Raw genomic sequence first — 71,943 nt, forward strand, 5'->3', positions numbered from 1 at the left:
GCGGCCAGGAAAGAAAGACGACATAGCGAATGGAAGGACGGAGATGGGAGATAGAATGAAAGAAGTAGGGGGAGAAAATGTATGGGAGCCGTGCCTGGCACAGAGATTGAAAGAAGGAATAAAAAACATTGACGAGGAGAGAAGAGTGAGAAATAAAAAAGGTGGGCGGCCAAGAGAGAAAGAAGACAAGGGCCAGATACTGAACAAATACTGTGGTGGAGAGAGACACACAAATATAAAGTGCGCGCAGCTCGCTATAGGAGCCGCGGAGGCCATCGGCCAAGTCAGCCGGTCTAATCGGTTCTGTGTTCCTCTCTGCCCCGGCCGTCTGCAGCTCGCAAGCGAAGTGTTCCGTGAGAGGGAGCTCTGCAGAGATTCCTTCTGCGGGCGGCCAAAGAAACAAAATTTTAAAAAATCCAGACTGCGCGGAAGGCACAGGAGCTGCCGCACTGCTGTGGGTGAGGCGGAGTGCGATAGTTTCGCTCGCGAGGTTTGCAGTCGACAACACCCAATTGTGCTTGCCGTCGAGCGAATCCGATCGGCAGCGCACCCTGACCGAGGAACTGCGGGGGACAAAGACCCCCTAGAGAGCGGCGCAGGCGACAACTCGCAGAGGGCGATCCTTCGAACTCTGGAAGTGCTAGGATGGCCGCGCTGGAGCAAGAGTTTAGGAAACGTCAGCGCCTATCAGATCCCGGCTCACACCAATTGTTTAAATGCGCCAGAGCGAAGTATAACCAATTTTAAATTTAATTCGATTACTGTGCAGGTACTTCTGGCAAGGAGCTAAAGTTTGTCTCCCAAACTAATTCTTGCCTTCGCTATCATTGGTGCCTGCAGTCGAATACAACTCAAGAACACTGTGGCACCTCCAGCCAGTGGCGTTCACTGATTTTCATGATGTCGTGGTTAATCCCTTTTCACGGGGGATCCTGCAAGCTACTTGCGATGTTACGCTAGGGTAGGGGAACCGTGACATCATGGCAAACAGGTCGAAGTCATGTGCTTGATCTTCTCTGAGCGGAATTCGCCGCTGCATTGTCGACTTATACCCGACCACAGTAGCTATATTCAATTTGCAGTAGGGTTGGTACTCCGCTGATAAAAATTGGACCCTGGTCGGACAGTCGCTTTGAGCTCCACCGCGTCATGCCGCGGGCGACTAGAGCCGGGCGGAGCGTTTCATTTCCGCCGGATTCCGTTCTGACTTCGCATGACAGGATTTTTTCGCATCCACACCGAGTTTGGTTTTTACACTACATTCATATACGTAGGGACGCAATATAAATGCTACTATTACGTGTTGCTTTTGCGGCAGCACAGCACAGGCATCCACGGAGACGTTCGACGCCTTCTGTTAAGATCCATGTGCTTCTAAGTTTCCATATTTGCAGCTGCAGCAAACTGCAAAATCAGATATTTTTCTAAGACTATAGCGTGGAACTATAAAATGAAACTGTTTCGACTTCTGCAGGTTTTTCCTTGCGATATTTTTCTCGCGTTTTCTTCCTCGTCGCGCATCCTTTCAACGCCTATGGGATAGACTAACGTTCTAAACTTCGCATTTGGCGGGGACGCAGACAAGACACACCGTCCTTACATTTACAGAAAAGCGTACAAGATTTGCCAAATGGGTAAAGTCCAGATGATTTTCTCCTGGAATATGCAGTGTGCTTTCTTGCGCACCACATGCGTTGAAAATTTTTTGAAGGCGACGGCGGGTCTGGTTCTCAGACCTCTAAAAGCTAGGACGACAGAAGATGCAGCAAGACCCCCACTGCAGGGTTTCGTGGTTTGATCTCCAGGGCCGCAGGGTACACAGGTGATAAAAAGGGTAGAAGCTCTCACCTGGGCTGGTGCTCGGATTATTCGGCGCGAAATGCATAGGAAACGAGTCTCTGACCCACCTTGATTAGACAAAGATATTGTCACGTTGTCGTGAGTGCAGTCCGGCGAACAGGAAAACAGCGAGAATGGCTCCTAAACGAATCTCTTTATTTGGACTGACTTGCGCCAACAAAGAACTGAATCACTCGGTCACGGCGTAGCAACAAGCGTGCTCGGCGGTCGTCGAACAGAATGGCGGTCGCTCTCGGCCACTTTTTGAAGCTGATAGCGAACTTTCCAGATAAAGCTTGGAAAGTTACTAGAACACTCATGAATAACATAGAATCGACTCCGCCTGGATGCGATCAATCGAGATACATCTAGGTGCGTCTTGCATCACAAAAAAAAAGCAATAAAGCGGCGTTCCGGCAGCTTTGAAGAATGAGCAAACACGCGGCATTACTCACCTCTCCAACAAGGCATCGACCCGATGCTTTAGAACATGTTGCGGCTACAAAGAACTAAAAACGGATTGTGGAAAAATACGCATTGGGTGTGGAAAGATGGCATCCTTTAGGGCGCACAATGTATACTGCGCCTGTGTTGTGCCTTCTCGTTCTGTGTCTTCGTTTCTTGCGCAGTTTTCAGTATGAATTCCTACCAACTAGCCCAGTTTACCGTTCATATCCTATTTATCACACCATTCTGCTTGTAATTTTAGATTTGCGTTCAGCTCCAGTTGGTCCGTAACAGAATTTATGGTTTTAAAAATGACACAGTCATCTGCAAACAGTTTAACTGATACAGTTGTCCTGACAGAGTCGACCAAATCATTAATATAAATATTAAATAAGACTGGTCCCATCACAGATCCTTGGGGCACTCCCTAGTAGACATCTAAATTGTCAGAACAGCCGTCTATGTCTACATATTGTTTTCCGTTAGTCAAGTACGATATAACCCAATTGATTATTTTGGAAGGTATACCAATTGTTTTCATCTTCAGGATTTGTAGTTCAACTTTTTATGATCCACTCTCATGAAAGCAAATACAGCTGCTTGATTACACGCAGAGATAAGGGTACTACTGGTCACTGCACTGAGGCACAGATACAAGGGTGACTTGACAATATAAACATGTGACTTGGACATTGACTGCCTTAGCAAAAGAAATCCTAGCGTTCAGCTTAATGTTGCTAGCAGTGTAAATATGTAACAAGAATACTGCTAGAGGCACTAAGCATATAGGCCGCCGCGGTGGCTCAGCGGTTATGGTGCTCGGCTGCTGACCCGAAAGACACGGGTCCAATCCCGGCCGCGGCGGCTAGAATTTCTTTGGAGGAAAAATTCTAGAGGCCCGTGTGCTGTGCGATGTCAGTGCACGTAAAAGAACCCCAGGTGGTCGAAATTTCCGAAGCCCTCCACTACGGCGTCTCTCATAGCCTTAGTCGCTTTGGGACGTTAAACCCCATAAAACCATAAAACCAAACTAAGCATATAGTTTGATAACACTAAACTAGCCTTTCTGCTGTCCTGCTTAGACTACCCCAGCAATCACTTTCATGCTATGAGGTGCCTGTGTTCAATGGAGTGCTCTATGGGATGCCCGTGTTGTTCAACTACCATATTTTTGGACTTGTAAGTCACATTATGCTTGCTCTGTTCTTCTTTTCACATGTATTTCTACATCAGGTGTTGCAAAAGTTCTCATTATACCAGCAAATTAAACTCACAGTGCAGGCTGCGGTGAAGCCTCCATCAGCTGCATCATCGATTCGAAATGCGGCCACTTGACTGTAGGGATATTAGCCGCCCCAGCTCCACTCTTCTGTTTTTCTTTTATTTCTCGGCGTTTACTCATGTTTATATCTTTCAAATTCTTAAATTTTTTCTCTGCCTGGGTGCCTGGAAGATAAAAACGTTCTCATAAATAGATATGGCAAATAAAATAATCATCATTCAAAAAAGGCTGCGCATTCAGCTTGTTTTGTCTGGCTGTGCCTAAAAGCTCAAAGTGTTGCTTCTTCGAAATAATCACTGCTGTGGCTTATCTCTAGAACTTTGTGCTGCATGGAGATGCTGATGCACATGCATGTTCAGCATATGCCCATTTTGTGCTGGCGTCGAAGTGCCGCAGTTGGGTGAGCATGAAAGTGCGTAGCAATAATAAATTGCACCTGAGCAAGCGTTTCACGAAGCGCGAGGAGAGGAAGAAAGATAAGGGGCCGAGCGTACACTGTCCTCGCAGTAGCCAATGCACGTGTGTCTCGCGAGCGTGAAAACACACGTCTCGGCCCTGGTCTTCTCCGATTTCGAGCGAAACGGGGACGAACGCCAAGCGATAGAAGGAAAAATCAAGTTCAGAATATGTTTTCGTCGTGTGTAAATATGAGCACGCTCTCTTGAGGAAAAACTTGCTGCCCTTGTCATGCATGCTACAACAATACGAACTGTGCACATCTAAAAAAAAGCGGGATACTTACAGGTTAAGCCGAATAGTTTTCCAATTTCTTCCCATGCGCAGTCCTCCTTCGTTCTGTTTTTAAATTCGGGGTGGTGCTTGTCGTATAAAAATTTGTATTCGCGCACAGCGTTGATCAGCAGCTCTGCCGAGTACTCCATCTTTTGTGTGACGCCGATTTTGATCTTGCCGCCAGGAATGAGCAACCGGATGTAGGTGACGCTTTCGTCAACTTCCGAAGCACCGCTGATTGGTTCAGCGGTTTGCAACTCGCTGTCGCGAGGCTGAAAAATCGAGCAGCGAGCAACTGGCCCGCGACTGTCGCATTTCGACCAGGGCGACGGTTTGCGACTGTCGCTTTTCGACCAAAACCGTCGCGCGACCTCTGCGACTCGCAAGTGTGAACGGGCCTCTAGTCTGCTGTTCGCCTGTTCAGCCCTGTCCAGGCGTGCACCTAATACGCAGAATTTGCACATAAAATCGGGCGTGATCCCGTGCTGGCCGGCCGCTCCCTCCTATAAATCGGTCAGCAGGCCAAACTCGCCGAACTGCTGGCAGCTGGGCCCCGGGTCAGCTGGACCAGGCTCGGGGACACCAGCCACGGCAAGGGCGGCGGCCGTGTAGGCGGGGGAGGCCCGCCCCGGGCTCGCGTTGGCCACCGGTCCCGATTCGAAGGCCGCCCTGGCAGCTGGACGACCGCCACCCTGGTGTAGAACCGACGCCCGGTGACGTTTCTTGTTGATGACCAGCCTTCCGCATTGAGTGCAGTACTCTGCGCCGAGGCCATTACCCCGGTTGGGAACACCGCATCGTGGTCACGGAGGGTGCGGCCGCGGAAGAGATGGGAAACGGCGAAAAGTGATAGCTCCGCCTCCACCCGAAGCTGGGTCTTCCACGGTGCATCACTGTGGTAACTGCGCAGGAGGGCAGCCGCCTTCCTGAGAAGTCCAAGTGGCCACCGTGCGGCGCTTCCGCTTTCGTCCAGTGGTACCTCCCGAAGCCTCTGGGCGCCTTCCTTTATCGCGCCGAAATCGGCAGGGCTTGTCTGATTTGGATGTGGTCTTTTCGTGCGGGAAACGTGGTCTGCCGCCAGTCCGCTCATCGGACTGAGGTGTCAATGACTCCCGTGGCTTGCGCTGATCCTCGGGTCGCCGCTCCACCTTACTACACCCCCGACGTCCGCTGCGCTGCCCCTTCCGCGACGAGATGGGTCCATCCTTGGTCGCCCGTCTGGCTCAAACTAACTTTCCCTCCGTTATCCTGCAGTATCCGGAGCTCACCACCAAACATGACCGCACCGCACGCTCTCTTACTATTGGGAACCATTTGCAGAACTCCGTCCAACCACCGCAGCCGCTCCACGCAGTAAGTCAGCAGAAAGCACGAACAGAGCAGCTAGAGCATGGCTTGGCGCGGCTGCGGTTCACCTCCTTAATGGCATTTGCCAAACGCCTTGCGTAGTCGTCGACGTCTGCCCTTTCACGCACACCCTCCAACCCTCCGATCAGAACTGTGTCCTTAGGCGTGTTCAGCTCCCTGCCAAACGTGAGAAAAGCCGGCGTGAAGCCGGTCGAGAAATTTGTGCTCGTGCGCACAGCGAAGAAGATAGCGTCCAAGTGCTCATTCCAATCATTGTGCGATCTCGCATATGCGCCCAGGAGCGGCTTGATATCTCGATTTCGGAGCTCGCTCACATTCGACTGAGGATGGTAGCACGTGGTTTTCTGCTGCCGGACACCCATTGCTACAAACGTATCACGGAAAACTTTCGAAGTGAAATACGTGGCATTGTCAGTGATCTGCCACTTTGGGAAGCCGTAGCGGCAAAACACTTCACACAGCTTTGCCAGGATCTCCCGGGCAGTCGCTTTTCGCAGCGGGTACAAATCAGCGATCCCACGGAAGTGACACGTGACTACCAGCACGTATCTGTACCCTCGTTTGCTGCGCGGCAGCGGCCCCATCAAATCGCACGCCAGGATCTCCCAGGGCTTGGTGCTTATAGAGTTACTGTATATGCTTTCAAGTAACGCATAATGTTGCTTCAACGTTGCCTGTAAGTACCAACTTCCATGCAACGTTATGTGACAAAATCTCACATTGCTGCAACGTTGCCTCTGGTATGTTACTATGACGTTTCAAAATTACGTAAGTGTAACGTTTCCAGACATCAGAGCACTAACGTTAGGTATATGTTTCAAATTTACGTCAGAGTAACGTTTCTAGACATCAGAGCACCAACATTAGGCATACACATCTCACCAACGTTCAGTGTGACCAATGTTCAGATGACATTCATATTTTGTAACATGTACATAATACTGACAAAGCCACTAGGGCTCCTCAAATTTTCTATGAATTGACAATACACAAACACGTTCAGTGATACATATGACACACTTTTATTATAACATGAAGGCCATTTCGGTAGTAATTATTTTCTAACACGTAAGTCAGTTCACAGGGCACATAACCAATGGCTGTACTTTTCAGTGCTAACAAAATCTCAAAGATAAACTCCAAGTTACATCTGAGCACATACATTTCATCGAAAAAGTAGGTGTGTGCGAATATTCAAAATGTTCACATATTAACTCAAGTATTATTGTATTCGATAACTCCGACATCACACAGCATGCTGCCGCAATCAGACAGAAAGGAGGGTTCAATACTACAACGCTTTCTGTTCATGTGGTGACATTCATAATGCTAAGATACGGCCTTTAAGTGTTCAGTGAGCATTCGAAAATCCTGCGGAATGCCTTATCTCGGAGGCCACAGCTCAAACTTTCGCCGCTCTCATCAACTGGGATTTGAATCAGTTTATATGGTGTCGTCATCAGAAGTAAAATGTATTTTTCCTATTGGTATTACATGAAGGTCGCAATGTTAATATACAGACTGAGTTATAATGTGTCTAACAACAGTTACAGCTGTTTTTCATACTCACACAAATAACGAATAATCATGAAAATATTTGATTCATTTTTTGACTAAATCATTCATTTAGATTCAGTTCTGAGAAAGCACTATTCGCACATACCCAAGAAAAAACCAGGAATTCTGATCTGAAATAACCACTCGAAAAAGTCTCTCTTCATTTTGAGAGTAACCAGTTATGTCATGCCTGGAGGTGTTGTAAGCGAACGTCACATAGGGCAAGGCGAGATCCCAGTCTTTGTGGTCGGGGGAGACGTACATAGACAACATGTCTGTTAATGTTCGATTCAAACGCTCGGTTAGCCCGTTTGTCTGTGGGTGGTATGCTGTGGCAATCTTGTGCTTGGTAGAACACGAACGCAGGATGTCGTCGACAACTCTGGACAGGAAATAGCGTCCGCCGTCTGTGAGTAATTGACGAGGGGCACCATGTTGTAGAATAAGACTGCGCAAAAGAAAGTCAGCGACATCGGTCGCGCAGCTTGTAGGCAGCGCACGGGTGATCGCATACCGAGTGGCATAGTCTGTGGCTACTGCGATCCACCTATTTCCGGAATCCGAGGTCGGGAATGGTCCGAGGAGATCGAGCCCTACACGGTGGAACGCCTCCACAGGCACGTCTATAGGATGCAGAAGACCAGGAGGTGGTGCCGAAGGCTTCTTTCTGCGCTGACAAAGGTCGCAATTGGTGACGTAATGCCGGACTGTACGGTATAATCCAGGCCAAAAGAAACGGCGCCGTATGCGGTCGTAAGTTCGTGCCACACCGAGGTGGCCAGCTGCAGGCAGGTCATGGAGTTCTGCAATTATAGAAGACCGCAGCTGCTGGGGAATGACTAGAAGGAGTGAGGGCCCGTCAGGACGGAAGTTGCGGCGATAGAGAATGTCATTTTTAGTAACGAAGAGCTGCAGGGAGCGCTTCAAGCTTCCAGAGCTGAGGCCCTCGATGATGGTTTGCAAATATGGGTCTTTGCGCTGCTCCTCGGCGATGTTGTGTAGATCAGAAATGCCAAACAGGGAAGGGATATCGTCAGTATCACTGAGAGCAGGTGGCTCGACAGGGTACCGAGACAGGCAATCAGCGTCTTGATGGAGACGTCCAGACTTGTACACGACAGTGTACGAATATTCCTGAAGGCGTAGCGCCCAGCGGCCAAGACGCCCAGAAGGGTCTTTCAGTGTGGACAGCCAGCATAGGGCGTGGTGGTCCGTGACAACAGAAAAAACACGCCCGAACAAGTATGGCCGGAATTTAGCTACAGCCCAAACTAGAGCGAGGCACTCACGTTCCGTAATGGAGTAATTTCACTCGGCAGGTGAAAGCAGGCGGCTAGCATACGCAACCACGTGGTGTGGGCCCCGGGAGCGTTGAGCCAGCACGGCTCCGATCCCGTAGCCACAGGCATCCGTGCGGAGTTCAGTAGGGGCCGTGGGATCAAAATGTGCCAGAATCGGGGATGATGTCAGCAGGCGGACAAGCGTGGAAAACGCATTTTGTTGATCAGAGCCCCAGGTAAAGTCTGTGTCCGTCTTCAGGAGGTCAGTGAGTGGACGAGCGATAAGGGCAAAATCTTGAATAAAACGGCGAAAGTAGGAGCACAGCCCAAGAAAACTGCGCACGTCTTTCTGAGAATTTGGGCGAGGGAACTGTTGCACCGCTGCAATTTTAGCTGGATCAGGACGTACACCGGAGGCATCGACGAGATGTCCCAGAATGGTGAGTTGCCGGCGGCCGAATTGGCATTTGGACGAGTTGAGCTGGAGCCCAGCCGTACGAAAGACAGTCAGGATACTCCTGAGACGTTCAAGGTGCGAGGCAAATGTGGGCGAGAAGACAACAACATCGTCAAGGTAGCACAGACACGTAGTGCACTTAAATCTGCGAAGGAGTGAGTCCATCATCCGTTCGAAAGTAGCTGGTGCATTACAAAGTCCGAACGGCATCACTTTGAACTGGTATAAACTGTCGGGTGTGACGAAAGCTGTCTTTTCGCGGTCTTGCTCGTCAACGGCGATTTGCCAATAACCGGAACGAAGGTCAATGGAAGAAAAGTATTGAGATCCGTGGAGACAGTCGAGAGCGTCATCGATCCTAGGGAGTGGGTAGACGTCTCTTCTTGTGATGCGGTTCAGGTGGCGGTAGTCGACGCAGAAACGCCAACTGCCGTCTTTCTTTTTAACAAGGACGACTGGAGAGGCCCAAGGACTGGACGACGGTTCGATTATGTCCTTAGCGAGCATCTTTTCGACTTCCTGTTGTATCACTTGGCGTTCGGAACTGGACACCCTCTAAGGCCGGCGATGCAGAGGAGCGGCGTCACCAGTGTTGATACGATGCTTCACAATAGTCGTACGAGCTAAAGGGCGGTCATTGAAGTCAAATATGTCCTGAAAAGATGCCAGAAGATGGGTAAGCGCCTCGGCTTGGTCGGCAGAGAGATCTGAAGCGATCATATTGGCAAAGTGGTCAGGTCTCGAAAGAGCTGTGACATGATCGTCCGGAGAGGACGACACACAGTTTGTGACTGCAGAGATCACGTATTCATCGGTAGGGGACAGCTTGGCGAGGCACATGCCTTGAGGAAGCGTCTGGACGTGCGTACTGAAGTTGAGAACAGGTAACCATGCGCGGTTTGCCGAGACTGCGACAACCGTATGGGCAAGGGCAACATTCTTTGTGACGGGCAAGTCAAGGACAGGGGTGATGATATACTGGCCGTTAGGAAGAGGTGGAACAGATTTAAACAATACGTAAGTAGCGGCTTCAGGTGGTAAGCGGGTGAACTCGGCAGTACAGAGACGGTGCACAACTGGGGCAGGTGGTTCTGAGAGGTACGGTAGGTCCAACTCAACAACACTTGTAGCACAGTCAATAAGGACTGCGTGCTCACTAAGGAAATCAAGGCCGAGTATGATGTCATATAAGTCCAACTCTCTTACACTTAAGATACTGCACATCTATTCAATTACAATATTGCTGCTCTAGCACTAACAGCCTATGAGATTGTCAAATCAGCTTTCAAGCATATATGTAGTCTGCGTCGTCCTTGTGTAGAGTGCTTGAGCAATGTTCACCACCTGATAAAAACAAACTAGAATGCAGATAAGTTTCCGGACAACGTGCTCGTGGTAATTTTGCTTGCAGGTCTGTGTGGCTCAACGTCCTCGCAAGTGTTGCCTTTGAAAGCTACAGGCTGTGACAAGGTGTCAGTTTAGTGTAGGAAAGTGTGCTGCTGAAGTGCTCTACACAAGGGTGACACGGACTCTATGCATCAGATAACAAAAAATGTCTGATGGGAGATTGCGAGCCAAGGGTCTTCACAATGGGAGCAAAGGGAAAATAACATCTGTGTTCTTGCTCCATGGTAGACACACACATTTTTCAGAGAACTCTCTTACATCCCACATACTGAGACTCTGAGAAAGCTCCTTGGCTTTGTAAACACCGATATCAGTGAGGTGCAGCACTGCATTGTGAAAGCCACTAATATTGGTGTAATACTGTCCACAGATGGAGACCTCTCTATTAGCTACTAACACATTCCTTATTCGGACAATATTTCCATCTTTCATCTTCACGCAGTTATCTCCAGCCTTTGTAGAAAGCATTTTGTTTTGAACTGTCACCTTACTGAATTGCTGCCCTTGGAAATTTGGTGGGACAGGTCCACTATCGTGCATTTTAGCAAGCTTAATGTCATTGCTGCCAGGATGACATGACTGCTTGTTCAGCAGCTTCAGTTCAGTTGCCCTCATGAAAATTTGCTGGGTTGGAAGGGCACGGCCTCTCACTAGTTTCTTCAGCTTCCCAAGAAAACTTTCATATGGGAAGGCGGAAAACGATGCCAGACAGCCAAATCGTCGCACATCCTCTGCCAAATGCATGAGGCTGTGTGTGCTGAGAGTATATATGCCATTACCATACAGGCTGCCCGCTTCTGTAACAAAGTTAAGAAGCAACTCCTCAGCTTTGTTACAGTAAGCCATGCAGAGCTTGGGTGATGCCAGTATGGTAATGGCACAACTCAGTTTCAAAAAGTGAACATAGAACTGGTGAGCCAGATGGTGTTTGAGCACTACAGGGCCGAAGTACACGAGGAAGTTCCTGAACTCCGATGCTTTCCAAAACTCTAGGGCTCGTAGTGACCTCGGGTGGCGTTGAATCTCGTATGGAGTGTTAACTGCCAGCTGCACCAGCTTTTCTGAAATTTTCTGACGTGTACCCACAGGCAGCTTTGATGCTGATGGGACTGTGGATGTCCAGTAGTGAACCAGAAGTCTTTTCATGGCACCAAGGCATACAAGGTGCATGTAGTCTAGCGGGAATTTGCTGACCAGTCCAATACCCAGCTCAAGTAATGGTGAAGCAGAATTATGGTGGTTGGGTTGTACCATATTTCTGAAATCTTCATCTGTACGCAAAGGGGCAAATGCATCAGGAAATATCACTTTCCTGTGCTCTTCAGAGTACACGCCCTTTTGCGTGCATTTTTCGCAAGCAAAGTATGCTGCATGTCCTTTAGTGCACTTAAGAAAAGCCCGCGCAGGCATGTCGCAAACAAATGCACGCACAACCACTGCATAGATAGCCTCACCATGCTGCAATCCAACTTCAAGAAGTGAAGCAAGCTCCTTCAGCACGTCTCGCATGTACATTTCAACATTCTCGGGCTTAGAGTCGCCCATGTATAGAGCTGCAAGGAAAGGCTCATGCCTTCAGCTCTCCTCAACTCGCACAAGAACGGGCCAAAACTGCTTCGACGAGCTCCGAAATATGGGAACACCATCGACGTTTATCGACAGTGAGATCACTGAAGTGTTCAAGGGTATGGAGCCACTTTCCAATTGTTCAAGGATGTTATCAGTCACCCCGAAAAAGCAGTAACTACCGTTGCCCATGATGGTTACTGTGCTGGAACGAGGAGTACGCAACAGTGCTCTGGCGTCAGAAGGCAGGTCTTGGTGGTATGGTTGTAAGATCTTTAGAAGCTTAGTAACTTGTACAGCACAAATGTTACCACTCACAGCCCACGTACGAAGCTGGTCGCGTACTGTCGGCGTTAAATCCGCTTCACTCTCGCTGCTCTCGTTTGCCGAAAATTCTGGAGGTTCAGAAACTTCGCCACTTGCTCGTGGATCAATTAAGGGCAGTGCAGACACAAATTCCCCATCGTTGATAGTGTTGTCGTCGGACCCATATTCGTGAGACACACACTCAGTCTCACGAGGTTCTTCGTCTGCCTCCGGTGCATTACGGCTTGTGGACGGTTCTGGCTGCATCGCAGCTTCATCAGATTGACAGAGTGCTGCTACTTGGCTTGCTCTGCGCCTGAATTTTTGTCTAGTTCCAACGTCAACGAGGCGTCGCTTAATCCTCTCCATATTCCGGGAACAGTCGGTGTAAATTCACATCCACATCCACACAATGCTAGTTATGATGCACTGAAGTTGGCTCGCGTACAAGCAACGCGAGCATTTGCTCAAGGTAGGCTTGTGCATGAGGAGTACCAGAAAAGAAACGATGGGAAGATACAAATGCACTTTCAAAACACCTATATCACACACCGACTTTAGATATGCACTCGTCAGCACAAAATTGCAGCGCAGCTGATAGTCGCCGCCATAACTACATGCCCGTGTGGCTTGGCTTGGCTGCGTTTTACCTAAGCTAGAAACCACCTAAGCCAAAAAATGACAAAATAGTTTTGTCAGTAAACTCAACAAACATATTTACATGACAGAAATATCTCTAAAAATAAAAGTACTGAATACTAAACACAAAAAAACATTTTTTTTACAATTGAAATGCTTTTACACGTACAGGACAAACAAAAAAATGCTGTCATGAGCACAGAGGACAACAAGAGACAATCCAATCCAATCCAAAGTGACCATGTGCGCGCGCTCATTCGCAGTTGCATCGATTGCATTGCAGCTTGAGGGTCTGAACGTCGTCTTTGACTTTTCGGGGCTGTGCAGTAGTTTACAGGTGAGTGCATATTATACTTGTGCTACTGATTTGAAGGCACTGTTTTTAGTTCGTAAGCATAGTTAAGTCAGCATGCTGTCGTTCACGGGTGGCCATACATTTAAGCACTTCTTTTCTTTCCCGCTGCGGTTGAATGGCATCCGCGTTTCTGCGTGTTTTTTCCGACAAAAATTCTTATTGCAGTGTGAGCATAACGTTGCTGCACTGCCCACGCATAACACATGGTGGAGATGGATTGTTACGATGTTCAACATTCTTCTCACCCATTATTTGAGAATCGCGACATGATGCTAAAACCTTAAATCGGCATGCACTTAGCTTATGTTGCTTCATTAGTCTGCGCGGCCGTTTAATGCAATTTAGCGCCCGCAAAAATTCTTACCAGTTAGCCCCCAGCAAGTTGTAACAGCTATGAAGCGTTGCTCAATTTTATTTTTCTATCCTTGTCAGTTTGAAATGTCTTTATTTTGGCAGTTAGGCCTGTGGGCATGCTGGCATACTAGCTAATCACGTTTTGTTCTCGCAGGATGTTTTTCATTGTGGAGTTTTCGAGCGGTGACGGAGTGGCTGCAGTGCCCAAAGCTTGGGTGAAAAATGGTGAAGCACTTTGGCCGCCCTACAGGAATCCGTCCCGATGCCGAAGTGCAATAAAAAGTTGCGAGAAGCCAGGAGAGGCATGGACAGCCCATAAATGCCGCGTTTTGGGCGAAGCTGGTATGTCTTCTTTCGTTAGTGTATTATTCTATTTATTTATTTATTGTGCACCTCAAATGCCTCAGATTGGGGTATGCATGCTGAGCTGCAGAGCACTGCTTGGGTTTGTAATTTCAGTGTTATAAACTTTTCAGATGAAATGGCAAAACATTCCGAAATCTTGATTCAGTGATTAGCATTACATTTGTATTGTAATCGCATTATTGTTATTAATCTCATGTCAGAGCTGCTTTTACGAACCTCTGTGTTGTTTACTGAATTGCTTTTTAGCTACCCCATTCAATGTGGTTGGTTTTTAAATACTGAAATCCTTGCATGTAGCGACCTACTGGGAGGCCAAAAAAAGAGAAAAGAAAGCTGAAGAAGTCTCTGATCTCACAACGGATGATGAGCATGCGAAAAAGAGGGTTAGGAGGCCCACTGAGAAGCTCCTCTACGCAGGTGAGCGTCCACCACTGCTGAAGTGTGTTTGCCCAGCATGCTTCATTGAGTCCTACATTTGTTATATGCTTCGCTACTGTTCATGAACATTACTTTACCAGTTCACTTATTTATTGAAATGACTAATGACTTTAGCCATTTTTAACCTTGTAGAGTCTGAGGATGACAGTGGCAGTGAAGTGCCAAAGAACAAGAGGCAGAGGAAAGTGACATCTTTCATCTCTAGCGATGACAGCATTGACAGCAGTGGTCATGCTCCTGCAGCTGGTCAGAAACCTGTGCAGCAGATGCCTTTTGCTGCCTGCCCTGCTCCTAGAAATATAGCAGTGTCGGCAGCGCCTGGTCAAGAGGAAAGTGCGATACAAGGTGAACACTTGTGCCTCTACTTAGTTGCAATCAGCATCTAATACGCAACGTATTTTGAAAGAGTAACTAAAATTGCTAGTGGACATGGTCACTTCTGTGTTGCGGTGCTTTCCTAGGTTAGTACAACTAAAATTTGGTCAATTAGGGAATTCTAGGCAGCAGTTCATTTTTGCTGTGTCGTTATTTCAGTGCATTTTTTTTATTTTTTTGCATTTCTGTCTCAGGGCTTCTGAAAAATGCCTTAAAAATGCTGGCAAAGGTGGAAGAAAAAATTGATAATCTGACAGAAAGTGTGAAACGTCTTGAAAACGCCCAAGGAAATGCACGACCAGTGCCCTCAGCAAGCTTGGAAGTCCTCCAGCTCTTGCCTCTTTCAACTTTTGAAGAAGTTGAGAGTCTGGAGTGCCTCCTGGATGATACAGAAAATAGAAAGACCTTGGCAAGTGCTTCTTTACTTTGTATGAACTTAAAAACCTAAAGTGCTATTTGTTTTTTTTCTTCATTTCAAATACAGGTGATTATTTCATTTGGTGTCGTTTGTGAAAATGATGCCTTATGCGGAACACTTGAAGTTGGTCTTCTGGACATGAAGGCTTAATATATGATATATGAGGCAGGGTGGCTTAACTGCTGTGGCATTTGGAAGCTGAGACCTAATCCCAGCTGCAATGGCCCCATTTTGAAGGGAGGAAGGGGGAGGTGCAGAAGATGCTATGGGCTATTTGATTAAACTGCCTGTGACAAAATATGTACAATACAAAACAAACGAGGGTTGAGGGGGAGCCTTAGTTCGTTAGCCAACATTTCAACAAGAGAACTTCTCCATCTGGGCAAGTGTGGTCATCATTGGTGGGGAGCCTCGTTATGTTACTTTTGTTCAGGTCAAGCTGACCTTTTTTTCCAATGTCTGTGCAATACCTTTTTCTAATTTACATTAATCACCTAGCCGTTCCCTGAACTCCATTCCCTCGCCTGTAATTCCTCCTGAAGGAAGTGAAGGCTCTATTTAACCGCTCCAAGTGATGATCGCACTCGCCCAGATGAATATGAGCATTTGTTAAAATGTTGACTAGTGGACTAAGGCTCCTTCTCAACCCTTGTTTGTTCTTATGTGTTGTCATGAATCCCATCTTCCTGCCTTCTTTCTACTGTGAAAAATATGCTCAAGGCAGTTACATACTTGCGGGTCAAGTAACTAATGAGGATTCATGTTTTCATTCATTAACTAACCAATTGTTCTGAGTGTACAGAGTCATTTATAGTTACTATAGTCGGACACAACTCAAGAAAAAAGCGGCATTCCCCCTCAAAGGATCCCCCTCCAGCCATTGGCGTTGACTGATTTTCAGGACGTCGTGGTTAACCTCAGTGAATGACATTACAGGGAGTGGCACTTGAAAGGCGGCTAACAGCGACTTAAATGGACTAACCCCGGAGTCATGACAATCAGTTGACTCCATTGACTGGTGGGGGACCTTTTAGGGGAAATGCTGCTTTATTTGAGTTGTATCTGACTAGATCAAAATAGAAATATTTATTACATATTCTGATGTTCTCAGATCTCCCATCTGGCTTTGATTGGAGGCTCTTGCCAGAAGGACGTAGTGCGGCAGCTGATGAAAAGAGTCATTACCGATGAGCTAGCCAAAGGCTATTGCCTGACTGGCAGGAAGGGCAAGAGGCCATTCATGGAGTTGAAACTCGTGAATATTATCATTGGTTTGTACAAATTTTGTGTTTTATTGTGGAAAGCCCTTATCATATCACAATAATTCTAACACTTTATAGTTTGTCATGAAGGAGTCATGAAGAAAAGCATGCTTCATGAATTTATAACTTTCTGGAAGGCAAATCCACAGAACAGTTTCTTTTAGGACATAATTCAAAAGTAAATGTGCTGAGGCATATAACAGACCAAAAGGTACGCATCTCAGTGTGTACATGTTTGAAATTTGTAACAGAAGTTGTAGAAGTGCAGTTCTGAACTGTAGCAGGTATCGATTTCTAGTGTTACTTGTGTAATGCTGTGATACTGTGTCTTTGCAGCATCACTTCGGCTCTCTTGCCCATCTGGGAAAGAAGTGGATTTTAGGCATGACATTGCCGATCACTTTCGCCACGCACCGGCACGCTGCAAGAAACGGCAAGTCAGAGCCAATGTTCCCGATTTGCGTGTGGAAGCTGGGTTAATTGAATAGGCTTATGTGCAACTCTTTAGAACTTCTGCATTGTACTAGAAACGGCACATTCTTTATTGATTTCAGCCAATTGACATCTAAGTGTTGAGCCTAGTGCCGAACATGAGGCATATTGTGTGGGGCAGTAGAGGTAGTTAAAATGCATGGGACATAGAGGCAACCAAGAATGTTTGTTTTGTTATTTGTACTTCTCTGTAAGAAGTGTGAAATGCTACTATACTGCGATCTATGGTGTAGCACATTTTAGGGGCAAAAAATTTGTGGGTGTCTGCTTCAAGCTTTATCCTTCGTATTTGTAATCCAAAAAATATTGGCACACTTCATACATAGTACAATTCTATCTTGCAAACTAAGTTTTTGTTTCTTCATTACTTTTTCAGTGCACAAACCTGAATATTAGTAATTTGTATGTTTTTATTTCAGTGACCTCATTCGCGTGCTGGATGACGAAGATGCATAATTGTGTCAAATAAATGTTTCAGTGGATTTAACATGTGTATCATTTGTAACTCTTGCACTATTGTGCCTGCATCTTTCAAGTAACAAGTCAGTAGTGCAAGTCCGCCTTAAAAGTGCACGATCACTACTTACCATCTTTTGGCAGGTGATTTGCATTCATATATAGATGTGTGTAGCAGTTGACAAAAGGCAGCAGACACGCTTTTTGCATGATTCCTCTATCAGCTCTGACCACACCGCACATACTGCACGCAGGTAGTACTGCTCATTTAGCTTTTTATCCAGCTGCTCCCCGAGGAATGTGCATGCAATGTAACAGAATACAATAAGGCAACGTAGAAGCAACGTTTTTCTGGGCGTTTCTTGTTGATCCAACGTCAACATAACATCACATCAACGTTCTCTAAACGTTGCAAAAACGTTGAAGTGTAACGTTATCTGGTGATCAAAAATAGTGACATTAGCAACATGAAGGCAACGTTTTGCACCGACATTCTTGAACATTCAGATAACGTTTAAGCAACATTTTGCGTTGCTTGGTGCTTAGGACGGGTTGGAGTAAGCCAGGTGCCTTTCCAACTCTAGGCTCTCGCAGACGTGGCATGTTCGTACATATCTACATACGTCAGCCTTCATTCCCGGCCAGGTAGCGAACCGACAAAGCTTCTGCCATGTCTTTGGAGTGCTCCCATGACCGCCTGCGTCGTGATAGTGCCGCATAACGGCGCGCCAGTTTGCGCGGAATAACGGCTCTGAAACACTCATCTGAGGCCTCTGCCTGGCACGTATTTTAACAAAGCTCCATCATGGTCCAGCAGGAAGTTCTCCAACTCGCAGCAATACCAGTGACACTAGAGTTAGCGCCAACCACACTACCAGTGGCTTCACAGCGCAATTTGGCCTGACTCTTCGGAGTGTCTGTGACTATTGATCAACTGCTGACAGAATGAGTCTTCCTGCTGAGCCTTGACAAGCATCCTTGAGGCCGACCACAAACCTATCGCAAATCATGCATTCTTTTTCCTTGTAGTCGCACCGCCCAGTAAAAAAAAACCACTGGGTCCAATTGGACCCAATTGGACTTGGGAAACCAGTTGCGATGTCCAATTGGTTTTTCCGATACCAATTGGACAGTCCAATTTGTTTTTCAACTTCCAATTGGACAGTCCAATTGGTTTTTCAGCTTCCAATTGGATTTTCAAGTCCAATTGGTTTGTCAACTTCCAATTGGATTCACAAATCCAATTGTGGAGGCCAATTGGTTTTCTGCATTCCAATTGGACAGTACAATTGGTTTCTCAACTTCCAATTGGGCTCACAAATCCAATGGGGGAGTATACATTGGTTTCCTGCATTCCAATTGGGCTCTCAGCTTCCCCTTGAGTCCAATTCGTCCTGCCATTCCAACTATTGCCCCATTGGTTTGAAGATTTTAACTGAAGTCAAATTGTATAAAGGTTGAGTTTATTCCTCTTTATTACCAACTGGCAATTAGGGCCAGTTGGCTTCTTAAGATTTTTTTGAGGATATATGTCCATTCACTCTTTCAAGGTTGCACTGTGCTATGGGCATATCCTTCAGGAACAAATATACCACAGCACACTAGACATGAGGCCTGCATGAGCTTGATTCTTATCTGCTTCAGGTTCAATTAAAACATCATATGCTTGACTCTTGGCAGTCAAACACTAGTTTTTTAATAACTGAAGATATCGAAGTTCGTTGCATACTGTGCCATTTCCTATATCCATTCGTCATACTGCGTTTGCTGTGCACAATATCTGCAAAGTTTAGTGCCAAACAGAATCTAAGTGGCTATTTAACAACTGGGCAATTTAGGTTGGTTTATGGGGTTTAACGTCCCAAAGCGACTAAAGCTATGAGAGACGCCGTAGTGGAGGGCTCCGGAAATTTCGACCACCTGGGGTTCTTCAACGTGCACTGACATCGCACAGTACACGGGCCTCGAATTTCTCCTCCAAAGAAATTCAGCCGCCGCGGCCGGGATCGAAACCGCGTCTTTCGGGACAGCAGCCGAGTACCATAGCCACTGAGCCACCGCGGCGGCGCTAACTGGGCAATTTAAGCCACACTGTTGATGTAACTCTACATTCTACCTAAAATGCTTTGTAACTGCAGTTTTACCTGAACTCTACCATACATTATAAAACTGAGGCCATCCTCACTATAAACACACGCTCAAGACTGTATAACATAATCTTTATTAGACAGCACACAACAAAAAAGACAATGAGATAACACTTCCGTGGAAATAACACGAGAATATGTTTTGCGAACTGTACATACACTTGAAACTAAGGACGCTACCCTAATTTCACAGAAATAACTTAGCAGATAAACTACACATAATTGTCAGTCGACATAGTATTAAAACTGGCAAATGGATACTTTGGTACAGATCACAGCATCAAGGTAAACACTTTTTCAGCAGACTGCATTTAACAAAAAAAAAAGCAGACTCATTTTTTTGGATTTGCAAGAATGCAGAATACATAAATACAGTGCCCGGTGCAACTTGAGTAAAAGCATTTCTATACAAGCAGCAATGAGGTGACAAAATACGAATTGTATAAGATTGGAAACTCACACAAGAGGCATATGAGAACAGAATTACAAATAACTAAAGAACAAAAGTGCACAAGAATACGATACACAACTACCAGTTGTCTACATAAATGAATGCACTCTCTTATAACCTCCAAGTCTCATCTGCCACACTGGCTCAGTGTTTAAAAGTGCTCAGCTATTGAGTTGGAGGATCCAGGTTGATTCCTGGCCATAGTGGTGTGGTTTTGATGGAGGTGAAAGCAATATGTGCCATTGTGCTGTGTGATCCCAGCATGTGTTCAAGTTTTCGTTTTTTCCAAGAACAATTCAACTTTGGAATTCCATACCATACGACATAATAGAAATCAATTCCCTTGAGCAATTTGAACACTCTATCCTCGACCACTTCGCTGCTGATACATTAACAGTATAGCCGTCAGACAGATACCCCTTCCTCCCCTTTATTGTTATTTTTTTTTACGAATTGCGCTCTAACCTGAAATGTAGCACCTTTGATAACCCTGTAACCCCAATTTTTGATGTTACCTTTCTACCATTGTGTTCTTGTACGGCGAGCTGACTGGAAGTGTATCCATGAAGAAAATTGTGTATATAGAAAACTGGCGCTGGCTTGAATTGTGCACTTATGTCGTATTTACTGCACTGTGTTTGTGTTGTATATATATAAAAAAAAAGTCATTGAATTCCCACCCTGTATCGGCCCAAAAAGGGCTAACAGTATCAATAAATAATAAATAAATAAAACCAGGTAGTGTAAAGTAATCCAGAGCCCTCCACTATGGCACTGCTCATAGCCTATGTGTTACTTCAGCACATTAACCACATTACGAATTTTTTTTTACAAAAGCCGTGTGTACAAGCCCAATGCGGTGGCTCAGTGGTTAAGGCCAGTGGATAGTCTACCGAACCGGAGTACCCAGTTTCGAACCCGATTGCGGTGGATGCGTTTCAATGGAGGCGAAACGCAAGAGGCGCCCGTTTGCTATGCGATGTCAGTGCATGTTAAAGATACCCAGGTGGTCGAAATTATTCTGGAGCCCTCCACTACAGCACCTCTTCTTTCACTCCCACCTTCCTCCCTTCCCTTGCAGTGCAGTTCAGGTGTCCACCGCGATATGTGAGGCAGATACTGCGATTTCCTTTCCTCAAAAACCAATTTATTTGTGTACAAAGGCAAGTGCAATTATTTATTATTTAAGTGATGTATTTCACACACATTTATGCAACTGCACTGTGTCATGAGTTTGCATGTTAAAGAACCCTAGGTAAGCAAAACTAACCCAAAGCGCTCTGCTACAGCTTCTCTTGCAGACCTTAAAAGTTCCACACCTTGCACTATAGCACTGCTCCCTCCTAGGTGCTGCTGTCTGGATTGATCTACCACCTGGTGTTCTTAAATGTGCATTATATTCAGTTTACCCTGTAAACGAATTTGGCACTGGCGAGACGTAACAATTTCCTCCTGTTCTAACAACTGCGCAAACAGTCAAAATTTCTGAAACTGGTAGCACAGTCAGTGATCGCGCTTCCTCTATGACTTTAAGCACATCGCGATCACTGACTTCCTCTATGACTTTAAGCGAACTATCAAAGTCGTGTATTTCATAGGAGCACATTTGCGTCGCCTAACTATGACATATTCTTCTGCACTACTTTTGCATATGATTTTTTCTATCACAGCAAAAGAGGCATCACAAAGTTGAATCACTGAGCCATTCGTCTTTTTTCCTGCAGCATACTTTTTTGTAGTAAGCACTACCCCTTTCCTGATCATGCGACCATACTGCACAGCACCTAGAAGCTCAGTACAACTGTCAACAGGTCAGCTTGATGTGGTATAGATGCTGCCTCGCCCAAAATGTCGAACCTCTCCTGGAACTGTCAGTTTTTTTAGTTTTTGAGAACTCCAGTAGATCACAATAACTAAGTACACTTGGCTTAGAAGCTAATTCAGAGAGATTATCTACTAGCCTTTCAGTCTGTAGGACTCTACAAACTTGATGGGGTATGCCATTTGCAGCTTTTACAGCTTTCGTTAAACTGCCATTGCCCGACTCAAATGGAAAGGCTGAGTGTGCCCAAAGTGGGCCCCAGTGGCGCACACTTTTTGCTATGTGAGTGACTTGATGCATGTTGAATGACATGCAGCCTTTCCAATAAAGAAGCTGTGCACGAATATGGAACTCTAACAGCAGCTCCTCCGCCTGTTCGAGCTCCCAGGTGGCCAATTCCCTCTTGAGCATTAAATGCAGGGCTTCTACTAGATAAGTCCAATGCTGAACGCAGAGTTTGTCTGCAATTCCCTCTAATACAGGCAAGCTATAGTAAAGAAGCCAGTTCTCCCACTCTTTAGCTTTCCAAAATTTTTTTTCCTTTCTTGGCCTCGGTGTTCTTTTTACATACCTAGGTGACGAAATTGCCAACAACCTTGCATCGATGTCATCTTGGCGTGACCTCATGTCAAATCTGCAGCTAGTGTCCTTAAGCCACATCTCAAGAAACTGCCTAGCCACTCCTAACAAGATACAGTGCATATAGTCTGGGACAAATCCCCACACTATATGAAACTGATCTAAGTTAATAAGTGGCGAGGCAGTTTTGACACCATGTACAGGTTTCTCTTCAGTTACTGCAGACTCCATGTCTTCCAACATCTGCTCTTCACTCCTTTCACTTGCTTCGTTTTCTTCCACGGGGCACTTCGTGGAGTTGGCAACTCTTTCGCCTCTTTGTAAGCACCAGTTGCAACCGTAATACGCATTGAATTGCATGACTCCCTGCATAGGAGCTCTTGCCACGGAATCAACGGCGCAGCAAATGCAGTATACTTTAAACCGTTTCTCTTCACCTCTGTATTCAAGGACAAAGCCTTTTTCTGAGAGCTCAGTGATGGCTTCCACGAAAGCCCCTTGAAAGACTGCCATATCTGGCTTTTTCTTTCCGAACCAAAGGGCAGCTAAAACTGGCCTATTCATTCTCTGCGCAGCAGGCCGCTCATTCACTAACAGCTGTATAGGCCAAATGGCAGTGCCACTGGAACGAAAAATAGGAGTGCCATCTGAATTGAACATCAGGCTTATCCTGTTGCCTGCATCTGCTGTTGAGGAGACAAATGTTCGATACAGTTCCCCATCATATATATATCAGAATATGTCCCCTTATCTGGAAGGGGTTTTGTTAAATCGAGGATGTCGTACCCCTTTAGAACTTTTTGTAGTTGAGACTCTATGTCGAAAGCAACAAAAAAGGACCCTTCTGTCACAGAGGAAAATTTTAAAGCCCTGAAGCACTTGGTACATGTGGAGGAGGCTCCTGGCTCAACTTCACCAATATACGTGGAGCAATTGGAACAAATGAGATGAAACCTCATATCAGTGGTGCTACCATTTACCAGCTTTCCAAACATATACCGTGATTCTGGTAGCACAGGCTTCTCAAAAAACAAATTTATCATTTCTAATAAACTTGTCACTGCTGTCAGAGACAAACTGTTTTTGACAGCATGTTTCAGCACCATTAGCAGCATGCCGCCCTTCGACACCACAACCTTTTCAGAGACGATGTCGCTAAAAAGGTCAGCTAGTCCTGCATCTTCACTGGTGCCACTTGGGCTGCTCACATCTTGCTGAGCAGGATCCTCGGGCTCAGGAATGTCCTGCACATCGCAAGCATTTGCTGAACTACTCTGCTGAACATGTCCAAAAATACAACTTTAGAACCATATATTCCCCTTTGTTGCCGTTAGTCAGCAATTTTTTAACATTTCATATAAATGGTACAAAACTTTAAGGAACAAAAGATTTAGAAATAAACTGACAGCATCTACACAGCATGCAGACAGTCGTGACGCACATGCTAAAAACACTGCATGACACAGCAGGAAATAACCTGTTTGACAGTACTTGAGACTGCATCATTCCTTGAGCTCAAATTTTCTGCCCTGAAATTACCTTAGCATTCACCTCACAAAGGCTGCATATGGCGATATGACAAAAACTATTTTTCCTGTGGCCGCTGACTTGTCTTCGCTGTGAATTTCAGCAGCAGCCAGAAATGGTACCATGTTGATGCAGTAATTTAGTATTACTCATCCAGACAGGGCAATTGGAGAGTAATTCCTTTTTTTTGTGATGATTATTCACATCGAACTTAAATATTAAACAAAAGATTTCAATCCACCAGGCTGAACAATTCCAAAAAGTAAAAAAGCAATAGTTGGTGTCACAAATGTTCCGTAGCCCATGGACAGGTAAGTTCCAACTAACTACCGTACTGTCCATCAAGTGCAATTGTTTTTCTATCATAACCTTGCCTTTCACACCTTTTTGCTAAAGGCCCCCAGACAGTTGATATATATGAATTTATAGGGCCTTCAACAGCAGTGACAATTCATATGCCACTTTGGGATGTAAGGCATTATATTGTAGCGTGCAACGCCAAAAAGAACACCCGCGCAGAGACGAAAAACCTGCGGCGGATCCCTAGTGGTTCGAGCGCGCGCGAGAGAGCCAACTAACTTCTTCCTCTTCTAGCGCATGCGCTACTGCTGTCTCTTCTTCGAATGCATGTATCACTGCCTCCCTCTTCTGCAGCATCGACACGATGCGGCTGGGAGTGAAAAGTCAGCGAAAGGGTAGAACACAGCTGCAGTGGACCGCAGTTCAGTCAGGTAGCCGGTCGTGGTAAGGCTTCATGCGAACAACGTGTACGACTTCAGTTTGGTGCGACCGGCGCGATGAACAAGCTGTCGGGGCGGGAGCTACTGCATAAGTCACATCACTGATACGGCGCACTACTTCGTAAGGGCCGAAGTATCGGCGCAGCAGCTTTTCAGAGAGCCCGCGGCGATGAACAGGTATCCAAATCCACACAAGGTCGCCGGGAGCATAACTGACGAAACGGCGTCCACAGTTGTACTTAGTGGCGTCAGCCTCCTGTTGACGGTGGATGCGCAGGCGGGCCATTTGACGCGCTTCCTCAGCACGCTGAACGAAGGTTTCTACGTCGATGTCAGCGTCAGAGTCGCAGTAAGGGTCGACGGGCAACATAGCATCCAACGGAGTGGTCACCTGGCGACCGAAGACAAGCTGAAAGGGGGTCAGTCGGGTTGTTTCCTGCAGGGCGGTGTTGTACGCAAACGTTACGTACGGCAGAATGGCGTCCCAAGTTCGATGCTCGACGTCAACGTACATTCAACCGCACACTAGCCGACATGCTATCAGTCGCTCTACCAACCCGTTTGTCTGCGGGTGATACGCCGCAGCACGTCGGTGGCTCGTGTGCGTCAGAGTCATCACGGACTGGGTTAAGCGGGCCGTGAAAGCAGTTCCCCGGTCAGTAACAACAACGGCGGGTGCTCCATGACGCAAGACAATGTTGTGGACGAAGAACTGCGCCACTTCAGCAGCAGTGCCTTTGGCAAGAGACGTGGTCTCAGCGTACCGTGTGAGGTAGTCAGTCGCAACGACTATCCAACGCTTTCCAGACGAAGACTTCGGAAATGGGCCAAGGAGGTCCATGCCCACTTGATGGAAAGGGGTCTTCGGTGGATCGACGGGGTGAAGAAATCCGGCCGGTTTCAATGGAGGAGTCTTCCGACGTTGGCATTCACGGCATGTTTTGACGTAGGCCCGCACCGATGGGAGTAACCTGGGCCAATAATACTTTTGTCTAATCCGCGCGAGTGTACGGCTGACTCCAAGGTGGCCGGCGGATGGTGCATCATGACAGGCACTCAAGATCTCAGACCGCAGCTGTGATGGTACGACAAGTAGGAACACTTCTTCGCTGTTGGCAAAGTTGCGCTTGTAGAGAACACCAGACCGTAAAGTGAAGGTGTGAAGCCCTCGAAGAAAAACACGCGGAATGGGAGCTTCACTGCCTTCGAGGTAATCGATGAGCGGCGCCAACTCCGTATCCGCCCTCTGAAGCTGCGCCATTTGGGTGGTACTAACAGAGCCCAGGAAAGGAAAATCATCGGTGGTTTCTTCGGTATTGATTGGGATAGGCGCGCGCGACAGACAATCCGCATCCTGATGCTTGCGGCCAGACTTGTAAACTACTGTTAAGTCGTATTCTTGCAAGCGTAAGCTCCATCTAGCCAAGCGTCCTGAGGGGTCTTTGAGGCTCGCCAGCCAGCATAAGGAGTGGTGGTCGCTTACCACACGGAAGGGTCATCCGTAGAGGTACGGTCGGAACTTGCAGATGGCCCATATCACTGCAAGACATTCTTTCTCCGTCGTAGAATAATTGGTCTCGGAGCGCGTAAGTGTCCGACTAGCATAACTGATGACCCGTTCTGCACCGTCTTGCCACTGGATCAGTACTGCACCAAGGCCAACATTGCTGGCGTCAGTGTGGATGTCCGTGGCAGCATGCTCGTCGAAATGGCCGAGTATCGGAGTGCTTTGCAGACGGCTGCGAAGCTCGACAAATGCAGCCTCTTCGTCGGTCCCCCAGAGGAAGGGCGTGTCGTCACGGGTCAGTGCGTTCAGCGGTTCCGCGATTTTCGAGAAATCTTGAATAAAGCGCCTATAATAGGAGCACAGGCCTAAAAACCGGCGAACGGCCTTCTTGTCAGTTGGGCGTGGAAAACCTGAGACGGCAGCAGTCTTGTCTGGGTCCGGGCGAACACCTTGTGCGCTGACAACGTGACCAAGAAAGCGAAGTTCCTCAAAGCCAAAATGGCATTTCTCGGCTTTGATGGTGAGTTGCGCGGATTTGAGCGCTTGTAGCACAATGCGCAACCGCTCCAAGTGTTGGTCAAAGGTGGGCGAAAATATAACGACATCGTCCAGGTACACCAGGCAGGACTGCCATTTCAAGCCGGAGAGGACAGTGTCCATCATGCGTTGGAAAGTAGCCGGTGCTGAGCACAGACCAAATGGGAGCACTTTAAACTCATAGAGGCCGTCAGGCGTCACGAAAGCCGTCTTCTCCCGGTCTCTCTCGTCCACTTCGATTTGCCAGTACCCGCTTTTAAGATCCAATGACGAGAAGTATCTGGCGTTCCGCAATCGGTCGAGCGCGTCATCTATCCTGGGCAGCGGGTAAACGTCCTTTTTGGTCACGCTGTTAAGTTTCCTGTAGTCCACGCAGAAACGCAGAGTATTGTCCTTCTTTTTGACAAGAACCACAGGCGATGCCCACGGACTAGTGGACGGCTGGATGACATCGTCTGCAAGCATCTCGGCAACCTGATTCTGAATGGCTTCTCTCTCCACCGGGGAAACACGATATGGGCGCTGGCAGACGGGTCGCGTAGTCTCGTCAGTGATGATACGATGCTTGGCGAGTGGAGTTCGGCCGACCTTCGAGCACGTAGCGAAACAGTCCGCAAATTCTGCCAAGAGGGCCGACAGAAGATCCCTCTGAACCGACGGCAAGGCAGGATTTATTCTGACTGACTGAAGAACGTGATGTGGGCCAGCATACTCCGGAGAGGGTCCTCCCACGGTGCACAAACCTGGAACCTCAGCAACGTCGTGGAGGAAGGCAATAGCCATGCCTTTGGCCAGGTGCTGATATTCGTTGGCAAAGTTAGTCAGGAGGACGTGGGTGCGGCCGTCACGTAGTTGGACGAGACCTCTTGCAACGGCAAGTCCCCGCTTAAGCAGCAGTGGACTATGGCTGTCCGCTAGGCCCTCGTAGTCATGAAAGAGGTCGTTCCGCACGAGCACCAGAACACTGCACCGCGGCGGCACCGTGACGTCGTTCTCGACAATACGCAGAGCGTTGCTGCAGGGATCGCGGGAGTCAAAGCGCGCCACGGCCTGTTTGGTCGAGAACGTGACACGTGCCTCCTGAAGGTCAATCACAGCGCCGTTCGACTGCAGGAAGTTGATCCCCAGAATCAAGTCTCTGGAACACTCGGGGAGTACGACAAATTCACCAACGTACGTAAAACCACTAATCCCAACTCTAGCCGTGCACTTGCCCACAGGGGAAATTAGGTGGCCACCAGCGGTGCGAATGGGGGTCCCCGTCCACGGTGTCAGAACCTTCTTCAGTTCTCCAGCGAAGGCACGGCTCATAACAGAGTAATCAGCACCGGTATCGAGCAGCGCGGTAATGTCAGTGCCATCAATTGTCACACGCAAATCGGATGCAGCGTATCTGATACTGTCGCTGCCTCTCTCTGTCCGGGTATCGCCGGCTCGAGGGTTCCGCGATGGAGGATCTTGACACGTCCCGACGTCAGCGGCCTTGCCTCCAGAGGTCGCTGGTGTTAGTTTTCCCGACGCGGACTCGGCGAGCGACGGCCAGCAGAGCTACTCTGGCGGCCGGGGCTGGAAGAGCGATAACGGAGAGGCGAAGGGGAACGGGACTCGCGCCTTCCAGAGTAGGCAGGGTTCTGGCGTGCCCAGAGATGCTGTGCAATCTCATGCGGTCGTTCGCCGTTCTGAGGGCAGGGTGCGTCGGGATGGAAACCGCGAAGGCTCACTTGGCGGTACGGACAGGCGCGGTAGAGGTGACCAGGCTCCCCACAGTGGTAGCAGAGAGGCCTGCGGTCCGGTGTACGCCACAAATCCGACTTGCGAGGGCGTGGCCCAGCTGTAGCAGATGCGGTTGCAGAATACGTGGCGATGTTACTCACGGAGGTCGACGGGGTCACACCGTAGCCAGGCACGCTTGCGGGACATGTGCCGATGTTGCTCACGCCAGGCGTTGGGGTAATGGGACCGTAGCCTGTCGTGCGATGTACAACAGATGCGTACGTGGGTCGGTCATCGAACCGGGATGGCGCTTCGGGGACAGGAGGTGCCTGCGCAGCCTGTCGCACCTCGTCCCTGACAACTTCGGACAGCGCTGCCAGCGGCGCAGGTGCAACCTGAGGCAGATGGATCCGTTGCAGTTCCTCCCGGACAACGGAGCGAATTAGTTCACGCAAGGTGTCTGCACTGCCGCCGAGACACGACGAAAAGCCTTCGGGCACCATGCAGTTGATGTCCCGGTTGTACTGGCGGGCCCGTTGTTGCAGCGTCGTCTCCATCGTGGTCGCCTCGGTTAGAAATTCCGCCACCGTGCGGGGTGGGCTGCGCACGAGGCCCGCAAACAGCTCCTGCTTAACCCCACGCATGAGATGGCGCAGCTTCTTCTCCTCTGTCATGTTGGGGTCGGCGCGCTTGAAAAGACGGGTCATGTCTTCGGTGTACATGCGCACGCTTTCGTTCGTGCGCTGATTTCGGGAGTGCAGCGCAGCTTCGGCCTTCTCCCGGCGGTCAGCGTTGGGGAACGTAGCCAGGAGACTCCGGCAAAACGTCTCCCAGGTGGGAAGTGTAGCCTCGTGGTTTTCAAACCACGTCCGAGCAGACTCTTCCAGGGCAAAGTAGACGTTATTCAGCTTGCGCTCGTCGCACCAGCCGTTGTAGCGTGCGACCCGCTCGAACGTCTCCAGCCAGTCCTCAGCGTCTTCGAACACATCACCGTGAAAAGATGGCGGTGTTCGCGGTGGGTGGCAAAGGATCGGCGCCAGGGGCCTGGTGTCAGCGGCCATGGCAGTTGGACTAGACGGTAGAGGCTGGATCGGCGGCTGGGTCCTGGTGTCAGTGGCCATGTCAGTTGGACTCGGCGGTCGAGGCTGCGTCGTCCTTGTTGGCGGGGGAAGGGGCCCAAATTCAGGCGACTCTCCGCGGAGACGGCGGCTGGGTCGCTGGTGGACCGGTGTGAGGTCCGTAGTGACGCTGTACGGAGTTTGCAGGTCGGGAAGCGTACCCAGCACTGCTCCACCAAACTGTAGCGTGCAACGCCAAAAAGAACACCCGCGCAGAGACGAAAAACCTGCGGCGGACCCCTAGTGGTTCGAGCGCGCGCGAGAGAGCCAACTAACTTCTTCCTCTTCTAGCGCATGCGCTACTGCTGTCTCTTCTTCGAATGCATGTATCAATATATCAGTTTTTTTTGTCATGACTTTGCTCCAAGTGAACTGCACATGGCTTGGCGTTCAATACTCTTTAATTAAAAACTGCACATGTGCTACACTGATTCTACACCTCGGCTGAATTCAGGGAAGCGAGAATGTTTGTTTACCCTTTTTTCTAGTTCTGTACCTGTAAGGCTGGGTGCCAATTAAGATAAAAAGTGAAATGTGCTTACAGCTTCCAAAAAAGCAGCGTCCGAGTTCTCTTGGTGGGGTGCAGGTACGCTGTCAGCCACGTCTGTTTCCGTCTGCTCCTCACGGCCACGTACGGCGACATCCACCACGGGAATCCCCTGGTACGCAGTCTCAGCTGCCGCTGTAGCGTTCGGAGCATATTCCGAGTCGTCACAGTCTACTGAGCTGCTGTGAAGAATGTGCATTGCTTGCTGCACGGAATTAACATCACCAGGGTTGGATACACCAGGGTTGGATATAGTCCTCCCTTGAGATGATTCCTGCATGAAATGCCATTTTTGTTAACTTGCAATAATTTTACCACCAAATCATTAACAGCTGCAACCAGTCGGTTAGGCAGGATGCCGACTAAAGGTCGCACTGCGATCGATGCTATTTTTTTTTCACTCGACATTCATCAACTTCCGCGAATGCAGCACAACATGCACGAACTTTCCTACAGCCATTAAACATGAAATATGATGAACGAACATGTACTGACCGTTGCAATGCTACACGTACACTATGCTAAAGCTGCTTGTTATATATAAGGGTCGCCATGCAATGCTACATGCAGCCGACGCGTATTATAAATAATTCTGATCAACTCGGGAAAATGCATCATCCAGACTTGGTATTGAAATAGCAAGACTGTCATATGGCATCACTGCATCAAATTCCAGCACGAATAAGCGAGCGGTTTAGCCGAGAACCCATTCTACGGTGCGTATTAGCGTTGAACGGCTCCGAGATCGTCTGGTAAAGTTAGTGCACCTGTTGTCGGAAAGACAAGCAATCACTGAGCCGCTAATTAAGATCCCCGCGTGCAAGAGAAGAGGAAATTTTAATCAAAGAAGCACGTTACGTGTAATAGGCACTCATACTTACAACAGTGTTTTCGAGCCGTCTTTTCTCTAGCTCGATGGCTGTCGATCTTGGCAAGCTGCATGGTCCGTACAGCGAGCTTGGGCTCAGGTACGTCTTATACGGGCCGCGCCTACGGCGCTCTTCTGCAGGTTCCATTCTTCAGGTACAAAAGGAGGTAAATACCTGTACAACCGTCACTGTCTGCCGTTTCAGCAGTCCATGTTGGAACAGTCCCAACCAGAAAGTAAAAAACTGGCACAATGCACGCTGTCACACATAAGTACGGTGGCTAGAATCCTAACGCAAGCTGTCAAAACAGTCCTCATATTCAAGTTGATTCAGTCAGCCAAAAATTTATGCCGTCACAATTTCACATTTGGGAGCGCTGCACAAAGTAAGTGCTCATAAAAAATTATAAATACAAATTTTGACATTTTGAAAGGTTATACGGACGCATTTTGTTGTTGTTGCAGTAAAAAAAATTATTCCGCAGTTTCGTACAGCGGGACCTACGCTTACGTCAGAGAAGCGCAGGTACTGTGCACGTGTACGACTTTGTGTTGCTGTGGGCATAGCTTTTTTTTTTGTTTTCTGTGCTCTGACATTGCTGAAAATTTGCCCATTCAGATCGCCATGTCTTTAAATGCGCCAGCATTTGCGTACGTCAGGTATAAGGATAACAACAGTTGCGCAGTGGTGCCCGTAGCGGACATAAAGGACTTCGCGCCTGAGAATTCTACGGATTTCGGTCCTCGGACCTACTTGGCCAAATGGACCGACAAAGAAGGAGAGGCAGACTTTTACCCGGCCTGAATTCTCATGCTCGGAGGTAATCAACTGCACTTTTCTGTTTGGTGGAGATCGAGTAGCGCTCATCTCTTTCTCTAGCGTGCCTTCGAACCAACCAGCCAACCAACCAGCCAACCAACCAGCCCGATCCGCCACCTTTTTGTATATATGCCTATTGCTGCAAATGCCGGAAGTGTTGTGTGCCAGTTACATGGCTTATCCTTCCATGGAACTATAGCTTACACACGTCGCAATTAATGATGTCCAGCGTGCTCTATTTCGCGCAGTTTGGGCCTGGCAGTTAAATACATTGTGGGATGCCAGCGGTAAAATATGTACGGGTTTTACGCGTATGGTCATGAAAAAAGAGAAATTAGCGTAGTGAGATGGCCACATACATTCTTTATTGAAGTAAATGTCGGAAGGAGGAAATAATTTCGCTGCTGCATGTTGAAGTTAAACACAGTGTTAGGATGTTTTAAGCCTGCCTGATATATATATATATTACATATATGTGCCTCCCAGTTTTTGTATTTATTAATACTGTGATCTTTTCACACGACCTTAGCATATATGCAGAGTCTTATTTTTAACATTGGAGCTCCAGAAGCACCAAAAGCGCACTGCAAGTGATATTACAAAAGCTGTTTGGTGTGCTGTTAATGCTTCAGAATCACCAGTTATCCCTAATCGACGCCTTAATTGTCATTTGAGTCACTCGACACTTCTGTTTGTTCTTGCTTCAGTTGATGCCTATATGGCTATGTATCAAATGTGTCGAAAGTACAAATCAAAATGGCATATTTTGCAGATTCTGAGGTGGAAATCTTTGGGAAAATACAAACAAGCCACCAGCGGGTTCAGAAGTGCCTACAGAGCAGCGACAGTGACGAAGAGATACAAGAGGTAGAATTTGTTTTCCTTTAGTAATTTTTACTGCTAATTGTTGCCTTGTGTCATGCTTTCTTTTACTTAGTGCACAGCACTGCCAAAAAAACGGAAGGAGGCAAGTAATAAGGAGGACCTCCTGGTTGTCCTTGAAAAAAAGAAGATAGGAACTTCAAAGGATAGAGGTTCAAAGCTGCTCATGGAGGAACTTCAAGCAGCACGCGCGAAAATGCAGCTCCAAAATAATGAGATCTAAAAATTGAAAGAGCAGTTGCTCCAACAAGAAGAAAAAATTGAGAAAATTACGAAGCTTAATTACAGGGCTCCAGGAGACCATAATTTCCCTCAGTGGTATGAATTGTTACATTCAGATTTCTGTGGCAAACATCTATCTGCATGCAGACCTTTCTAGGAGATCAATATTTCTTTTCTGTTGCACTGTACTATGCATTTTTATCGTGAAAATTTTGCTCACTTTAACCGGTGGCTCGTTTATGGTAAAACTGAGCACAGAGCTTGCTCATTGTGGCAGCTTTTGTCTAGTAGCAGTTTTACAACGATGCTTACATGATTCAGCTGTGAATGATGCAACTCTAATAGTCTGCACCAAGGTCGCTGAACTGAAATCCACCAGTGCCTTATTGCTGCGAAGGGCGGCAGTGGCATCTTCAAAGGACCTGCACAGCTTGTAATACTGACCTTGGCGCCGTTTGGCGAAAACTCAGAGTTGGCGGCATCCGGTTCGTCGATTTTGAAGCAAAAGACTACAAGTTTGCATCATGCATGACTGAACCAGGTAAGTACTGTTGACAAACTTACTATGAGACAAAAGTTCCTGTAATACCCACATTCTGTGTACAGTTTCAGTGTAAACGAGCCAGTGATTGAGGCAAGAAAATTTTTAAATCTTCACAATAAAGATGTGCAATATTGTATGTTATTTATGGCAAAGAGCGCAAATTTTCCTGTCTTTTTTTGCAGAACTTGCAAGTGTACATTTGTTTATCTATCATTGTAGCAGTGCCTAAAATGTTCATCTGTGTATAACCAGGCTCAAAGTCTTCAAGTGCAAGCAGTCCAGGAGCAAGCTCCAGCACTACGGCTTAGCTCAGCCCCTGTCCACCCCAGCCAAGGTGAACCAGGTCCGAGCCAGGCCACTATACGAGTGGCACCTGCACCACAACTAAGCCCTCAACCCCATCAAGCTGAAGACTCTTCTTCAGCCCATTTGGTACAGCTTTCTTTGTATGGATGCCTTTGAGACATTTTTCATGTTTTATTTTTTTGTGCAGGTTACAGCGCAAGGGTTACAAATATCGCGAGCCGCATGGCAGCGGATTTCTGAGCTCCAAAAGGACTCGATGTTTGTAAATGAGCTCCTCATGATGGTGTGGAGCCGTTCAGAATTGAGGGAGCGGTCCCTTCAAGGTATCTTATTCCTTTTTTGCAACTGAATGCATTATAGCTTTTATAGACCTCATGCCTGAATTTCTATTCTTTCCACTACCGCTCAAACTTTTTCAGGAAAACACTGCCCGCGCTTTCCAGGGCGACAAAGGAAGACGCCCCTCACTCCATGGAAGCTCAGTTCTGAGAGGTAACTGCAAGCAGCTGTTGGAACTATTTTATCTAGTAACAGCAATTTGTTTGCTGTCTTCTGCGTGAACTTATGTATTACCCTCACCAGTATGCTTCACAACTGCCAAAGCGTGTCCATCCTTTCCGAGCTTTGTCAAGCAGTTGTAATATTTGTCACGTGTCAGTTTAATTCTTGCCTGCTTGATTTCTTATGTAATTTCACTGTATTCTGTCATTCTTAGACTGCTACAGGCAGCGATTAGAAGGCAAGGGCATGCCACCTGACCTGACAATGGGAATGAAGCAGTTCAACCGCTTTGTAAGCGAGAAGATCGCAGATATAGAGAAGTTGGCAAAAAGATGACAATTGTTTTATTTATCTGACTCCCTGCTAACAAACAAGTAAACCCAAGCCGCAATTATGCAAATGTGCACCAGCAGAGGACATATATAGTTCGTGGTGCTGTTTCTCTTCATATAACCACCCCATGTACTTGGTACACGCCCATGCATGAAATACTCCAGTAAATTTCAGTGCTGTATACTGCTTTGTGCATAGTTTTTTTTTATTTGTGCATACAAAATTGTGTCTAGTTTCTTGGTACTGCTGTGAACAGCTTTTCATTGCAGTAATGCTGTCTGTGTGATACTTATATTGCAGTGATCTTGCCAAGGACTTGGACGCTGCCTGAGGTCTCAGCTGCTGCGCATGTAGATATTGCCTATGGATTTTTTTGCAAATAAATTTGCTGTAAAACCAGTTCTTCCTGTCATTGTGGGACCACCTAGTGCCTGACAATTGGAGCAGATCAATTGACGTCTGCCAACTGGAGTGGACCTGCTGGTGTTGGCCAATTGGAGCATTCCAAATGGTATTTTCCAATTGGCATTTTTCCAATGGTATTGAAAACACATTTGGAAATTTCCAATTGGTATTTTCCAAATTGAGTTTTCAAATTGGTATTTTCCAATGGTGTCGAAAACACATTTGGAAATTTCCAATTGGTACCAACTGGAACGCAATGGTTTTTTTTGACTGGGCGGTCCGCCAGCGTGTGCAACGCGCTAACGAATTGGTCGACTGACTCTCCAGGTTCTTGAGTGCGACGGTGAAAGCACGCGCTCTCATAAACAAGGTTCCTTGCGGCGACGAAGTGCTTGTCGAACTTCTTTTTGACGACTTCGTATTGCTTCTGTTCTTCAGGTAATGCAAAAGTAGGGAAGATTTCTCTTGCTTGCCTGCCCATCGTATAGAATCCGGACCTGCGCTTCTTCACTCCGCTCATTCAGGCCCGAGGCGAAGCGGTAGTCATCAAAGAGTTGGATCCAAGAAGGCCATTCAAACGTCCAGTCGAAGTCATACTTTGGCGGAGCTGGAACCGCGAACATGCCGTGAAAGGGCTTGACTGCGTTGTCCTCTGACATGGTGCCGGTTGACGAAGTTAAGGCAACGCCCCTCAAATGCCAGAGGATCCCACTTCTGACACCATGTGGCGTTATGGCCCTTGCCGGACGCTGAGAGCGGCCGGACAGCGGGCAGGAAGGAACTGAGACTGGCCCCGATCCCAGCACGATAACAACAGGCCTTTATTTCACGCAAGCAGCATCATTATATAGCAAGCACTCATGTGACAAGTGACGTCATGGACAGACGTTTCAGGCATCCGATAACGCAGACACATGACACGCGGCACAGGCGCTATCAGCACAGGTGACTTGCAGAAAAGCAGGTGAGGTAAAGTGAGCATCTCTGATATCTTTTCTTGACTTGTATCTGTCTCAGGTCTGGTTACTTTATCGGAAGAAAGGGGAATGAAACAGTATCATACCTCTGCCTTTTGAAGCAGGTTGGCTGATGACGGCCCTTGTGGTGTGAGAGAGCTCCAGTTTTCTGGCTCTGTAACCATTTCACGGGGAGGGAGGAGGTTCGCTTCGCTGGAATGGTTGGGTTCCTCATCAACTTCAGTCATTGGCATGAAGAACCCGCGTGGAGAGCATCTGTTGCCAAGTGCCAGATAGCCCAGCTGGGTGCAGTCAGTGGGTGTTAGTTCTGGTGGGCTGTTTGGGAATGCGCCACCAAAAGCCTTCTGCACAATGGCCTGATGCTTGCAGTATGCCCCTTGACTTCCTTCTCAGCAGCTACATACCCCAATGTCGGCTGATACCTCATATGCCCCTGTGCCTATGGCGTTTGACACAATGTACGTGACTTTGTCCACTTTTGTGATTGACCCTGATTGATGTTGTGGGGCTTTTTCTAAAAGGTTTTCGAAAGTTGTTCGATGTGAGGGCTCTCTGTGGTGTGCGTGGCACAGAAGTCATGTTTCAAAATACCTTTCCCAGTTACCTATTACGAATTCAGTGAGCGCTACAGCATTGTATGCCTTTGTACGGCTAAGGATTACTGTCGTGTTCGTCGACCAAGCGACGCCAGGCCGCTCCAGCAACCCTTGCCTCCTCCGCGCATACTCGCCGCCCGCTTCCCAGAAACAAGCGCGGGCCGGCCGCTCCAACAAAAGCTAGCACCCACAAAAGCTAGCAGGCGTCTCCGCCGACGGCATCTGGTCCCCACGGCCCCGTCGACTGACGCATTCCCAATTCCCTTACCGTGACCGTCTGCATTCCTACAGCAGCGAAAGTGCATTCTTGCACACACTCTCTCTCTCTCCCTCTAAAGAAATAAACCACCAGTCTCAACCCAGCAACCGCATTGAGAGGTTCCTCGCACGCGGGGCTCCCACGCCCCGCACTAACGCCGCCATTAACACTGGCGACGAGAAGTGGGATGTAGAGCGTACGCAGTTCGAGGTGTCGCCGATGGCTACTGGAGGACTGCACGGTGTCATCGAGCCTTTTCGTGGATCGTGGATTCAGCGCCTCACACTCTACCTCGTGGCAAACGATGTCTCCGACGAAGAACGACAACGCCTGCAACATCGACGACGCCGGCAGAAAGCAAGTCGATCAGCAGCTACGTCGCAGCCTCAAAAGTTTGACAGCCGACTGCAACCCTGGAGTGCTGACGACAACGCCTGCAACATCGACGACGCCGGCAGAAAGCAAGTCGATCAGCAGCTACGTCGCAGCCTCAAAAGTTTGACAGCCGACTGCAACCCTGGAGTGCTGACGACAACGTCTGCAACATCGACACAGCCGACAGAAAGCCACTCGATCAGCAGCTACGTCGCAGCCTCAGAAGTTTGACAACCGACTGCAACTCTGGAGTGCTGACGACAACGTCTGCAACATCGACGCCACCAGAAGCGTGCTTTGGTGTCGAAAAAGTGCGTCAAGGCAGCAGCGAGGACTCAAGGGAGTGACGAGCTCCGCAGAAGTCCACGAGACTTCTCAACACAGAAACGGAACGGTTCGTAGGCACCTTGGTAACATTAAACCAGGTGCAGCAGCCTACCCGACGGAAGATCCGCCGCCACACGATCGGACGAACGGACCAGCAGCAAGTGAACAATACACTGTGCCAGCTACGTACGTGATCACGCTGCCAGCGGAAACTTCGCCTGTGTTCGATCTGTCTACAGCGCCCCCCTCCGAACATGGAGAACCTGTGGCCAGTCTGGACGACCGTGCGACAGAACCTTGCGGAGACCAGCCCAACGGTTCCACGCAACAGCAAGCGCTAAGACCCCAGAGTGAACGGTGCCCGCCCTACCGATACGGTGACCACAGCTAAGGAGGAAGGGATGTCGTGTTCGTCAACCAAGCGACGCCAGGCCGCTCCAGCAACCCTTGCCTCCTCCGTGCGTACTCGCCGCCCGCTTCCCAGAAACAAGCGCGGGCCGGCCGCTCCAATAAAAGCTAGCACCCACAAAAGCTAGCAGGCGTCTCCCCCGACGGCATCTGGTCCCCACGGCCCCGTCGACTGACGCATTCCCAATTCCCTTACCGTGACCATCTGCATTCCTACAGCAGCGAAAGTGCATTCTTGCACACACTCTCTCTCTCTCTCCCTCTAAAGAAATAAACCCCCAGTCTCAACCCAGCAACCGCGTTGAGAGGTTCCTCGCACGCGGGGCTCCCACGCCCCGCACTAACGCCGCCATTAACAATTACGTCTTTCAGTATACGGACAGACGCCTCCGAGTAATTGTTAGTGTTCTGGCCGCGTGTTGTGGCACCTTGACGGTACACGAGTGCCCCCCATTCCTCCTTATGCTGCAAGAACAGTTCAACTCTTCGGTTGTAGTTTTCATAAGGCAGAGACTGAAGGTGTGCTGTAGCTGCCTCCAGTTCATTCTCATTTTTGGCATACAGGATCTGAAACAGGCACATGAATATGCAGTCACGTGTCAGTCACTGTTCAACAACTTTGTCATGGTCTAGTATTTATATTCCAGGTTCTCGTAACGCATACACAGATACAACATCACATGCAAGTGTTAAAGGGTGCCGTGCAAGCAAAATAAGAGGAATGGTATTTGGGCCAGCATTACTCTCCATTCAGCCTGCACTCTAATTGAATGCTGGATTTTAATTTGCCCGGTAACTACTATGCTTTGTTTGCACGTTGCGAATAGTATGCACCATATTATCTCACCATGATTTCCAATTTGCCTGAATTTAAAAAATCTTCACATCAGCATGGTCAGTAGCAGCAGCAGCAGCAGCCTGACTACGCTCACTGCAGAGAAAATCTCTCCAATTAGCCCTGCCCTGTGCCAGCTGCAGCCAGCCTTTCCCCGCAGACTTCTTATATCCACCCACCCAGCTTTCCGCCGCACCCTAGTACGCTTGCCTTGTCTTGAAATCCAATCCGCCACCATCAAGGGTCATCGGTTATCTTTTCTTCATATTGTCACAACCTGCCAAAGCCAAATTTTTCCTCTTGAATTAAACTAGGATGTTATTAACCCGGGTTTGTTCCCTCACCCACGTCTGATCTCAACGTTACACCTGTCATTTTTCTTTCCATAGCTCACTGCGTTCCCTTAACTTAAGCTGAACCCTTTGTTAGCCTCCACGTTTCTACCCCATAGGTGAGTACCGGTAAGATACAGCTGTTGTATGCTTTTCTCTTGAGGGATATTAGTAAACTTCCATTCGTAATCTGAGAGGACCTGCCAAATGCGCTTCACTCCATTGTTAAAGGGGCTCCGAAAGGGCTGTAATAAGGTTGCGGTATGTCTTGTATGTTAAAGCACGCCGCTTCGCGAGTATTGTCCAGTAAGATTTTTTTAAATGCGCTTTGTAGAAGCTGGCTTATCTGTAGTCAAAATTTCAAATTCAGCATCTTTGCGCTTTCCCTCTCCTCTCGTCACTTGCATGCTGGAAGGTTGGCGCTCCTCGGTCGGCCCCACCTCTGCGAACGGAGATTCCTGACCCACCGCAGCTATTTTGCGTGTGTTTGCGGGTTCTTTGTTGCATGTAGAAGAGTAACATTTGGCTCAGGTTTTCATGATAACACGACGCACTGACACTATGGAATGTAATGCACTTGCACAGCAACCCATGTAGAGATGGTATCTATGATTCGTGAACTCTTCATACTGTGCTTAACTGAGATAATTTATTAAGGCAGTTATAACAGGTAATGTTTAGAACTTATTTTCCCATTCTGATCAAAGTCCTCAAAACATATGAAAAGCAATCTTGGTGCATTGGAAACCATGTCTCCAAGTGATCATTTAATTTTGATACCATGCATTATAGCATGCAAGTTGAACTTTCACTGCAACAGGTGTGGTTAGTCTCAAGCCATCACATAATAACACAGCTATTGGCTTCAGCAGCCGCTCATGGATAGTAAAGATTTTGTTCCCAGTAGTACATTTCACATGCGTGCTTATTGCTGGGAAACAAAAAATAAGGTCAACATGACACAAGTAACCTCACTGCAGAGATACTTGAATGATAACTTTTTGCGACATTAGGTTTGTCAGGCTAATCTTTGAATCAGTAAAAATACTTCAACTAGTCAGTGCCTGTCTGTAAATAGATTTTGTTAAATAGAGTTGAAATTTTTCCTACCTTCTGGAATGCTGCAATCCGCTGACGTCTGTCATCTTGGTATGTTGCTGCGTGCCGATGTTATCCAGTGCCACTCTGCTTGAAGCACATGGAAATGGCAGAGCAGTTGCCTTGCAGTAGGCGAAACGTCATGCAGTGCATCCTTTTCAGGTCGGGAGTTGTCGCTCATGAAAGCGACAGGAGCCTGCATATGTAGCACGAGATGATACCCATCATTTTTCTACATGTGCTTTTTTTTCTCTTCTTAAGGTGCACCACTTTGAGGTATATACATATTACTTGGACAGTCTTCATAATTGGGCTTTAAAAATAGCAACCAAACCTTTTTTTCCATCTGCATGTATGCTGCTATGATATAGTGATGGTAATTATAATATAAATAAATTTTTAAAAGTTAACTCATTCAAAACTTCACCCAGAATGCATTTATTATCTGATCGAAAGAAACCAAATTTAAATTTCACTTCTATATTCTTGCGATCACCATCTACTACAGGACAAAGACCTGTTTCTTCATTCATTCTCTAGTTACACCTCACAGGTTTCCTATATGTTCGTTTTAATCTCTTCAAGCAAAGAAACAGCTTGTGCACCCAAAGGTTGTCGATCACTTGTATGCCAAAAATGTTGCACGAATAGGAAATATGTGGTCTACTTGTGAGTGAACATGTAACTACCAGCGTACTGACTATGAACCAGTACTGTAGCACAGTGAGATTCTATGCCTGCTTATAATCGTGTACACATCAAAGTGTCAAGGATTGACCTGTTGTGGACATCTGTTGATCTGCAGACCTTTTCTTTGTGTTATGAAGTGCATATAGTTCTTCCGTTCACATGAAATTTTTGTCCATTAAAATGAAAAGTTGTGGTTCAGCCATATGTAAAATATGAACTAATATAGAGGATGCAGACAAAAGCTCTGATTGGCACTTAGGAAATTCTGAGTACCAGTAGGCATGTTTTGTTTCCTTATTTCGTCCACTTTATATCATGTTGCAAATGAAGCTCTGTGGCTTGTCATAAGTGAAGCCAACATGTATACATGCTTTCAGGCTCAACTATGAGCTGGTGCCCTGATCATTACATTATAAATATTTTGGTACCACACAAATGGAGAACTTACATAGAGCATCTTCTGAAGAACACAACCATTTTCTAAATCTTCTGAAATGTCTTGTGAAACACGACAGGTCTAACTTTGACTTAAATTGGCTTCTCTTGAAGCATGCATTTATGTTTTATCTTTATTTTTGTAATGTTGTGCTGTGTGTAGATGCGGCTATCATTAACAAAAAGTCATACCTCACTGTTCCTGAAGCATAATTGGTGTCGTTGCTTCAGCAACTGAAAGGCAAGACTATATCCGTGCCTACTTTGGGAGCTGTGTATAAGCACAGCTATAGGGACAGTGCCAGCCTTGGTGGCTGTAAAGAGCACAGGTGCAGTGCTCCCGTCTGCATCACAGGATGCTGTGGAGTCAATGAAGACTACTTCACGTGCCAAATCCAGGCATTGGGCACGGCTCATGATAGGCGTCACACTTGTGCACACATCAGTCCCTGCAAAGTGGAAAGCACAAGCCAATAAAATTGGTGCTTTGTGAACTGCAAAGTACGTTATTAAACTGTGATTATTTTTAGCTTGCTTTTTAGACTACTATGAATGAAAACCTGTAGCAGTTTCCTGCTAACACATGCTTCTTCCTTCATTTAAATTAACGACATTTAAAAAGGCAGGAAATGCAGCGCTGGTGTCTACTGTTATTTCATTGTTTTCACGGTTCACAGTGCATAGAATTTCTGAGTGTGTCACTTTTCAGCAGCTTCCAAAAGTCTCGAGGCTTCCAAAGGCTTTTGGAACCTGTCAGGACATGAAAACATTTTTTTATATGGACTCATGAAAAAGTGGTGACTTCTTTATTCTTGTTGCCTTGCAAAAGCAAGCTGCTCTGACCCTTTCAAGTAGTAATATGCAGTTACAAAATAAATGCAGCTTTGGGAAATACAAAGGAAAGCAGAAGTGACACTCGCTTTTTAAATTAGGACAGACCACTGCTTTTCCCATATCTTGTGTCCTTTTTTTGTTGCTGTTTGATGCATTCCTGCATTGTTCTCCTGCCATTCATGTACGACAATTGATAGGTCACAGCACTGTCAGGCCCATCACCTCTCATGGAGAGGACCCCAAATAAATATTTGACTTGTTACTTGTCTTTCATGCGAAGACATCTCCACTTGTCAAAGCGCTATCATTAAGCTGAGGTTTAATTCGGCTTTATTTTTCATTGCAGTTGACCTCTAGGAAATGAAAAGTTCTTATTTCAGGCAGCTATAATGTGCTGTGCTTAGTGGTGAATGCACAGCAAGATTGCTGCATGAATAGTAGTGTACTGCACAGCTATATAATAACACATTGTGTTTCGCTTTATACATAACGACCGAGCTTACCCTGGGCTGCATACTCTGCTATCTTCTCCTGCAGCTTTGATGTGGGGTTCCCTGATGGACCATACTGGGAAGCCCACCATTCTTGGAGCCAGCGGTATACACAACCCTTGACTGGGTCAGTGCTGCCACTGGCAAGTAGTACAGGACCATCAGGGTTAGCAGCAAGCAGCCCTTCATGATGCAACCTTGCTTCGGAGGGTGCTAAGCCAGCTTCAAATTATTGAAGAAAAGTGCACTTTGTCGCCTGGGTGGCACGGAGCATGCGCAGCAAGGCATCAGCATAGTCAGCGCTGTGTGATTGTGGTTCACTGTGAGTTTGACCACAGCTGCTAGGGGGACTGGCCTGCGTAATAACGCGTCATTTTTTTTTTCGTGTCCCTGCTGATTTGAAGTACACTTTGGCCAGGCATTTGGTACTGCGTCTTGTTCTCGTCTTGTGGCGTTGATGATGCTGGCAGCGTCAGACTTTGTGATATATCATCCTTAAATAAGAAAAATGATTTCATAGATATTAGTTTACATAGAGTTTTTTCAGTGTTTTCATAGTGTCTCTCGTGCTCGTCTTCGTTCGCGCTGTTTATTCAAGATCTTGAACAAAGTACTTGCATCTTGAAGAAAGTACAAACGCAGCATGTATCGCCTGCAAATAAAAGTGAATCATATGTGCAATGATAGGCAGTGCACCAAGGTACCTCTTGCCCCTCATCATGTTTATATAACTGCACTACAGGTGCACTTAAAAATTTTCATGCATATAAAACAATGTCAACACTGAACATTTTGAACCCACTGCATGCGGAGGTATATTATACACTGACATATACTCATACCAATATTGCTATGTGCATATTAAAAAATTTGATGCACCAGCATATGTGCCGCTGAATTTACTCGCTTGCCACGTGACGCTGCAGTCTATGTCCCAACGTCTCCATTTCCCGCCGCGCCTAATGGTGCCTACATCACGTACCCAATCAAGGACATTGTTCTCCAGCGTAATGTCATCCTTCCACACACAGTCCTGACCGTCACCGGCAACCATACCTACCTTCCGATTCTGAACTTCAGTCTCTCTCCCCAAGTTTTACCTTGTGGCATCGCACCCGCTGAACTAGCTCCTTTGGCCGAATGTACAGTTTCTGCTCTCACAGCTGATCCTAACTCAGGCTTCCATGCCCTTCCCCGCTCGGCCACTTCACGCCCGGACCCTACTTCTGCAATGATCACGGCGGATTTACCACCTGACCACGCCAACGCCCTCTGCGCCCTTTTAGCTTCCTACAGTGACGTCTTCGATTTCGGCAATCGTCCTTTGGGCCAAACTTCTTTCGTGACCCATCGCATCAATACGGGTGATGCCAGCCCTATACACAGAAGGCCCTATCGTGTCTCTCTTCCTGAGCGCCATGCCATCCAAACAGAGGTGGACAAGATGCTAATGAAAAACATTATCGAGCCTTCTAGCAGCCCTTGGGCATCCCCTGTGGTGTTGGTCAAAAAGATGGCAGCTGGCATTTCTGTGTCGAGTGTTGCCATTTTAATCAAGTAACAAAGAAAGACATCTATCCTCTGCCGAGAATTGATGACGCCCTGGATTTCCTACATGGTACCGGCTATTTTTCTTCTATTGATATTCGATCAGGCTACTGGCAAACTGATGTTGACAAACGGGATCATGAGAAGACTGCTTTTGTTACCCCTGATGGCCTGTACCAATTCAGTTATGCCCTTCGACCTCTGCAACGCTCCTGCCACCTTCGAGCACATGATGGACTAGCTTCTGCGTGGCTTCAAATGACCGACGTGTCTGTGCTACCTAGATGATGTCCTTTTCTCCCCCACGTTCGAAAGCTACCTACACCATCTTTCTACCATCCTTGCTGTCTTCCGTCGCGCTGGTCTCCAACTGAACTCCAAGAAGTGCAGCTTCAGCCAGCGCCAAATTAAGGTCCTCAGCCACTTGGTTGATGCTTCTGGTGTAAAGCCCAACCCTGACAAAGTTCGGGCCGTTTGTGAGTTCCCCACCCCGTTCCTCAAGCGATGTGCGAAGTTTCCTCTGGCTCTGCTTGTATTTCCGCCAGTTTATCCCAAACTTCACCTACATGGCCCGTCCCCTTACCACCCTCCTGAAGAAGGATGTCCCTTTCTTCTGGGCCCTTGACCAAGCTCGCTCCTTCAAAGCACTAGTTGCGGCCCTCAATGCTCCACCTATGCTGGCCAATTTCAACCCATCTGCACCTACGGAACTTCGCACAGACGCCAGTGCCCATGGATTGGTGCCATCCTTGCGCAGCACCAACATGAGCACTTTCGTGTGATTGCCTACACCAGCCGCCTGCTGTCTCCTTTCGAACGTAACTATTCCATTACGGAGCGGGAGTGCCACGAAATTCCACCCTTATTTGTTTGGAAGGTCCTTCTGCGTAGTTATGGACCACCATGCTTTGGTTTGGCTGTCCTCTCTTAAAGACCCTACAGGCCGTCTGGGTCACTAGGCCCTGCGCTTGCAAGAATACACATTTACTGTTGTCTACAAGTTCGGCCAGCTGCATTAAGATGCTGACTGTTTGTCCCGACATCCTGTCGATACTCCCGATTCCCACACGTGTGATACCAACGATTGTGTTCTGTACGCATCTAACTTTCTACACATTGGTGACGAGCAGCTCTGCGCCTCATCGTTGACTGCCTCTGCAGCGACCCTTTCAATCCTGCTCTAAGCCATTTTGTGCTGCATCACGATACCCTGTACCAACGCAATACGCACCCAGAAGACGCCGACCTCTTGCTCGTCGTCCCGACCCATCTCTGTTCCACAGTCCTTGCTCAACTTCATGACGCTCCTACCACAAGGCACCTCGGCGTTTCACGCTTGTGCAACAGCGTGTACAGGCGGTTCTTCTGGCCTGGCCTTTACCGCTCTGCCCACGGGTATGTTGCCTCTTGCGATCACTGTCAGCGCCGGAAGTTGCACAGAGTACTTTTTATATGGCAACAATGACATGGCCTTCAGCAGAACTTCCCATACTTGGTTTCAACGCTGCATTCTGGCTTGTGCAACTGTAATATGAGTTCGGGATTCGCTAAGACTGAGGGCTACACTCCATGCTGGAATAGGAAAGGTTTCATATCAAAAGTGATATATTCTGCTTTGGGTATAAGCATTTAAACAGGAGGTCACACATTTACATTTTGTGAAAGAATTGACCATAGAGTGTGGTGTTTTATTCGAAATAACCATGAATTTGTTTACTTTCAGTGGAAGCAGCTTGTCTGCTTAGGCGGTAAAAATTTAAAAGAGGTGTCCGCTAACATTATGAGCGCCATCATGGGTGTGGAGGTGCAGTGGCTGTATAGCATGCACGGGAGAAAGGGCAAGAAGCCATTCATTGGCTTGAAGATTTGCAGAGTGGCAACAGGTAAATTGTATTTTTAACTGCTCTAGTATTTCAATTTGATTTTGAAAGGTTTATTTCTAAACACAGAACTGGTTTTGCCACACCATTTTGTTTGTTGGCACTCTGCCATCTTTTGTGTATATGATGAATGTGCTGTTACTGTACTTGTCTATGATTAGTTTGGGTTGTGGTCTGTCAGATAAAACTTGGGAAAGAGCAAACCTGCACACCAGTGGGGTCTGCTTCTCTTGGTGTTGCGTTGTGTTGTCAGTTATCTCGCAGATATAAACAGCCTGTATAACATGCAAAGTAATTTTTCAGCAATGTCATGACAGTAGCCGAGTGTTGGTGGAGAAAGCTAGCTTCATTGAGGGGCATTTATGTTGCACATCAGACTGCAGGACCCAATCTGTGTGGTAAAATGTGCACTTCCCTTTTTCTGTTTGTCAGACAGTAAACTTGATTTTCATGTGCTGTTGTACTGCATTTCTTTGTTTTGACTGCACACTTGCCTTGTGCAGATGCCATATGCGAGAAACAGGGGGTCGACCTGACAGTGGCTCAAAGATTTATTGAGAGGTGGCTGCTCGGTGCCTGCGATCACGAGGGTGGCCGGAAAAGGCGATATGCTGAAGCATTACAGCTGGTCACCCCTCCCATCTTGGCCCCACCTGCTAATCCCTGTGCTGGGTCAGCCCCCTGCCCAGAGACCCTGCCTCCATGGCCCTGACCCCCTGCACACAGCCCCTCCCATCTGCTGTCCCTGCCACCTCCCCCTGCTCGGCCCATCCCACCTCTCAGCCTGCGGAGACCTTCCCGCATGACCCCCCTGCTACACAAGCATCCCCCTTCCCTTTCTGAGCGTCTCAAATAAAGTCTTTCGCTTATTTTTCGGTTCTCTTTTTGCCTTCTGATGGCTGCTTATATGTCAAGAATTACATATAGCAACTTCAGCTGCCAGAGAACAGAGTTCGTCTGCTTTGTTGTCGGCCACCCCACGTCTCAAATGGTTGCGTGCAGTCTCGCACGAAATCTTGGCCGTCATGGCCACAAAACAAATTACAGAATATACAGCAACAGGTGTGGTACATTTGATAGAAAGAGGTTCCACTCCGCAACACTCTCGAAGAAACTACCGTAACCTGTTTGTTCATGGTGAAATAGAGGGTACTGAACGTTCATTTGCACGTCACATTCTCTTAGTGTATAATGGTTCCACACATTTTTTTGCCATGCATGCACACCATGTCATGTGCACAGGTATGTTTTACACCTGCATCACATAAGTGGCTGCTGCGACCTCAGTAGCTCAGCGCTTTAGCTACTACACCACCACACTGGGTCAGGGAAAGCTAAAAGGCAACAGCTCTAAACAAATGGCAATTTGTAGGCTGTGCTATCGATTTTTCACAGGTGATGGTTCTTTTGTTTAGTGCAGAAGCACCGTTACCAAGGGGTTCAGACGCAGAGTCAGTGCCACTCGCCTTGCCCACTGAGGCGGAACTGGCTACCAGTAACGTTACCAAGGTAAGTGCTGCGAATGACGTAGACACACTATGTGTTGCCATCATTCTATTGCTACTGCTTTAGGCTCTTATCATCGTGCCTTGGCCACGTTTGGTTTTGTGATGCAGATGAGTGGCACAGAAGCAGTGCCAGATGATTCCTGCCACAACAAAGCTTCAATCAGGCAAGATGACAGCTTGGATTGCGCAGCTGCACAGGACGTGGAGGTGGCTGACACACTTCTGCAGCTCCCAGGGTGCAGCCATGTTGAAGATGTGCTCAAGAGGAACGGTCTGGACAAAGGTGTACAGGTTAATACTGATCGCCTGCTGCCAAATAAGTTGAAGTTGGTGGATTTGCTTTCAACCAATTCTGCTCTAGTGGCCTTTGCAGGACTGAATTCCATGAATACACTGACGACAATATCAAATGAGGTAGCTAGAAAAGACCATTCAAGCACACCCATTCCTGTATTTGACCGTGTTATGCTTGTGCTCACTCAGCTGAAAAACATGCCTTCCTTTTGCATGTTTGGCCACGTTGATCGGCGTAAGCAGAAGGACAATTGCAAGGCACTTCTACGACACATTACGAAACCTTGCTGCCATTTTAGAAGCTGCTATTCCATGGCCTGAAAAGGATGAGATAAAAAAGAACATGCCACAGTGCTTTCAAGACTACCAGGAAGTTCAAATTCTGCTTGACTGCATGGAAGCTGCATTGGAAAAGTCTGCACATCCTGCAGGATATTGACATACTCTTACTACAAAGGCATGCACACTACCAAGGTACTTATTGGACTTTCGCCTGCAGGGCTCATCACATTTCCTAGCGACGGGTTTGGTGGCAGAGCTCCAGACATACCGCAAGCGAAAGGAAAAGTGACCATACCTCGTCCTTGGACAAGTCTGATGATGAAAAGTGTCCCCGAACAGCCCAGCGGTCAGTGTGGAATTAGGCGGGTCTCATGAAAATGCTTGCGGGCCTTTTCAGAACCACCTCTCAGCAGCACAGGAGCCAGCTGCCATAGCCAGCAAACACAATTTGACACACTCATGCATAAATGACATGCTTGATTTCTGCCGTCGGCGTGGCATTGCAGAGCTACCTAGATACGCAAGAAGCATCATGCAGACGCAGCGGAAAGCTCACCTGGAACACTGTGATTCCTTTGCTCATTTTGGCCTTGCTGAGTGAATTCAGCAAGCGGTTGGGCAATTATCTGTGCCTGCAAAATATCAATCTTCATGCAAATATTGATGGATTGCCCCTGCATAGGAGATGCCAAACATCATTCTGGCCGATACTATGCAGAATCACGAATCTTAAGAGGTCCACACCATTCATGGTGAGTGTGTATTGTGGCGCAGGAAAAGCACCTTGTCTGCAGGAATACCTTTCACCTTTTCTGGAAGTAAGTCCGCAGCCTTACTTGCAATGAACTCATCCTGAGAGGGGTTGGCATCAGCGTGAGCTTGACAGCTGTCATCTGTGATGCCCCTGCGAGGAGCTTTGTCAAGGCCATCACTTGGCTTACAGGATACTATGCCTGTGAAAGATGCAACCAAAAAGGCCGTTACATTGAAAGCACACTCACTTTTCCTGACCTGCATGCACAGCCATGAACCGATGCCTCATTTCGGTCCCAGGATGACCAGTGGCACCACACAGGTGTTTCACCCTTTACATCCTTGGACGCTGATATGGTGGAATGTTTCCCTACCGACTGTATGCACTTAGTCTGCCTGGGTGTCATGCGGAGGCATATGAGAAACTAGGTGGGTCCAGGACATGGTGCTGGACTGAGCTATGCTGACCGGATTGAGCTCACCAACAGGCTGCGAGAAGCAGCCACAGTCTTCCCAATCTCTTTCCAGTGGAAGCAGAAGAGCTAGACCGCTGGAAAGTGACAGAGTTCCCTACATTCCTGCTTCACCCGGGACCCACAGTTCTCAAATGCACCCTTTCTCACGAGCTGTACAAACACTTTCTACTTGTGTATGTAGCTGTTCGAATATTTGCCTCTCCTGAACACTACATAGCTCTGAACCAGTTTGCAAAGGATCTCCTTAGATGCTTTGTGCAGGAGTTCAGGAAGCTGTATGGAGAAAAACAACTGGTTTACAACGTACCCACACTGGCTCACTTGGCAGAACAGTGCTTGAAGCACGGCCCCGTTGAGAGTTTCAGTGCTTTTCCGTTTGAAAGTTACCTGGGGAAAGTGAAGAAAATGCTGCGGACGACTAACAAACCTCTCGCACGACTGAGCAGAAGGATGTCCAAAGTAAGGCATTGTGTACGTCTGTGTACAGAAGTGGAGCGACTCAGAAAAGTTGGTGACTCGTTTCTGATTGTCGTCACTGAAATTATGCACGACAATGTTAAAGCTGATGTCTCCAAAGGGAACGGATTTTTTCAAGGCACCAATACCCTCCTTGAGGCTGAACATCTGGCGTTTCAGTGTTGTTGGTCAACAAACCAAGATCTGGCCCCTCTCATACCTCAAGGACAAAGTGCAATGCGTGAGACCTAAGCACAAGCGGAATCATGTAATTTTTCCATTGTTTCACTTTCAATGGAACCGGTGTAGTCGGAGCCTTGAGCAGTATATGTGCCTGCCAAAAAGAGACTTCTGTATTTTACCATCAAAATGCAGCCTGGAATTTGCATTCTTGTGCACGCTAGCAGAATACCATAGCCACTATGACCCCACGAGTGAACAGCCAGCACTAACAAAATGAAGTTATGCCACAAGTTATTGAATGATGTTCACTGACAGAGCTCCAGAATATGCATATTCCACCTGAGGCACATACACTGGAGTACATGGAGTGCTTTTGTCTTCAATATTGGTGCTGATGCTGGCTACTTGTGCGTTGACATCTCCGTCTCGCGGCAGCAAGAGGAGGGGCAACAAAGCTTCTGACATTAGTACCTCTCCACTTCAGCTAATGCCCGCAGCAAGCAAGCGGAATAGGAGTGAAGCCTTCGACCTTGGAAGATAAAGGCCTCCGAAGCCTCCGTCCTTGTCAGCTTGTAGTAGTAGAAGGTCTTGATCAGACCTACTACTACAAGCTACTAGTAGGTCTTGTTTAAGACCTACTACTACAAGCTGACTAGGATGGAGGCTTTGTTGTCATGCAACAAGGTACCTACAAGAAAAAAGCACTTCAAGCTGTTGAAAAGAACTTTGTCCGCGTGAGGGAAGGTGAAGTCCGCGCTAAAACTAAATTTATGAGCTTTTGTAAGGATTTAAACTTGACAAAATTAGCAAGTGATATTTCCATCTGCCGAGGAAACTGCCTGGAAGTGTTTTCCACTGCTAAAACACACAAACCCAGCATTCCTTTCAGAACGATTGTCAGTGAGAACGGCTCGTGAGAGCAATGTGTCAGCCGGTTTCTGTTAAACGAGCCTAGGTTGGTAGCGTTCTTTTGTGCCTTGTTCTCCCCTGTGGTTGTCGTTTTTTGCGCTGTCTTCCAACCAAGCATGAATTACCAACTAGCCCAGCACCATGTTTTATTGAACTCACTCAGGCGGTAGTACAAGACGGGCGGCAGCACCTTCGCTGCTTTTTAGCCAACTCCCAAGCTACCACTTTTGCATCGTCGTATCTGCGCCGTCCGACTGTCCGCCGTCCCATTTCAGTGCGACTGCTCGCACGTGTTCCTAGTTTGCGGTATGCGGCAGGCGCCCTCGCCGCGTTACGCATGGATAAGCAGCAGCTATGGCTGACGAACTTCGGTGTGCCATCTTGGATGGAAAACATTTCACTGTCACGTCATCTGATGAGGACAAAGTCAAGGCCAGATGCTCATTTTGTAAAACAACACTCAGCGGTGCCTACTCCTAGACTTCGAATTTCAAGCTTCACCTTAACGTATGTAAACTTTCATAGCTTTACTGCTTTTAACGCCTTAATATTTGAGATTTTAACTGCCACTTACGGGATGAAACTAAGCGCTGGACATTTCGGCTAAGCAAAAAAAGAAACGATAAAGTTACGTCAAGAAATTTTGATTTAGCCTGAAGAGGTCGCTATGCTTTTCATGCAGATAGAACTTGCTGGCAGTAAAGTACGAGTTGCGCTTGAGTCAAAGCTGACTATCACGTAAACAAGCCTGGCACGGGATCAAAGTTCCAAATTAACTAAGCAAGGACGCCCAGGGCATAATACGATGGTGTCTGTTGGATAAGGCGCAGCTGAGTTTTGGGGTACTGCTCCAATAACTTGTTAAACGTCCCTGCTGACCAGCCACCATTATCTCCTATCCGCTTTCTTTCTGTAGGCAGCGTTCCGATTCATATATAAAATTATACGTATCTAAGTATGTCAGTGTTTTCTCGTGCCTCTCAACGATACAATGTTTCTTTGGGATGAGAGATACCCGTTTTCTGTTGACTTTTCGACAATATGCCCCTTTGCGAGCAACCAAGTAATAAGAGGTATTGTTTCATTTCAGCGTGTACATCCCCTGGAGCTGCACAGTTTAAAAGTGTACAAAGAAGGCTGGAAAAAAACAACCACAAAGAGGAAAGCTGACACCACCAACGAGAAAATGCTTCAAACAAAACTGTTTCGTTCTACCAGGAGTAAACTGTCTGTATATGTTTCAACATTTAGGAGCTTTGAGTATACGAATGAGGGCACCGCATGGGTAAACTCAAAGGGACGAGGTCAGTCGAGCGTTGGCTGTCGGCGAGTCCCTTGGCCTACGTCCGTGGGAGTTTTCAGATTGGATTTGAGGCGTATTGATGGGCGTTTGCGACCAGTTTTTCAGTATTTTTGGTCTCTTGGAGCTTCCCTTCCCGTATATAAGGTCAGCGAAACGACAAACTTGGCGTTTTCTCCCTTGCTTGGCCGTTGCGTTTCACAGCATTTGGTACCCCGATGTGAAAATATCGGCGGCGAAAAGTATGCAATGCGTGATAAGGGCAGGGTGCCCCTTCACATTTTCAAACATATCACTAGGACTGAAAATGGGGCTACTTGGTACAGCATCATAATGGGAAGCGTAATGCGCATGTGAAGATGTGAGAAGTGAACGCATCTGTCAGGTGCACTGTGCACTTGTGTGCGATCCTTTTTCGTCTGCTGTGTTGATGCGCGCCACTGTCAGTCACAAAACCTGTTGGAATCTCGCAATTCAGTGCTCGTCTGTGGAGAGGAGACAGCCAATTTGTAGCCCTCATGTTTTATTAGCCTGGGTACAGAAACAAAGCTCCCAGTACCTGTATGCTAATGCATAGTGGGGAATGAAGTTTATCATAGAGCTCTTCTAATGGCAGTTTGGGCGCAAAAACGATGGGCTGTGTGAAGCCAAGGACACCAATTCTAACTTGGTCTGGTCATGCAATGCGAATTGAAGACCGAGGGACAAGAATTCTCAGTACAGAGCCAACTACGCATCACCCACCCTTAAATGGGAGTGCTTCAAAGACCTACCTGTGCATTGAGGAAATGACTTTTCTATGCATTTTGCTATCAATCAGGTGATAGAGAAATGTGGAGAATATAACCGACCCCTATATATAGCCTTCATTGGTTACGAGAAAGCATTTGACTCAGTGGAAACCACAGCTGCCATGCAGGCATTGCAGAATCAGGGTGTGGAAGAGTGTTCTGTGAAAATATTGGAAGATATTTATAATGATTGCACAGCTACCATAGTTCTCCACAAAGTCAGCAATAACATTCCAATATGGAAAGGTGTCAGGCAGGGAGACACGATCTCGCCAATGCTATTCACTGCCTGCTTACATCTTTTTCATAAAAACAATAAAGCTAGTTTCCCTTCCTTAAACATAGCGATGTGCTGGGCTCTAATAAGAAGTGCTAGTGAGCAGTGCTGATGGCATACACACGCCATTCTCGACAGAGTTAAAACCCAATGTGTCATCATTTATACCATTTTGTTGAATACTGTAATGAAAATTTTCAACATGTTAATGGCGTTTGGCAGCCATGCATGGAGTTAATTATGGGTTAAGTTCTCAGTGACGGCGACAGCAATTCGATGGAAGCGAAATGCAAACGCCCGCGTGCTGTGCAAAGTCGCGCACGTGATAGATCAACAGCAGAGGTCAAAATTTACACAACGGCATCTGGGCTCACACGTCACTTGAGACATTAAAACACAATGATAGCTCTAAAATCAAGTGTACAAGCTACCGCTTGTGTTAAGATCGCATCTTATCAAAAAGAAGCAAAGAGCAAATGTGTATGTACCGATAATATTCTCTCAAAACTTACAGAAAAGGCCTTTCACTGCGGGTATAAGTCGCCCAGCCTGCGTCTGGTTCGGCTGCAGTTTTTACGAGCTTATTAATTCGCTCCGGCGGAACTTCGACTTTTTCAGACATTTAACAATAGCAACAATACCTACTCCCCGTCCATTTTTTACTATTGCCAAAAAATTGCATTTTTAACAATTAATAAATTTAAAGGTGATGTCCAACTCATGGCGGACATTGCGTCACGACGAAGTTTTGTCACGTCAATTTTGACTTCCGGGTCATTTCTGTCGCTCTTTTTGCGTTGGTATTGCCTGTGAACGTGAGCTTTCGAACATATTTTTTTTTAAATCAGCGCCGAGAAAATGGTGTGGTGTGCTGCCCTAACTGCAGCAACTCTGGCAAAGCAGGCTATAAGATGTTCAGAGTGCCATGGGACAGACAGCGACAAAAACAGTGGGCTGTTGCTATCCGCAGGCAGACTACTGAAGGCAAACTGTGGATGCCCACCGACAACTCTCGGCTTTGCCCCGAGCATTTCGTCAGTGGTACGTGTTTGAGAACCTTGCGTAAAAAATGCAGTCTGCTTGAGTGGGTTTTGCTCTTCTTTTTCCTTCAGGAGCACCAAGTGCCGACCCAGACGACATTGATTATGTGCCGCAGCTGTTTTCATATGACGAAAACAGCAGCGCTCGGTCATTTCGAATCCTGAAAAGGTTCATACGAATGCCTTCTTGTTCCTTCAGCGTTTAGAGATGTTATACGCGTTGAAATATTTTTCTTTTTCCCTCAGTCACCAGCGTTACGCTCATGTAGCTGAGGTCCGACATCAGCGTGTGCCACCACTGCCGGCAGTGGTGGCAACAGCAAGCACTGCGGAGTCAGCCGTAGGCGCTGGCTCTGTGCCACTGCCAGACGAGGCAGAAGCATCAGGCGCCATGTTCGCGGACTTCGAGGTAGACTGAGATGCTGAAGGAAAGCTGGCCGATGCAGGCAAGCAGCCATGCACTTATTTGCAGCAACAAGTAAGTGTAATGGGTGCTAGTGAAAATTTCAAGTGAATCTCATTTTCTTGTTGAGATCTTAATTGAAGATGGTTGTTTCCTTTTTGTCATGCTGAAATCATCAGAGTTAGAGCACCCACATATGAACTAATCTTTTGACAGCTTTGAAAGCTTCTGTTTCTCACACCTGTTGCATATTTTTAGTTAGTGCTTTGATTTACATGATATTCTCTTCAATTTTAGGAACTCAGACAGAGGCTGCTGTCTGTATCAGCTGCAGCCAACTGGGTGCTGAATGCGAGAAGCTGAGACAAAAAGTGTGACCTGAGCAAAGTGAACAGGTGGCTAAGGCAGCAAAAGGCCAGGGATGCAGATGTGGCCACAATGACTGAAGCCAACGTTGCATTTTACACTGGTATGTGTATGGCTCCTTCCTCTAATATAACACCTTTCTGCATTCCATTGTGACAACTTGGATTGGTGTAAAATGAGCCCATATTCATTCAGCCATACGATGTAGTGGTGCTCTTAGGCCAGAATACTATGTGGAAACACAACTCTCATTGCGGCTTACAACTGTTACCAGGATGTGGCACAGTTCACTGAAAGTCGTTTTCTTCTGTCTTTTCAGGTCTGCCCAAAGCCATTTTTTTACCCTCTTGTCGTTTGTCGGAGCAGGCCTGCCCTCTAACCATACTGCATTGCCACAGTGAATACAGCTGTTTTTGTTCCTGATGCATCTCAGGCAAGGTTTTTCAGTAAAGGACCTGGCCTACCGTTTTTTTTTGTCCCATACCACTGTGACTGCCGTTTTGAAGGTTTGGATGGAGCCCATGAAGGCTTTGTGCAAGGAATTAATAAAATTCCCTGACCCGGCTGTTGCCCAGTCATGGCTGACTGCGAAGGACAGCCACTTTTCTCCGAAGCTGGAGTGCATCATCGACTGCACAGAAGTTGCAGTGTCGAGGTATATCTGCATTATAAGCACTGCTATATTTTTCAGCACTGTATAGAAACAGGTTATCATGCCCAATACAGAAACACTATTTTTTGTTTACAGACCATTCAACAAACACACAGCAAGAAATGTGGAGTAAATACAAGCAGGACTGTACACTAAAGTTCCTTGTGTGTGTGAATCCACATGGCGCAGTTATGCTTGTGTCCCCTGTGTATGGAGGGAGAGTGACAGACAAGCAGATCCCATTAGGAAGTGGTAAGTTTATTTACTGCTTCTTTTCACACTTCATATTTTAATTTTAGTGTTATGAAAAGCCCCACTTTGAACAGTAGCAGTCGATCACCTTTATTCATACAGCACAAACTTCGGATGAGGCGGATAATATTGAACAAAATCAATTCTCCGAAGTGGAGCCTTTGCATTCAAGATTGCTGAGCTGGGTATTGTAGTACAAATAAATTACAATTTACAATTATAGCCCATATGGGAACAACTTAAAGATCACTTCATTCAGGTAAGCTGAACCTTGGCTGCAAAATTTGTCACCCACTGCATTTCATTTAAAGTGGTTTATGGCAAGGCAAATACTTCATGAAATTATTAATGTGCGTCACTCTGCTACGAAAGTTAGCGTTGGTAGCCTTTTAGAGATGTGTATACCTCAGTGTGACAGCTTTGTTGCAAACCTTCTTCATATAGGCTTTGCAACGAGGGCTGATACTCATATGCTCATTAATAGTTCTGTCTATTCTTTGCTAGCTTACAGCCAGCAAATACAAAATTGTATCTGTGCCCTGGTTTACCATTATATTAATTGCTAACATTTTGTAGTTGGCTTTATTGCTAGCATGCAGATTAAGCATGCAGTAGTTTTAACTCCTGGCAATTCAACATTTTGGCAGTTTAAGAACAAGGAACAGGCAGATGTGATGGGCCCCAACAAGGGAATGAAAAAAAATTGCATTCCACATATCTGTCATTGGGTATTTGCTTTCTGACGTGGCACTTGTCTTGCAAGTTTGCTACTGTCCACCTTAAAGCAGAGCTGTTGCCTTCTTCCAGACATCGACAGAGGCGGAGTGGCGCCAAATTGCCAGTGATTTTGCCAACCGATGGCAGTTCCCAAATTGCTTGGGAGCAGTTGATTGCAAACATGTGGCTATTGTCTGCCCTCCAAATTCTGGGAGCAGATACTACAATTACAAGGTAATCACACTCGTGAAATGGATTAATGCCATGATAATTGTTCGCATAGGGGCATAGCAAACCTATTTCTGTCATCACTCCACAAACAAAATATTGCTGCTGGTGTTTATCAAGGTAGCGTGCACTCCACTGCGAGCTTGCACTTCAAAGCTTAAGTTGCTTTGACAGCGCATCTCAAATGATTGCTCTAATAGAGGCGAAATACAAGTCATTGTGCATGCTTTACTGCTGACATTCAGTATATACAGGCAAAATACATCACTGTGTGTGCTCTCTTGCCTACATTGAATATATGTTATTAAAGGCAGCTTTGGAAGCAAGTGCTGTTCAAGATTTCCTAACTTGCCAACCCTTACGCAATGTAAATTTAAATGATTGCATAGACTGTCGCAACGCTAAATGTGCACTGTGCGGAAGTTGCCTGTTATGGGTCGTCAATGCTGCAGACGACGCAGATTTGTAATTAATTCTGATCAAATCAGGGAAGTACGTGATCCAGGCATGGTATTGAAAAAGTACGACGGTCATGTGCCATCTCTTCATCAGATTCCAGTGCGAATAAGGGAGCGGTTTAACCAAGAGAAGCGTATTATGGTGCACGTTTAGCATTGCAACAGCGTATGTAACGTACCAGCAGCTAATAAAATTGGAACAGGATAACTGTGATACTTGCCAGGGTGCAATAACACGTGATGTGACAGCTGTCACCTTATAGAACAGGTAATTGAGCAACTGATAACGCCTCCTTTGGTCATAACACATGGTGTTTGTTGCCATTGTCTCTGTACCAGCAGTTTCTAGATTGAAAGACCATCTCAAACGAAGCTGCCATGTTGTATAGCATGGAGTCACACCTTGGCCGTTGCAGCATTGAGCTTTTGAAATTTATGTAGTGTTATGTGCCATACATTTAATTCAGTGTGTACTATGTTTTTCATTTCAGGGCACATACTCAGTAGTGCTGATGGCTGTTGTGGACAGCCACTGCAAATACGTATTGATAGATGTAGGCGGAGCAGGTCGGTTCAGTGATGGTGGAACTTTCAAAAACTGCGACTTTGGCCGTGACCTCAGCAGAGGAAGCCTTGATATTCCCAAACTTGGGAGGCTTCCTAGGTCAGCAGCTGTAGCGCCGTACGCTTTTGTAGGCGATGAAGCCTTCCAACTCAGGACCGACTTTATGCGTCCGTACCCATCGAGGCAACTACAGACTCAGCAGAGCACGGTATAGATTGACCTTATATTATGTGTTACTGAACGAAGGTGGTAGAAAAATCCCTATTTCGTAACTTTGATAGCTTTATCTAGAGTTTGAATTTAAGCTTTTTTAGTAGCATTCATATTCACTGGACCAAAGCACTGGTCCAAAACAAAATAGAAAACTCAAAGGCATAAATATTAAACGCATTGGCATTTCGGCTCCTTTGTCTGCATCTCCCCACTAGCGTGTATTTTAGAATAGATTTGTTGAACATGCTATAAGCCTGTTTTGAGGTCTTTATTGTCTGAAATGTTTTTTGCATTCCTCTTTCAGGCGATGTGCTGAAAATGCCTTCGGCATTACTGCAGCCAGGTGGCGGGTACTGTTGCGAGCTATCCCCCTGCGCCCCGAGAATGTTGACCATGTTGTCAAGGCCGCCTGTGCCTAGCACAATTTCCTGACTGTCAGAAATCCTCTTGCGCAAACTTACACCGACAGAGAGGACGTGTTTGGGAATGTTGTGGCAGGACATTGGCGGCAAGGCATCCAAAGGGCGTCGGGGGATAGTTCAGAGCCTCGGTATGTCCCACTTGCTCCCACCCATTCAAGAAATCACCATGCTGATGCCGCTGCAGCCAGGGACTTGTTTTCCACTTACTTCAGCAGCGCAGCTGGCGAAGCCTCCTGGCAGTGGCAACAGCCAGGCATTTCCAAGGTGGCAGCCCTGAGACGAGGGGCATGCTACTAGAGGTTGGGTGCTTTTGCATTAAGAAAAAATGTGCACTGAGTTTTTACTGCATTAGTACCGGCCAAGCTGTTTTAACCTGTGAAGCTGACTTTGCTATTCCGTAACTAATTTATTGTAGTGCGGTCGAACCGACTTAAACAGTATATTATTGGCCAAGTATATTGGCTGTAACAGTGAACAGCCCTGGCACTGCATTCGATAAAAAATATCTGTTTACTACCGTGTTTTCATGCCATGCTATTGGTTATAACAGTTTTGCTACTGTGAGCCAGGATGAAAAGAATTGCTAGATTCTGACAAAACCACGAGTGCCCAGGGCAGACCGCATGTTGGCGCATTTCACTTCGTGTGAGGCCCCCCACCCTTCAAATTGAGTTGGCTGCACGTAATGATACAAAGAGAAAACAAGAGCCCTCAGATTCCCCCGCCCTTTCCACTTGAACACAGAGCAGCAAGATGCTTTTGAAAAAGATGTCTGTCCGCTTTATGTGTAGCAAGCAAAGCTGCCAGCATGTGGCTTTTCCCAGAACTAGGGACCAACTTCCTGGGTGACTGATATGTTTGAATCTTCATTTTGTCTTCTTTCTGAAAATCCATTTATAACAATCATTGGTTATATCAGCAACATTTCCTTGGCACTGTAATATTTTGTGGGCTCTACTGTACTAAACTGGCCAGAAATGAAGCAGGACGAAGACATCAACATTGCACCAATTTTGTGAGGAGGGCAGAAAGCTCAAAACTGCTCAAGTTTGATTGTATGCGTGGTTAAAGAGGAGAAACAAATTCTCCATACAAAACAGATGGGGGGGGGAGCAACTACTAACCACCATGGTTCCTTGTGAAAAGTAACCTTTGTGCATATGCAGAGGCTGTTACAGGAAAGGAGGAAATTAATGTTGTATGCAAAAAGGCATGGGTTAGGTGATCAATTAAGGACAGCAGTGATCTTTACGGCCTTGAATGTATGTGTGCATCTTTATCACATTGCTCACACGGGCAGCTGCTCTGTGCCAACATGGAGTCCCTGCAAGACCATGTGGGGTTCGTTGAATAGGTTCTTGTTTCAGGATGACCACTTTTTTTTGTGCTACATGCAGAAAAGATAACTGACTTTTCCCAGGGGTGAAGAAGTTATCTGTAGTTTTGAGTGTCATATTCTGTGTGTCAGGCACACAGTCAAGAAAATGATTCAACAAAAATGACCTGTGTTGGGAAGAAAAAAAATGGGCACCGCAGCTTTATTTAGCAGTGTTTTCAGCCGAGTATTCTTGGAATGCTTGGATCAGCTTTATCTGCAGCCCAGGGCGAGCGGCCTCCGGTAATGTCTTCATCATTTTGCCTAATGACAATCCGAATAGTTCACAGTAGTCAAAATTTTCACTTCCATTAAGGGCCTCGGTAACCTTGCTTAGGTTAGCTGCTATTGCCTCATTGGCCCAGTCGGCCTTTATTTTATGTCGTTTGCCCTGTGCAAGCGCTGTTTGTGGTATTGGAGCCTCTGCTGCCGCCAAGTCTTCATGTGCAGCAGGAGAGGTGTCAGCCAGTGATTCCTGAGAGCATGGATCATCCAGCATCCATTCTTCAAACTGTGAAAGTCCGTCGTTTTTCTGTTGTTTGAGTGCTGAGCTCAAGCACTTCACAGGGCTCAGACACTACGATGGCCTGGGACGCAGTGCTTGCCTCGTCATCAAGCCCAGAATGACGGTCTCCCTGAAGACGGTTCTGCAGAACGGTGAGCTTGGTGCTTTGCTCTCCGCCTATGCTAATGCCTCCTCGGTGGACACTCTTAGTATCTGGCCCATCTGGGACCAGAATATCGTTATCGCCACCACTCAAGACGTGAATGCGGCGAACACGCTCGCTCGTGAATTTACTCTGAAAGCTTCCAAAGGCTCCCATCCCGATGGTCGGTCACGCCAAAGTCAACGGTGAAGTCTGCAGGGGGATCATTACCGTCCATGAGCAGGAAACTTCTACCACCCTGAAATCGAAAGTCCAGTGACGCGGAGGAGACATAGCCTTCATCCGCAAGCTGGGGAAGTCGACGATTGCCCTGCTCACCTTCGTGGGGCATAAAGTGCCACGTTACGTGCACTATAACAGTGTGGTGACCTTGGTACGCAAATACAAGCGGACTATTCCCGCGTGTTTCTGATGCGGCACCATCGGCCACCGTGTGGACTTATGCCCGGATCCTCAACGCAATCGCTGCGGACACTGCGGCCAAACGGTCGCAGTCCTCGAAGACGGCAACTTGGAGGCCCACGAGTGCACCCCTTCCTGCATCGTCTGCGGTGGCGGCCACCTTAAGGGCTTGCAGACTGCAAAGCAAAATTCCGGCGGCTGCAACGACCGGGAAACCCAACCGGCCAAAGAAAGCAACGTCAATGTGCAGTGCCCCCGGGAGCTGACACCACTACAAAAGTTCCCCCGCCTGGCAACAAGCTGGTGCAAGGCACATCCGGACCAAGCGCCACCGGCGGGCGCGTTGCCCGGGCGTGTCTCCAAGTCCCCTCCATCAACAAGCCAAAAGTTGTCACGCGATCCAGGCGCACCTGTATTCCAGAACGGAGATTTTCCGCCTCTCGAGGGCCGTCCGCTTGGCACACCAAAGAAGACATCACAGCCAAAGGTAGGCAGCCGAGACGGGCCCCCTCCGTCCCCCCGCACTCCTCTACCTTCTTCCCCACCAATCCTTCCTCCTCCTCCCCCCTTAACTCTGAGGTTGCGGACCTCCGCCGTGAGCTCGAGACTCTCCGGGCTCAAAATGCTCAACTCCAGGCCAAAATTCATGCGCTGGAAACGGTTCGGTCCTCCCCGCCTATTGCCCAAGTAGCTCCGGAACCGATGCAACAAGTGCCGGTGGACCCGACACCATCTAGCTCTGACACGCGTTTCACCGCCCTCGAAAATGCCCTTACCACATTAGCGACTCAGATGTCAAATTTCGGCGAAATTCAAGAAAACCTGTTTAAGTCAGTCACGGCCACGGTTACGGCCACCGTGACGGCCAATATTAAGACGTGGCTGGAGTCAAACCCCAGGCTTCTACGCCGAATGGGGCCCCTCAAGGACGCAAACCACCCATCGATCTAACCGAACTCAAGGAAGAGCCGGAACCGATCCAGCCGCAGGTGACGGAACCTGTGCCGGCTCTCCAAGGCAGTCTCCCTTCAAATCAACATGGCTGCGTCCCCTCCCAACCAACACCCTAAAGGGCGCCGCCCCCCGCAAAGACAGCAAGTTTTTTCCCTTGTGCAATGGAATTGTCGGGGTTTCAAAAACAGGGCCAAACGCGCCCACTTAAGGGCGTACATTGACAACCTCGAACACCCCGCCGCAGTCCTTGCGTTGCAACAAACCGGAGATGCGGTTAAGCTCACGGGCTATAACACTTTTCAACGAGACCCGTTCACCTGTATCCTAGTCCATAAGGGTCACAGTGCAGGAGGTTGATCTCGACCTAAATTTGGAATATTCGTACGTGATGGTCTCTGTCCTCCCCCATCGGCGAACAGATAGCCCCGCACACATACTTAATATCTACTGCCCCCCGAAACTCAAAAACATCACTTTTTCTAACATCTTTAGCGCAGCGCTAAGGATCGCGGGTCGCGACCCCCTCATGATAGTGGGCGATTTTAACGCGCCCTGTCTCATGTGGGGTTATTGCAAGGAAGAGACGCGTGGTCGTAAGTTGGCAGAACTTATATCTACGCTGGGCATCACTCTTCTAACCGACCCGGTGCACCCAACACGTGTAGGGAACTCCGTCACTCAGGGCACCTGCCCCGACCTTACCCTCGTGAAACACATCCAACACGCAGAGTGGATCAACACCGAGGTCACCCTCGGTAGCGACCACTGCATATTGAACACTGTCATTTACACTCGGCCCTTACGTCGCCCCCTTGCGCAAGCCAAACTTCCCGACTGGAACGCTTTCCGCCAGGCCCTCCCAGTAACTTCTCTCATGGGACAGGACTACTCCACTTGGGCACACGGACTCATGCAAACACTCCGTTCGCACGAAAAGCATATCCAGCTTACGGAGCGTGCACCTGACGTGGATAACCACCTAATGCACCTCTGGGAAGCTCGCCGCAGCCTCACTAAGCGATGGCGGCGGCAGAAAGACAACCGTAAACTCCGCGCTCGCATCTCCGACCTCACCCAGCAAGCTGCCGAGCATGCTGCCCAGCTCGCAGACACTAACTGGGTAGATAGATGCAACAGCGCAGCAAAACAGATGTCCAGCCGCAACACTTGGCGGCTCTTCAGGAGTCTCATAGACCCCACACAAACACGCTCGGAAACACAGAAACACATCAATCGCACGATACACAACTTTCAAGGAAACACGAAGCAGCTAGCGAACACCTTGCGCTCACAATACCTCAATCAGGATCAAGACCCGCGCAGGCAGGATTATTCGTATGCAGGCTGCGATAATCCGGAACTGGATCAACTTTTCCAGCTTCACGACCTTCGTGCGGCTCCTGCCAAAATGCACAGGGGGACGGCGCCAGGGAGGGATAAGGTCACAGTCAAATTATTGGCGAACCTTCCTGATCGGCCATACGAAACCCTACTCGAATATATTAACACCATTTGGACCGGGGACACTTCGTTGCCACCGGATTGGAAGACATCAGGTAACCTTTATCCCAAAGGCGGGGAAACCGGTAAACACAGACAACCTCCGGCCAATCTCCCTCACTTCATGCGTAGGAAAACTGATGGAAACGATGGTCCGTGACCGCCTCTCAGAATATATCGAGAGCAAGAACTCCTTTGCCGACACCATGTTCGGTTTCCGACCCAGTAAGTCCGCACAAGACATCCTATTACAGCTTCATCACGAGGTTCTCGAACCCATAGAACACCCACACAACGACAAAATAGTCCTAGCACTCGATCTCAAGGGTGCGTTTGACAACGTTAAACACGCGTCATACTAAAGCACCTTAGCGAGACCAACTGTGGTCCTCTTACATTCAATTACATCAGATTTCTTAACAGACCGCTTGGTTTGAGATGGGAACGCGGGGCACACCACAAGTCGCTGTGTTGTCCCCGCTTCTCTTTAACGTTGCTATGATGTACCTCCCGGCACAGCTGGCGGCTGTCGGCGGTGTTCAGCATGCGCTGTACGCCGATGACATCACCATCTGGGCCACTACGGGAAACATAGGAGAGATGGAGGAATGCCTGCAAGCAGCGGCGAGCACAGTTGACCACTATGCTACGTACTGCGGCCTCCAGTGCTCCTCATCCAAGTCTGAATTTGTGCATATTCGATCTTCTACGAAATGAAAAATCTCCGTTCAGCTTTTTCTCCCAAGCGGCCCCATCCGTGAAGCGAAGCAGCTACGAATACTCGGTCTCTTCATTAATCAACATCGTAAGGCAGACACAACTCTTGCCAAACTCCGCAAAGTCGGCGACCAGGTGGGCCAAATGGTTCGCCGCATTTCCAACAAGCGAGGAGGGTTGCGAAGTAAGGATTCGATGCGGCTCGCGCTTGCCTTCGTAACAAGTCGAGTACTGTACTCGACTCCTTACCTCCGCTTACGGAAACATGACGAAGATCACTTGGAGATTGTACTCCGCAAAATTTTCAAGAGAGCCCTCGACCTCCCGATATCCACTTCCAACGCGCGACTCCTCGCGCTGGGGGTGGTGAACACCTATCGAGAACTCCGCGAGGCGCATCTCGTTAACCAATACACGCGTCTCGCCCAGACTGTGTCCGGTCGCCGCCTCTTGAACCGGTTACATATCAGACATGATCACCATACCATGGAACGGGTTCGAGTGCCAGAACTGTGAAGAAGCGCCCTCTACGTTCGACCCCTTCCGACTAAGATGAACAAGGAGGACCATAATGGCCGGCGCCAGGCACGGGCGAATGCCCTGCACCGCCACTATGGCTCAAAGAAACACGTCTTCTACGTCAACATTGCAGGCCCCTACCGCTCCAGGGGGGAATGGTACACGGCTCAGTCATACACGAGGGAAAACAGGTGGACGGCCTCTCGTTCAGTGCACCCAACTCAACGCATGCGGAGGAGGTGGCGATCGCCCTCGCAGCCTCCCATCCCGACTCTAAATTCATCCTCACAGACTCTCGCGGAGCCTGTCGAAATACGTTACATAGCACATAAAGTTCTGTGCTGCAGGAGTGGGCAAGGTGACTGCAATGCTGCAACCATGCTAAAATGAATTCTGCTTTTTGCACAGGTTTTCATCGCTTCCAATGCTGCTACAGGTCCCCCTTTCGTGGTCCAGGATGCGTTGTGGATTCCAAAGCAACAGAAACACGAATCATCTCGCCGTGCCTAGTCGGCCCTATCTTCATTACTAAAGATAGCCATGGTCTGACCACGACCGGACTGCCCAACGTCGTCATGAACTATCCAATCTTGCTGTCACCATCAATAACTCTAATATTGTTATCACAGAAAATTCCTGAATCCTAGGGTGACTCGCTGCTTCGGGCTCTGTTGTCGGATGTATAGCAGCTTGCGCAGTGCCATTTCTGCTGTTGGTTTGGTTTATTGGGGTTTAACGTCCCAAAACAACCCAGGCTATGAAGGACGCCGTAGTGAAGGGCTCTGGAAATTTTGACCACCTGGGGTTCTTCAACGTGCACTGACATCGCACAATACACGGGCCTCTAGAAATTCGCCTTCATCGAAATTCAGCCGCCTCGGCCAGAATCAAACCTGTGTCTTTCGGGTCAGCAGCCGAGTGCCATAACCGCTTAGCCACCTCGGCGGGGTATTTCTGTTGTTATTCCTACTCATTACTTTGCTTGTTCAATTCATATTTTTCGTTTTTTGCACTGTTATGCCGTTATAAAATACATAAAGGATATGTATAAAATACATATACTTTTGCCTTCCTTTCACTATGTATTCTTTCCACCCTGCAAGTATTGTAAATAAATAAATCGCATTTGTTCCCTGGCCCACTGTGCTCTCTTCCAATCTCAGTGTCACAGCTTTCAGCCATGAGCAGAAAGCTTGAATCAGGCATTCAGTGTGAATTGGAAAGCTGCTGTGGAAGTGAAGGGCAGCAGATGTGTTACAAGTATTTCTCAATGAAGGTACTGAACGTATTAGGAGAAAAATAGAAGCTTAGAGCAGCTTTTACTGAGTGCAATCCTTTAGCAGGCACTAAAACAGTAGTTAGTCATGGTCTGACATGAGGCAATAATGTCGAAAAGTGTGAGGATGATTGCTAAGAAAAGGCACAAGACTTTGTAAGCATTACAGATGAGCTTGAAAGGAAGCCTAGACCAAAAAACAACCTTGCTAGAGCCTTTTCACAGGTAAGAGTTTCTTCTGAAATAAAGGTACATTTTTTATGTGTAGGAAATGCCGCTTCGTTGGGCCACTGAGTTCACAAGTCCTTGCAGAAATATCGAAGAGGCCTTGAGAGTCACTGAATACCCTTGATTTTCATCTGGGCAAAAACAGCATGCACTCCTCTATCATTTTTATTTACAAAGCTCGCTGCGTTGTCCTCAAATTCGTTCAGCTCTCTGCAGGATAGCAGTTTTACCCAAAATCCACTACTGTCACCGACTAAACATGGGAATTGCTGCACACAGCATATACACTTCAAGAAAATCCTTCACACCAATCTCTTCAATTCATGGGAAGCAAAGCTTTGTACTTTTCATATGAGTGCTGACCACATTTTTGTTTGTAGCCATTATCAGCACTTCCATAGAATATATATTGAAGTTGCTTAGGGCGCAAAAATGTTTTCGAAGCACACACGAACAAAAAAAAATGAGAGTATTGTGATAGAAGTACCGTATTTATAAGAGTACAGTGCCACCAAGAATATTACGCAGAGTGTAGTTTTAGAACTCGCGAGAATGTACAAAAATTCGCGCTTATATCACGATCAATATTTATTCCAGTCTGTTATATAAACCGAGGCGTTCAGGGCTCAGAAGAAAAGCGATGCGGCATGCAAAAACACCGAAGCAATGGCTAAAGACCGATATCATTTGCGCCGCAAAATTTCGTGAATGCGCGTGATATCATCCGCAAGGTAGCCTTCGACCGGCAAACCAGCCACGGCGGCCGTGGTCATCGCCGCTGTACCCATTCGTCCTCTTTCCTTTCTCTACTTTGCTCAATTCGCACTGCATTCTCTTTTGTAATGACTCCGTATCTCTTTCCACGCCACCCTCCACTTTGCCAGTGCACACAGCCCCCGCCGTACTGAGAGGTCGACCTTTCCTAACTTCCCTTCAATATTTTACACCGCAGACAACAGCTTGAGCGTTCTGAGATGCCTGCAGACGTTTCTGCTCAAATTGCATGCAAGTGCCTCTCGCTGGACCGTGCTCGCTTCATGCAAGTTTCAATCGTCGTAATCGCACAACCCTACACTACCCACTATATGCATCGCTTTCTAGAACAGCTCGTTATGGGAACCAAAATTATCAGTGAACTCACCGTCTACCGCGCACCGTGTCCTTCAGGAAGTGCAGCAATTCAAAATACCGCCAAGCTATATCGCTGTCGGCCACTTCTTCGGCCCCGGCGCCACTTTTCTTTGCCTCCGCCACTGCTTGATATATCCGGCGAAATTTGTCTCACAGCGATTTCCACCGCTTTTGGGCTAGAGCGGAACCCTCAGCACGATTGAAACACAAGCGTTTTCGAGCACATTTCACTTAATCAGCACTCGTCACAAGCAAGATATCGGCTCACCTGTGCTTGGCAGAATCTTCACTGCCACTTCAAGCCACAAAGCTGCCTTTATGAGCTTATTTTTAAGGCTTTTATGGCTCGCCTGCCAGAGCGACGGCCGCCTTGCCAGTGCGGCGATCAGACTTTCATTTATTATTTTATTTTGCGACATGGCGCAAATAGCCTCGGCATCAAGCAAAAATGTAGACAGCAAGTGAAAAGCGCGCGAAAAGCCGCACCGGATGTGCCGAGAACTGCGTCCTTCCATTGGTGTATGTCTGCCTGAGCTACGCCAATGAGAGACGTGACGGTGAGCAGATTCCGGCGAGCGCAGATATCTAGCAGTGACAGATATCGGCGCCTCGCAGAGGTTCGCTGGCGTCTCCTGCAGTGCGCATGCGCAGACTGGTTCTAGCGTACGCCAAGAGCGCCGACGCTGAGCGCGTACGCCCAGGAAGGGCCCTTGGAGTTGGGGCTTTACAGTGAAAGACCCCATCTGGACAACATCCAAGATATGGATACTCAGGTCGTATCATGAGTCCACACTCTTCTAGCCGAGCATCTATATGCTGCATTTTATAAGCATTGAGGGCTCGTTCCTTTGCCAGCAGCTCAAATTCAATGCCGTACTGGATAGCTGGGCTGAAAATCTCTGTTGGATGCAGCAATCTATTGATAAGAGAAGTGCACTTCACCTGTTTAGAGCGGCATACCTCTTTAAAAATGGAAGCAGTAATTCTTCCTTTGCGATGGAGGCACCACAAAGTGCTATTTCTCTGTTCTCTTGTAGCCCCTTCAAGCTGTAAAGCTGTGGGCATGGTGATTTTGAGCATTCTGATTGGTGCTTGGTAATTTTTTCTACCTCGTGGTTCGAAGGTTTCAACTCGCAGAGCGGTCTGTTGACTGAAATCTCAAACTCTGCATCTTGCTCTTCTGCTTCACTCTGGTTGGCGTCGTTGCACCCATTTTCTTTCTCATCAACAAGAGTGAAGTACCTTGCAGTTGGAGCAACCTGCGAAGCGAAATGTTTGTAGAATGATTAATGCAAATCCCAAACGTGGGTGAGCCACAAAAAAACTGAGTGGTTCAGCGATGAGAGATGAACAGCTCAGTAATTTCGGAGAAGACATAGTCTGTAGGGGTAGAAAGTTGGTTAGTAGTGGTAATGCAACAATACAGCTTGTTTTAAAGCGGCTGTATAAAACCTGTTGTTTATAGTGTGACGAAGACGAAGCTAGCAGTGGCGCGGGATGGAGCGCCCGCGCTAGGCCAGCGGCCATTAAATCATCTCATAGCCATCGTTCACCGCGCCTCATTCTTCGGCTGGCCGCCACGTTACATTTGGTGGAGGTGCTGGGGTCCCTTCATCGCCATCCTGGTCACGGAGCTTCGGCGTCCTGGGCCTGCCGTAGACGTCGGCCGTGAGTACCTGGTCAGCGCCGCACGGCCGTGCCCCAGCCCGCCCGACCTGAACCGACCTCGACGCTCACCCCAGCCCCGTCCCCCGCCCGGACCACACTACACGACGACCCAAGACCCGACGGACCCAAGACCGCACCGACCCAAGACCCCACTGACCCAAACGTGAAGACACTGTCCCCCTGCCTCTGCCGTTCGGTGCGTCCAGAGACCTCGGCCGTCAGCTCCTGGCACCCTACGGGCCGGATGCTTCGTGGACCGGGACTCATTCTCTCATCTTTCTCATCGCGGCGGCCAGCACTGCACCATCTTGTATATACTGTTCAACCCTCCACTCAAGACCATCGCTATTTCGCGCGTCTGTTCGTCACCGGTCGGGACGATCGCTCGGAGGCCCCGGGTAGTGTGACGAAGACGAAGCTAGCAGTGGCGCGGGACGGAGCGCCCGCGCTAGGCCAGCGGCCATTAAATCATCTCATAGCCATCGTTCACCGCGCCTCATTCACCGCGCACAATATAAACATTCAAGGAATAGTTTAGCTTATCAAGTTTCAGGGAATACATGAAAGAGAAAGATGGTAACCTGCTGATGGTAACGTGGCCGTCCCTCGCGCTGTCGCGAACTTCCAGTGTGTTTAGCCAGCGTCTGTGCTACCACGTGGCCGTCCCTCGCGCTGTCGCACCTTCAAGTGTGTTTAGCCATTGACTGTGCTAGTACGTGGCCGTCTCCCGCGCTATCACGCCTTTCAGTGTGTTTAGCCAGCGTCTGTGCTAGCATGTGGCCGTTCCCCGCGCCTTCCAGTGTGTTTAGCCAGTGTCTGTGCCAGCATGTGGCCGTTCCCCACGCCTTTCCAGTGTGTTTAGCCAGTCTGTGCTAGCACGTGGCTGTTCCCCGCGCCTTCCAGTGTGTTTAGCCAGTGTCTGTGCTAGCACGTGGCCGTTCCCCACGCCTTTCCAGTGTGTTTAGCCAGTCTGTGCTCGCACGTGGCCGTTCCCCGCGCCTTCCAGTGTGTTTAGCCAGTGTCTGTGCTAGCACATGGCTGTCCCTCGCGCTGTCGCGAACTTCCAGTGTGTTTAGCCATTGACTGTGCTAGCACGTGGCCGTCCCCCGCGCTGTCGCACCTTTCCAGTGTGTTTAGCCAGTGTCTGTGCAAGCACGTGGCCGTTCCCCGCGCCTTCCAGTGTGTTTAGCCACTGTCTGTGCTAGCACGTGGCCGTTCCCCGTGCCTTCCAGTGTGTTTAGCCACTGTCTGTGCTAGCACGTGGCCGTTCCCCGCTTCTTCCAGTGTGTTTAGCCAGTGTGTGTGCTAGTACGTGGCCGTTCCCCGCGCCTTCTAGTGTGTTTAGCCAGCGTCTGTGCTAGCTCGTGGCCGTTCCCCGCGCCTTCCAGTGTGTTTAGCCAGTGTCTGTGCTAGCACGTGGCCGCTCCCCGCGCCTTCCAGTGTGTTTAGCCAGTGTCTGTGCTAGCACATGGCTGTCCCTCGCGCTGTTGCGAACTTCCAGTGTGTTTAGCCATTGACTGTGCTAGCACGTGGCCGTCCCCCACGCTGTCGCGCCTTTCCAGTGTGTTTAGCCAGTGTCTGTGCTAGCACGTGGCCATTCCCCGCGCCTTTCCAGTGTGTTTAGCCAGTGTCTGTGCTAGCACGTGGCCGTTCCCCGCGCCTTTCCAGTGTGTTTAGCCAGTGTCTGTGCTACCACGCGGCCGTTCCCCGCATCTTTCCAGTGTGTTTAGCCAGTGTCTGTGCTAGCACGCAGCCGTTCCCCGCGCCTTCCAGTGTGTTTAGCCACTGTCTGCGCTAGCATAGCACGTGGCCGTTCCCCGCGCCTTCCAGTGTGTTTAGCCACTGTCTGTGCTAGCACGTGGCCGTTCCCCGTGCCTTCCAGTGTGTTTAGCCACTGTCTGTGCTAGCACGTGGCCGTTCCTCGCTTCTTCCAGTGTGTTTAGCCAGTGTCTGTGCTAGCACGTGGCCGTTCCCCGTGCCTTTCCAGTGTGTTTAGCCAGTCTCTGTGCTACCACGCGGCCGTTCCCCGCATCTTTCCAGTGTGTTTAGCAGTGTCTGTGCTAGCACGCGGCCGTTCCCCGCGCCTTCCAGTGTGTTTAGCCACTGTCTGCGCTAGCATAGCACGTGGCCGTTCCCCGCGCCTTCCAGTGTGTTTAGCCACTGTCTGTGCTAGCACGTGGCCGTTCCCCGCGCCTTCCAGTGTGTTTAGCCAGTGTCTGTGCTAGCACGTGGCCGCTCCCCGCGCCTTCCAGTGTGTTTAGCCAGTGTCTGTGCTAGCACATGGCTGTCCCTCGCGCTGTCGCGAACTTCCAGTGTGTTTAGCCATTGACTGTGCTAGCACGTGGCCGTCCCCCGCGCTGTCGCGCCTTTCCAGTGTGTTTAGCCAGTGTCTGTGCTAGCACGTGGCCGCCCCCCCGCGCTGTCGCGCCTTTCCAGTGTGTTTAGCCAGTGTCTGTGCAAGCACATGGCCGTTCCCCGCGCCTTCCAGTGTGTTTAGCCACTGTCTGTGCTAGCACGTGGCCGTTCCCCGCGCCTTCCCGTGTGTTTAGCCACTGTCTGTGCTAGCACGTGGCCGTTCCCTGCTTCTTCCAGTGTGTTTAGCCAGTGTCTATGTTAGCACATGGCTGTCCCTCGCGCTGTCGCGAACTCCCAGTGTGTTTAGCCATTGACTGTGCTAGCACGTGGCCGTCCCCCGCGCCTTCCAGTGTGTTTAGCCAGTGTCTGTGCTAGCACGTGGCCGCTCCCCGCGCCTTCCAGTGTGTTTAGCCACTGTCTGTGCTAGCACGTGGCCGTTCCCCGCGCCTTCCAGTGTGTTTAGCCACTGTCTGTGCTAGCACGTGGCCGTTCCCCACTTCTTCCAGTGTGTTTAGCCAGTGTCTGTGTTAGCACATGGCTGTCCCTCGCGCTGTC

The 71,943-nt window shown here is 48.0% G+C and overlaps 1 protein-coding gene and 3 pseudogenes across 2 annotated transcripts; 2 read left to right on the forward strand and 2 right to left on the reverse strand.

Moving 5' to 3' along the window:
• Nucleotides 1–12,128: 12,128 nt before the first annotated feature.
• LOC149346275 (uncharacterized) lies at nucleotides 12,129–15,216 on the forward strand. Its single transcript, XM_089541276.1, has 4 exons — nucleotides 12,129–12,180; nucleotides 14,253–14,372; nucleotides 14,526–14,738; nucleotides 14,963–15,216. The coding sequence occupies exons 1-4, from the start codon at nucleotides 12,129–12,131 to the stop codon at nucleotides 15,214–15,216; spliced, it is 639 nt and encodes a 212-aa protein (XP_089397402.1).
• Nucleotides 15,217–21,701: 6,485 nt separating this feature from the next.
• LOC149346276 (uncharacterized) lies at nucleotides 21,702–31,421 on the reverse strand (annotated as a pseudogene). Its single transcript, XR_016292367.1, has 2 exons — nucleotides 30,080–31,421; nucleotides 21,702–23,639 (listed from the first exon to the last, which is right to left on the reverse strand). The product of XR_016292367.1 is annotated as an uncharacterized LOC149346276 (transcript).
• An 8,642-nt stretch (nucleotides 31,422–40,063) lies between these two features.
• On the reverse strand, nucleotides 40,064–42,896 carry LOC149346277 (uncharacterized; annotated as a pseudogene).
• Nucleotides 42,897–47,277: 4,381 nt separating this feature from the next.
• On the forward strand, nucleotides 47,278–58,592 carry LOC149346278 (uncharacterized; annotated as a pseudogene).
• Nucleotides 58,593–71,943: the final 13,351 nt, after the last annotated feature.

The sequence above is a fragment of the Amblyomma mixtum genome, chromosome 4 (assembly GCF_055824585.1).
Source record: "Amblyomma mixtum isolate Tamu chromosome 4, ASM5582458v1, whole genome shotgun sequence".
Taxonomy (NCBI): Eukaryota; Metazoa; Arthropoda; class Arachnida; order Ixodida; family Ixodidae; genus Amblyomma; species Amblyomma mixtum.

Coding starts and splice junctions, on each gene's coding strand:
- LOC149346275 (XM_089541276.1), top strand. CDS start 12,129: ATGGTTACTGTGCTGGAACGAGGAGTACGCAACAGTGCTCTGGCGTCA. Junction 12,181..14,252: donor CAGTGCTCTGGCGTCAGAAG/GCAGGTCTTGGT, acceptor CCTTGCATGTAG/CGACCTACTGGGAGGCCAAA. Junction 14,739..14,962: donor AGAGGAAAGTGCGATACAAG/GTGAACACTTGT, acceptor TTTCTGTCTCAG/GGCTTCTGAAAAATGCCTTA.